Here is a 72,089-nt window from a genome sequence, read left to right as displayed (position 1 = left end):
AAATAGTTGTAGGTATATGAGAGATGACACAAACACTGTGGCCAGACCAATTAACTACTCTCTGTGTGCTCAGCTTCTATTTCCAGCACATAATTTACATATATGTAGCTATTATTTCCTTCATTTTCCCCAAACCCACCAAATGATGACCTGGCAGTGTCATGTAAGTGAGCCACATAGAAAAAAAAAATAAACAACTATGTCAAATACTTCTTCCATCACCAAGCCAAGATTGGAAGAAACTAGCCACTTCTAGCCAATACTGACTCAGTGCATATTGATTTATTATCAAGCACTCTGCTGCATGCTGTCCTTGAAAAAGAAGCATTATCTATGTTTTGTATAAACTATGTTAGGAAAATAAAGTTGATTTTCAGACTTATACCCCTACTCATCATTCTGTTAATATTTTATTTTCTTCACATACTGATAGAGCCTTGACAATGGCTGTAATTATTAAACAAAATGAGCATTTAACAAACACATGCTGGTCCTAATCAATGTAACTTATAATAATACTTCATTAAAAATTAAAAATCTAAGACATATGCTAAGCCAATTAGCATGGATGAACAATAGTAATAAAGTAGTAGCCCTAGAAGCTAATGAGAATATTTTATCTCCTCAAAGTTAAAACTGTATGCACACTGTAGTTCAGCCATTCTTCTAGTGAATTCGTTAGAAACTCTCACACATGTGTACCCAGAGGCAAAAGGAAGGTTTTTCATTGTAGCATTTCAATAAACACATCATGGAACTTGATGGAATTCAGTAGACTGAGAACTATGCCATCAATAATGGCAGCTCTCTACAAGAATGTTAACAAAAAAATGTGAAATAATACACAGCTTATAATATTCACATAAACATTAAAAATTCACAAAACACCAATGTTGTTTAGAAATAAATATTTTAATAAATTTATAAAAAATATGAAGGCAATACCAGGTTCATGATAATGGCACCCCTGGAAATGGAGAAAAGCAAATGAACCTGATGGGGTGTATTCCAATTACAACCAGAGGTAATGTAAATAGAACAAGGAATGTATTAATAGCTGTTTTTTTTTAAGTCAGGTTAAAATGATATTTATTATGTATATATTTTTTAATTTTACTCAAAAACAAAATAATTCTATAATGAACAATATTCTGTATGAATTGGAATTGCCTTGTGAAATAATTGCTTTAAAATTTCCCTGTCTCCATTGCCACTTTCAAGGAATTAAAAAAAATTAAAAGTTGGAGAATATGGTGTCTTTCAAAGAAAAACATTTTACATTTATAAGTATGAAATAAAATGTATTACCACCACATCACATTTTTGACTCGTTATGCATGTAAAATCATGTAGTGGAAGAAGAAAGAAGAACATAAGCAGAATTTGACCTATGAATGGAGGGAATAATTGTATGTTTATTTAAAATATCTTCTTAGGATATACAAGTGGCCAAGAAATATAAGAAAAGTGATCAACATCACCGATCATCAGAGAAATGCAAATCAAAATCACAACAAGATACCATCTCATACCAGTTAGAATGACTATTATTATTAAAAAGCCAAAAAAAATAAATAAATAAGGAAGGTGGGCCAGGCTGCAGAGGAAAATAAATACTTATATGCTGGTGGAGAGAATGTTGAGCCACTGTGGAAAGCAGTTTGGGGATTTCTAAAATAACTAACAATAGAACTACCATTCCACCCAGCAATCCTGTTACTGTGTATATGCTCAAAAAAAAATAAATCATTAACGCTACCAAAAAGACACAAGAATTCTCATATTCATCACCATAGTGAAGACATGGAATCAACCTAGGAGCACATCCATGTGAATGGGATAATGAAAATGTAGTACATATAAACAGTGGAATAGTATTCAGCCATAAAAAGAACAAAATCATATCGTTTGCAGCAATGTGGATGCAGCTGGAGGTCATTAACCTAAGAAAATTAATGCAGAAACAGAAAATCAAATATTGAATATTCTCATAAATAGGAGCTAAAACTTAAGTGCACACAGAAATAAAGATGAGAACAATAGGCACTGGAGACTTCAAAGGAGGGACAGAGGGAGAGGGGCAGGGCCTGAAAATCTTCCTATTGGTTACTAGGTTCACTATCTGGGTGATGGGATCAATAAAGACTAAATGTCAGCATCAAACAATGTACCTTTGTAACAAGCCTGCACTTGTACTCTCTGAATCAATAATAAATATGGAAATAAAATATAAAATAAAAATATTATTAAAGAAATAATAAGTTACGTTTTAGAATTGATATTATTGCAGTCATACATGATTTTAACATGCTGATAAAATCTATATAAGCTTTACAGAAACAGCAAATAGTCTCCCAACTGTCTTTAAAAGTATAAAAGATGGGATAGCCACCTTTATGCAAATTAACTAGACTTCAGTTGCACTAATTAAGAGAGCAACAGCTTAGTCAATCAAATGATAATAAACAAGTTATAATTGATGTCAAAATTCTACCTTATTATATATTGACTTTGAAATCATATCCCAAGTTTTATTCTACTTTGAGAAACATCACTCTACTAATATATAGAACAAAGATTGATTTTGCAGATTTACATGATTTCAATAGAGCACATTTCATCTCCAAATATGATAAGCACTTTGCAATGCATAAAACACTGTTAGAAAAAAACTGTCAATCAGGCTAAACACACATTTCAAACAGGTTTTGAGGTTGCAAATCACTAATCCCTCAAACTCGTGTTACCATGATAATGCATAGCACTTACATAGTGTTTCTTAGCTTGAAAGAGCCTAGGAACTTTAATTAATACTTAAGACTAACCAGTGAGAGAGTGATAAGAAGCCCATTGAAGAGATCATTAAAGTATATAATTCACAGTTGCTTAAATGTAATTCAGCATATGTGCCATGTTGTGTTTTGCTAGCTTTCTATTTCAATCTTCAGAGAAATAATATTTATCTGTGAATACATGATGTGTAGGCATTTATTATGAATAAAATTATGTAGACTGCACCCTGTCTGCCACTAAAAGCTAACAGATATATGTACATCCAACACACAGAAAAACATCTGGTACATTCTGCTGTATCTTCTTTTCTTATTCAATTCATATCTCATTTTCAGGTATTTCAGAGTGGACTTCATAGCTTTGAATAGGCTAAAACTTTTTAAATGAGGAATATACAATTTTCTGGTTAATTTTTATAATTACTTTAGTTTTTCGGGAAGTATATTAAAACTAAACATTCATAATTATGCTGAATATAAAAGAATATCATATGTGAACGCTTCACCCAAATGAAAGAATATTTAATATTCAATTTAGAATTCTCTCCAGTAGGATTTCCTTCTCCGTAGGTAGCTAGGTACAGGGGACTACCAAAACAAATCTATTTCTCCAGTAAATACCAACACTGGCTTATTCAGGAAAGAACGCTTTCAATCTGCAAAGCAGAATACAACTTTTCCCTGAACAGGATAAATTCTTATACAGTTTTATTGTTCAACTAAAATTTCAATAAAAGTTAATCATTTTCCTTTTTATTACAAAGAAAATCTGTTTACTAATTACTTGCCTGAAATCTTTTCTCTATAACTGTCTAAAATTACATAGACATACACATACGCATTCAAAAGAAACAGTACAACTGGAAGACCAACCAATGTGTACATGTGTTCTGTTTTAGAAATCATTCTACTGTACTGTTTGCATTGAAGTTATAGTTGTAATTCAATCAATGACCTATTTTAAATGAGTGCCTAGGACATCACTGGAGAAAGTGTGTACAATACAAGAAACTTTGTTTGTAAATATGTTTATACTGTATAGTTGAAATGGTTAACTTTGTTGTCAAAGGCTGATACTGGCTAAAGTTTTGTTTTTTAATATATTCTTCTTTAATTTTTCCAGAATGTTTTGAAATAGCATTCATATCTTTACTCTAATTTCATCTGGGAATATATGGCCAAAGAAAAATGGAGAAAAGCTTTTTTTTTCCTATAAGTGTATCATCTCTTGAGGGTCAATCTTGTCATAAAAGGAGAGATGCCTCCACTGCTCTTACTTTAGGACCAGACTTTATATGAATAGATTATAAATATGAAAATATCAGCCTACTTAAAGCTACTGTTTTGCAGAAAACACTATTGCAGTCTGAGGTTGAACCCAAAGGACTGGCCTTGGGAAACTTGAGACTTGGTCAACAAATTTCCAAGTGAATTTCTAAATATGTTCTCCAGTATCAAAGACTGATACTAGCTATAGTTTTGTTTCTTAATATATGTATCTGATTTGTTGTTTTGTATACTATAAACTCTTCATGCTATATCTAAGACTTCAGATGTTTTAAACATTGGATGTTGGTCTTTAGTGAAGTCAGGTGGGGGGAACCCACACAGTTGCTGTCTGGGGAATCTTATCTAAAGAATGAAGTCAGTAACAGGCAGCTGATTGGGCAGGGGGCAGTGGCCAGGTTTTTAGCTGAGACATGTAGAAGTTTCTCAGGAATTCTCAGAAGTATTTGAGAGAAATGAAACTGGTCTGCCAATGCTCTTTTTAAAAATCAGCTAAAGAACATCCTTAAGTGTCCTGAGGAGAAAAAATGAGCAAGCACATAATTTGAGACTGGAAACATGCTAGGTGATTGCAGGAGAAAAGAAAATCTCAAGCAGCAGTTTCACATAACTAGCAAAAATACAATGTTAAAGTAGCTGCATAACCTAGAAGCTGTTAAGACTCTGAAAAACCAGAGCATTGGCAAAGCTGGCTAGCAACAACTGGACCCAACATGGTGTTGGATTTGAGCTAGGTTTCACCTTGGAGAAAATATCAAAAAAAAATCCTCGACACATACACTCTCCCAAGACTAAACCAGGAAGAAGTTGAATCTCTGAATAGACCAATAACAGGAGCTGAAATTGTGGCAATACTCAATAGCTTAACAACAAAAAAGAGTCCAGGACCAGATGGATTCACAGCCAGATTCTACCAGAGGTAAAAGGAGGAACTGGTACCATTCCTTCTGAAGCTATTCCAATCAACAGAAAAAGAGGGAATCCTCCCTAACTCATTTTATGAGGCCAGCATCATCCTGATACCAAAGCTGGGCAGAGACACATCCAAAAAAGAGAATTTTAGACCAATATCCTTGATGAACATTGATGCAAAAATCCTCAATAAAATACTGGCAAACCGAATCCAGCAGCACATCAAAAAGCTTATCCACCATGATCAAGTGGGCTTCATCCCTGGGATGCAAGGCTGGTTCAAGATCTGCAAATCAATATATGTAATCCAGCATATAAACAGAACCAATGACAAAAACCACATGATTATCTCAATAGATGCAGAAAAGGCCTTTGACAAAATTCAACAATGCTTCATGCTAAAAACTCTCAATAAATTAGGTACTGATGGGATGTATCTCAAAATAATAAGAGCTATCTATGACAAACCCACAGCCAATATCATACTGAATGGGCAAAAACTGGAAGCATTCCCTTTGAAAACTGGCACAAGACAGGGATGGCCACTCTCACCACTCCTATTCAACATAGTATTGGAAGTTCTGGCCAGGGCAATTAGGCAGGAGAAGGAAATAAAGGGTATTCAATTAGGAAAAGAGGAAATCAAATTGTCCCTGTTTGCAGATGACGTGATTGTATATCTAGAAAACCCCATTGTCTCAGCCCAAAATCTCCTTAAGAAGCTGATAAGCAACTTCAGCAAAGTCTCAGGATACAAAATCAATGTACAAAAATCACAAGCATTCTTATACACCAATAACAGACAAACAGAGAGCCAAATCATGAGTGAACTCCTATTCACAATTGCTTCAAGGAAATTAAAATACCTAGGAATCCAACTTACAAGAGACATGAAGGACCTCTTCAAGGAGGACTATAAGCCACTGCTCAATGAAATAAGAGGATAGAAACAAATGGAAGAACATTCCATGCTCATGGGTAGGAAGAATCAATATCATGAAAATGGCCACACTGCCCAAGGTAATTTGTAGATTCAATGCCATCCCCATCAAGCTGCCAATGACTTTCTTCACAGTATTTGATAAAACTACTTTAAAGTTCATATGGTACCAAAAAGGAGCCCACATCACCAACTCAATCCTAAGCCAAAAGAACAAAGCTGGAGGCATCACGCTACCTGACTTCAAACTATACTACAAGGCTACAGTAACCAAAACAGCATGGTACTGGTACCAAAATAGAGATATAGATCAATGGAACAGAACAGAGCCCTCAGAAATAACACCGCAGGTATACAACTATCTGATCTTTGACAAACCTGAAAAAAACAAGCAATGGGGAAAGGATTCCCTATTTAATAAATGGTGCTGGGAAAACTGGCTAGCCATATGGAGAAAGCTGAAACTGGATCCCTTCCTTACACCTTATACAAAAATCAATTCAAGATGGATTAAAGACTTAAATGTTAGACCTAAAACCATAAAAACCCTAGAAGAAAACCTAGGCATTACCATTCAGGACAAAGGCATGGGCAAGAACTTCATGTCTAAAACACAAATAGCAATGGCAACAAAAGCCAAATTGACAAATGGGATCTAACTACACTAAAGAGCTTCTGCATAGCAAAGGAAACTATCATCAGAGTGAACAGGTAACCCACAAAATGGGAGAAAACTTTCGGAATCTACTCATCTGACAAAACGCTAATATCCAGAATCTATAATGAACTCAAACAAATTTACAAGAAAAAACAACCCCATCAAAAAGTGGGCAAAGGATATGAACAGACACTTCTCAAAAGAAGATATTTATGCCACCAAAAGACACATGAAAAAATGCTCACCATCACTGGCCATCAGAGAAATGCAAATCAAAACCACAATGAGATACCACCTCACACCAGTTAGAATGGCAATCATTAAAAAGTCAGGAAACAACAGGTGCTGAAGAGGATGTGGAAAAATGGGAACACTTTTAAGCTGTTGATGGGACTGTAACCTAGTTCATCCATTGTGGAAGTCAGTGTGGCGATTCCTCAGGGATCTAGAACTAGAAATACCATTTGAACCAGCCATCCCATTACTGGGTATATACCCAAAGGACTATAAATCATGCTTCTATAAAGACACATGCATGCATATGTTTATTGAGGCACTATTCACAATAGCAAAGACTTGGGATCAACCCAAATGTCCAACAATGATAGACTGGACTAAGAAAATGTGGCACATATACACCATGGAATACTATGCAGCCATAAAAAATGATGAGTTCATGTCCTTTGTAAGGACATGGATGAAATTGGAAATCATCATTCTCAGTAAACTATCGCAAGGACAAAAAACCAAACACCGCATGTTCTCACTCATAGGTGGGAAGTGAACAATGAGAACACATGTACACAGGAAGGGGAACATCACACTCTGGACACTGTTGTGGTGTGGGGGGAGGAGGAAGGGATAGCATTAGGAGATATTCCTAATGCTACATGGCCAGTTAATGGATGCAGCACACCAGCATGGCACATGTATACATATGTAACTAACCTGCACATTGTGCACATGCACCCTAAAACTTAAAGTATAATAAATAATAATAATAATGATAATAAAGAAAACAGCAAAAAAAAATTACTGCTACTACCATGCAGCTCTGCTACTACCACGCAGCAGAGCAACTGATCAAAGCCAGCAACTGCCTAACTATGGCTGGTCACATGTGAAAACTAGAAATATCTGTTTGTTTAATTAATGCTTACTTCTTCTGTTATATTAAGTCCAAGACATTCCTTACTGACAGTGTTTCATTTCTCTTCCTTATTCTCCACCATTTATTTTCTTCTTACATTAGTTATACTTTGTAACTTATTTTCTCAAATACATGCAATGAGGTAACACTGCAGTATTGCAGAAAGCACACTGCATTGGAAACAGACTGAAATTTAAACGGGAAAATGTCCCTTATGCACCACCGCTGAGTGAGCAATGAGGTGAGGTTGTGGAGCTCCGACCCCAGGCAGCATCTAGGGGTGAATGTTTACAGCTCCTGAATCCCTAGCAGGCTTCTGTTACACTGTGATAATTTAGTTCCTCCATCTGTAGGCAGCTTCTGTTAGCTCAGTTAGACACCCTGCTTTATTGAAGACAGTGGGCTTCATGGATCCCATGGTTTCCTGCCTTGGTGTACCTGGAGAATTGGCTCAAACGTGGGCTTGGAGAATACGTGCAAGGATTCATTAACTGGAAGTTGTCAGCAGATGGATGGGGAGCCAGAAGGGAGGTGGAGTGGGAAGGTGGTTTTCCTTGGAATCAGGCAGGTCAGCACTCTCTCCACACAGCACAGCCCCTTGGAGCTCCGTGTTCTTCTGCAGTGGATGGCCTGCCGCCTCAGTCCTTGTGCTGTCCTTCCTGCGGTGTCTTCTTGAGGTCCAGTTGCTGTGAGTTCTTCTGCTGATGGTCCCTCTCGACGTCCAGCTGCTCTGTCTCTGCCTCTTAGGGTCTCGGGGTTTCTTAAGCAGAGGATGGGGGTATGGCAGGCGAGGGTGGTCTTGGAAAATGCAACACTTGGTAAAAGAAAAACAAAAACAAAAACAGAAACTCATGTCCTCACCAATTTCCGCAAGAAAATGGAAGTGTGTGTCCTCACCTAGATCAGTGAACACAGGCCTCAAGGTGGTGCCCTAGCCAAGAACCACACCCTCTACCAGGCACTCCCGGACCCTCTTCCAGGTCAATATTTTTTTCTTACTTTAAACTCTAAGAATAGTACCCAAATCCTTTAGAGAAGACAATTGGAGAAAATGGCATTAGAAGAGCCAGTCTAAGATTAGGGTCACTACATGGAAAATGGTAACACAGAGAGCATGTCTTGCAGGCGTGGAATCACTGTGGAAACATATCCCCTGCTCAGAAGGAGAGGGACACACACTGGCTTCTCTTGTCTCCTTGTTCTCTAATCTCTGCACTGTCACCCCTTGACTGAGCTAAAACAGAAACTAATTTTTATATAATATAATAATACAAGTATTTAATATTAATATAAATATAATAATTTTATTATTATTATTATTTTGAGATGGAGTCTCGCTCTGTCACCCAGGTTGGAGTGCAGTGGCATGATCTTGGCTGACTGCAAGCTCCGCTTCCCAGGTTCATGCCATTCTCCTGCCTCAGCCTCTGGAGTAGCTGGGACTACAGGCGCCAGCCATCATGCATGGCTAATTTTTTTGTATTTTTGGTAGAGACGGGATTTCACTGTGTTAGCAAGGATGGTCTCAATCTCCTGACCTCGTGATCCACCTGCCTCGGCCTCCCAAAGTGCTGGGATTATAGGTGTGAGCCACCCTTCCCGGCATACACTTTATTTGTAAGTACATTTATACTGTATACTTAAAATGGTTAACTTTATTGTCAAAGGCTGATACTGGCTAAAGTTTTTCTTCTTAATAGATGTATCCCATTTGTTACTTTGTATCCTATAAATGCTTTATGCTGTATCTAAGAACTAAAATGTTTCAAACATTGGATGTTAGTCTTTAGTGGAAGTGGGGGGGACTCATGCAGTTGCTGTCTGAGGGATCTTATCTAAAGAAAGAAGTCAATAACAGGCAGCTGAGTGGACAGTGGTCCAGTGCCAGATTTTTAGCTGAGACATGTATAAGCTTATCAGAAATTCTCAGAAGTATCTGAGGGAAATGAATCTGGATTACCAATGCTGTTTTTAAAAAGTCAGCTATTGGAGTATAAGAATGCTTGTGATTTTTGCACATTGATTTATTATCCTGAGACTTTGCTGAAGTTGCTTATCAGCTTAAGGAGATTTTCGACCAGGACGATGGGGTTTTCTAAATATACAATCATGTCATCTGCAGACAGGGACAATTTGACTTCCTCTTTTCGTAACTGAATACACTTTATTTCTTCCTCTTGCCTGATTGCCCTGGCCAGAACTTCCAACACTATGTCAAATAGGAGTGCTGAGAGAGGGCATCCCTGTCTTGCATCAGTTTTCAAAGGAAATGCTTCCAGTTTTTGCCCATTCAGTATGATATTGGCTGTGGGTTTGTCATAAATATCTCTTATTATTTTGAGATACATCCAATCAATACCTAGTTTATTGGGAGTTTTTAGCATGAAGGGATGTTGAATTTTGTTGAAGGCCTTTTCTGCATCTATTACAGGAAGCCAGATCATGAATGAACTCCCATTCACAATTGTTTCAAAGGGAACAAAATACCCAGAAATCCAGCTTACAAGGGATGTGGAGGAACTTATAAGGGATGTGAAGGACCTCTTCAAGGAGAACTACAAACCACTGCTCAGTGAAATAAAAGAGGACAGAAACAAATAGAAGAACACTACATGCTCATGGATAGGAAGAATCAATATTGTGAAAATGGCCATACTGCCCAAGGCAATTTATAGATTCAATGCTATCTCCATCAAACTTACCAATGACTTTCTTCACAAAATTGGGAAAAGGCTACCTTAAAGTTCATATGGAACCAAAAAGGAGCCCACATTGCCAAGGAAATCCTAAGCAAAAAGAACAAAGCTGAAGGCATCATGCTACCTGACTTCAAAATATACTACAAGGATACAGTAATCAAAACAGAATGGTACTGGTACTAAAACAAAGATATAAACCAATGGAACAGAATAGAGCTCTCAGAAATAATACCACAAATCTACAACCATCTGATCTTTGACAAGCTTGACAAAAACAAGAAATGGGGAAAGGATTCTCTATTTAATAAATAGTGCTGGGAAAACTGGCTAACCCTGTGTAGAAAGGTGAAACTGGGTCTGTTCCTTACACCTTATACAAAAATTAATTTAAGATGGATTAAAGACTTAAATGTTAGACCTGAAACCATAAAAACTCTAGAGGAAAACCTAGGCAATACCATTCAGGCTATAGGCATGGACAAGAACTTCATGACTAAAACACCAAAAGCAATGGCAACAAAAGCAAAAATTGACAAATGGGATCTAATTAAACCAAAGAGCTTCGGCACAGCAAAAGAAACTACCATCAGAGTGAACAGGCAACCTACAGAGTGGGAGAAAATTTTTACAATCTACCCATCTGACAAAGAGCTAATCCCAGGAATCTACAAAGAACTCAAACAAATTTACAAGAAAAAAACAACTCCATCAAAAAGTGGGCAAAGGATATGAACAGACACTTCTCAAAAGAAGACATTTATGCAGCCAACAGACACAAGAAAAAATGCTCATCATCACTGGCCATCAGAGAAATGCAAATCAAAACCACAATGGGATACCATCTCACACCAGTTAGAATGGTGATCATTAAAAAGTCAGGAAACAACAGCTGCTGGAGAGGATGTGGAGAAATAGGAACACTTTTACACTGTTGGTGGAACTGTAACCTAGTTCAACCATTGTGGAAGACAGTGTGGTGATTCCTCAAGGTTCTGTAACTAGAAATACCATTTGACCCAGCCATGTCATTACTGAGCATATAACCAAAGGATTGTAAATCATGCTGCTATAAAGAGACATGCACATGCATGTTTATAGCAGCACTCTTCACAATAGCAAAGACTTGGAACCAACCCAAATGTCCAACAATGATAGACTGGATTAAGAAAATGTGGCACATATACACCATGGAATACTACACATCCATAAAAAAAGATGAGTTCATTTCCTTTGTAGGGACATGGATGAAGCTAGAAACCATCATTCTGAGCACACTATCACAAGGACAGACAACCAAACACCGCATGTTCTCACTCATAGGTGGGAATTGAACAATGAGAACACTTGGACATAGGGTGGGGAACATCAAACACCAGGGCCTGTCATGGGGTGGGGGGAAGGGGGAGGGATAGCATTAGGAGATGTACCTAATGTACATGACAAGTTAACTGGTGCAGCACACCAACATGGTACATGTATACATATGTAACAAACCTGCATGTTGGGCACACGTACCTTAGAACTTAAAGTATATTTAAAAAAATCAGCTAAAGAACATCCTAGAGTGTCCTGTGGAGAAAAAATGAGCACGGTACATAATTTGAGACAGGAAAAATACTAGGTGATTGCAGGAGAATAGAAAATCTCAAGCAGCAGTTTCACATGACTAGCAAAAATTAACCGTTAAAGTAGCTGCGTAAACCAGAAGCTGATAGGACTTCGAAAAATGAGAGTGTGGGCAAAGCTGGCTGGGAACAACTGTACCCATCTTGGTGTTGGATTTGAGCTAGGTTTCACCTTAGAGAAAATAGCAAAAAAAAAAAAAAAAAAAATCACGGCTACTACCATGAAGCTGTGCTACTACCATGCAGCACAGCAATGATCAAAGCCAGCAACTGCTTAACTATGGCTGGTTCACATGTGAAAAATAGAAATCCTTGGTTGTTTAATTCATGTTTATTTCTTCTGTTATATGAAGTAAAAAAAATTCCTTACTGACACAATGTTTCATTGTTCTTCCTTATTCTCCACCATTTATTTTCTTCTCACATTGGTTATACTTTGTAACTTATTTAGTCAACTATATGCCATGAGGTAACACCGCAGTATTGCAGAAAGCACACTGCATTGGAAACAGACTCACATTGAAACGTGAAAATGTCCCTTATCCCCCTCTGGGGAGCAAGCAATGAGGACAGGTTGTAGGGCTCCGACCCCAGGCAGCATCTAGGGTTGAACGCTTACAGCTCCTGAATCCCCAGGGGGCATGTGTCACACAGTGTTAATTTAGTTTCTCCATCTGTAGGTGGCTTATGTTAGCTCAATTAGACACCCTGCCTTACTGCAAAGACAGAAGGCTTTCTGGATCCTGGGGTTTCCTGCCTTGGTGTCGCTGAAGAATTGGCCCACACGTGGGCTTGGAGAATAAGTGCAAGGTTTCATTGAGTGGAAGTTGTCAGCAGATGCATGGAGAGCCAGAAGGGAGATGGAGTGGGAAGGTGGTTTTCCCTTGAGAACGGGGCAGGTCAGTGGTCTCCTCCCATAGCCCGGTGGAACTCCGTGTTCTTCTGTGGGGGATGGACTGCTGCCTCAGTCCTTGTGCTCTCCTTCCTCTGGTGTCTTGAGGTCTGGTTTCTGTGTCTTCTTCTGTTGATGGTTCCTGTTGATGTCCTGCTGCAGTGTCTCTGCCTGCTAGGGTCTCCAGGTTTCTTATAGCAGAGGATGGGAGTATGGCAGGCAAGGGTGGTCTTGGGAAATGCAACAATTTTGCAAAAAAACAGAAGTACATGTCCTCACCAATTTGGGCAAGAAAACAGAAGTTCATGTACTCACCTAGGTCAGTGAGCACAGGCCTGAGGGTGGATCCCTAGCCAAGAACCACACAATCCTCTACCAGGCACTTCCTTGCGCTCCTTCCATATCAATATTTTTAAATTTAAAACTCCAAAAATAATACCCAAATCCATTAGAGAAGACAGTTGGAGAAAGTGGCATTAGAAGAGCCAGTCTGGGATTAAGGTCACTACATGGAAAGTGGAAACACAGACAGCATGTCCTGCAGGCCATAGAATCACTGTGGAAACATACCCCTTGCTGAGAAGGAGAAGGACACAAACTGGCTTCTCTCGTCTTCTTGTTCTCTAATCTTTGCACTGTCACCCCTTGACTGAACTGAAACAGGAAGTAATTTTTATGGGAGCCTAAGAACCATGCCTCCAAGGGACCAGGTCTCTCTATTACAGAACAGTGTCAGGGAGAGGTGAGTGATGAATCTTCGGGCATGCAAACCCAGGACCTCACACAAAGGAGTATCAGAGACAAATGGAGTATCAAGGGATCAAGGGAGAAGTAGTCTCAGGAACATTTCATGCATGATATTTGTGAAAAGACCAAAAAGTAAAACAGAGCTTATGAGGTAGTAAACCTAACAAGAACATAAAGAAAAGCAGGCAAAATTATAAAGTCCATATTATTTACCTTCCCTTTACAGGATTTTCAAAATCTTTTCCAGAATCCTTTTCCCAAATATCTTCCATTCATGGATTCATTCAATAAATATTTATTGAGCTAATATGGTCTAAGAATTGGGCAGATGACATCATATGTACTGTTAGTACAACTATCATTGATAGAAAGAATGTTTCTTTTTGTCTACAACGTTTTCCTCCCACTTGTCAGAGTGCATTGCAATTATTGCTCTTCTCTTCATTCTCCAATTAAACTATGAATATTTTGAAGGAAAAGTCTATAAACACAATGGTTTGACATTTGTCAATATTTATTGTACAAAAGATCATTAGATATTTATATATATAATATTCTAACATATTTATCCTAATTTTTGGAAAACAATATAAACAATGTTCACTGCCCATTCCCCATGAACTGCTGAACTTTATGCTTTTGGAGAAATTATACAAACTTGCAAAAAAACACCTGAAAGTGTTTTTATTTTAATTTATTTTGTTTTGTTATATTGAATTATTTTGTAGAGACAAAGTATTGTCCCTCAGCCCAGGCTGAAGTGCAGTGTGCAATCACAGCTAACTACAACCTTGAACTTCTGAGTAAATAGAACAACAGATGTGTGCCATCATGCCCAATTTAATTAATTAATTACTTATATTTGTAATAGGTCTTGCTATGTTGCCTGTGCTGGTCTCGAACTCCGGGCTTGAAAAAACCCTCCCTCCTCAGCCTCCCAAAGAGCTGGGATTCCAGTAATGAGCCACCACACCTCAAAGAGGAAATTATAGATTTTAGAATATTGCAATATGTTACACTTAATTTCTTCTTTCAGTTTTGCATTTGCAGTGGCACTTGAGAATAATTATTTCTTATGGTGAGAGTGTGATTACTCATATTTGGTCACCAAATTTTGAAATCTTTATTCTGTTTACTTAAACCCTAATAACAGATAGTCAAGTCAGCTGAAAGTCAAGTATGTGGGCGTTTTTGTTTTGAGGTTATGAAAACAAATGTAGAGAGATATTAAGAACCAAATATATTTATTTTATATATATGCTAAAGCTTTATCCTTGCAGGTGAGGCATCACACATGGTATGGATAGTTTTATAAAATACCCTGAAATACATAATTTAGTAAGCAGTTCAGCACTTGCAATTTCCCAGCTTTGTCTTCATCAGGAGTTAATGATGTATGGCACTTCTAGTAAGTAAATGAATGTTTAAATCGCTGTGAGTTATTTTAATCATTGCTCAGCTTAATCATTTAAGTTATCAAAGATCTTTATATCATAAATCATAATGTGCAATATCATAAATGCTACATATTAAAAATTAATCAACATGATTTGTGTAACTAAAAGCTGCAATCTAATGTGATAATTTTCAGTAAGACGACAGCAGTAATTATGCTGAAAAATAGTCATTCCTGTAGTTTGAACCATTTCCACCTGGGGATTTCTCGGTCATAGTCCAGATCTGGGCAAAAGTGATTAACATAATTGTTATTAATTAGAAGAGATTTTGGTACATCTAGTTGTGTTTAGATGTCAGTGCCTTGAAGAGAAGAGTTTGACATATGAACCAGAAAGGGTGCATTTGACTGATACTAAGAAACATATTGAATTATTTTTCTTGTCCTCTATAACATGGAAGTTCAATTAGAGACATAGAAACAATGGAACATTTCACAGCATGGCCTGTCATTTCACTGCACTTTTATTTTTTTAACCTTGTACAAAGTTCCCTAAATATGCAAAGATAGGACTGTTGTTACAGGGCAAAAATGGTGGAGTCAGAGATCACAATCCACAGCAAGGTTATAGTCTCTTGTGGATGACACCCTAAGCACTGAATTAGAGTGAGAATCAACTTTCAGGCTGCCAACAGGGGACAAGGAGAATGAAGCTATCAGCAGTTAACATTATTGGATTAATTGAAATAAATGTTGACAGAGATTTTGTTGGCTTTACATCAAATTGAGTATAGCACTTCAAATTGAGTATCTGATAAGGTTAAACTCTTATCGAATTTCCGATATGTAAAATTGAGGAATAATTAAAAAATTACAGAACCCATACGTTGTGGGCATCTCATTTAAATTTATATACATGTATGCAAACTTGCAGTGTGCAAATATATGTCTATATCTAAATATATCTAAATTCATTGATGAACAGTTAGAAATTAAAAATTATTCTCCCATTTTACCATTCCCTTTCCTGGAATTTTATCACAAATATAATTTTTCCATCTCTTTGAAGCCTACTCTTTGGAGGCATGTAATGTATGGATACAGTAAAGCTGTGAGATATCACAGTGTTTGCATCAGAGAAAACAATAACACTGGTGTTATAAAACCAGTGTTATTTCCCTTTTGTGAGGAGAAAGTTATACATCACATGACTACACATACAGAATTATTATTTCATTGAAAGCTGAAATCAGTCAATACAATTAGCTTTTAATGTTTTATTTAAAATAATCTCAAAAGGATTACTTGAGTAGAATAATGATATTGGTATTAATGTTTAAAAATTTTCTTTAATTTGTTGATTATTTAAGATGTAAGTAAAATTCTAAAAAGTACTGTATAATGTAGTTTCATGAAGCATTCTTTACGGTTTTTGTAAAATTAATAGCCTCAATGGAATTTTTTGACACAGAGATTTCATATATCATTTTATCACTGTGCTTTCACTTTATTACTTGCTTCTATGTCATAACTGACAGAAATAAAAATATTTTTATTTACACATATACAAAGCTTGCATTTTTGTTTATGGTTTCTTGTAACAGAAAGTCACCAATAATTTTATCTATATAGAAAAATTTTGACAATCCAAAATGCTTACCTTTCTTTCCTTTTGAAGTTTCATATTTCAGTCTAAGTATGAGACGGAATTGACTGTGGAATCAAATTCTTTGATTTCATTATGACTACTGAGTTTGTAATATAGTGTTACAAATGTATAGACTTTAAAGCTTGCCTTCTTCTTCTCCTCCTTCTCCTCCTCCTCCTTTTCCTCCTCCTCCTCCTCCTTTTCCTCCTTCTCCTCCTCTTCCCTTTGGACTTGTACATATGATATCTGTAGTAATGTGCACCGTTTTCTGAAATAAGGTTGCTGAAAGATACAAGTATAAATGAAATGCTTTATTTCTGTGAATCTTTAGGAACAGAAAAGTAAAACTGAAAGACATTTGTGATATGAAAGTACATCTACAGTTTCTCACAGAAGTACAATAAGGGTGAAAATAAATTTTAAAATACATACCTCATCGAAAACATGAGGTAGAAAAATGAAAAAAATAATAATTTGAGATAAAGAACAGTTTAAAAGTTGTGATTATTTCTAGTGAGAGAAAGTAGCACTAAAAATCCTATTTTCCCTGTTTTTATTTATGAAACAATTACTGCATCTTTACGGCCATTTCAAACAGTGGGTGTGTCATCTTAGAATTTCTCTGAGACTCTTTTGTGAGAAATATTATCTAATTTAGCTCTATAAACAATTGAATTAATGAAATTATTATGACTGTAGTCTCACAATTTCATTGTCCTTCTCTTTTCTGTTTTTACCTATTTTCTTTAAAATTCAAAAGCCCTATAAAGCATATGATAAATAATAATGACTGAAACAGTTGAAAAATAAAAACTGAGTAGCAGACACATTTCAAAGTTTCCTTTATGAGAATGCTACACTAACCATGTGATATACTCATGGTATAAATTGCCGTGAGAAAATATTTGCGTAGCACTTGACAGTTTATACAGTGACCGCAAATATTCTCATTTGACCTTCAAACTGATTTTTAACCTCATGTTTCATAAATGAGGAAAATGTAATTTAGTAATACAAATCAGAGCTGTTACATCTCTTTAGGAATATGTCAGTCAATAAAGCAGAGGCATGAATTTTCTTCTGGAGGGAAGAGGAAGGCAACATTTATTAAAATATTGAGTGTTTCTTTTTTCTTAGTTTTCATGATTTACTAATATTTTATCAAAATCGTTACATTTCCTGTATTTGCCTATTATAGCAGTTATTACACTCATTATTCCTCATTTTTCTCTGTGCCTGTAACAACTTCACACTCAGAAGAGCAAGGAGCATTTTTTTCTGAGCTTCTTGCAGACTGCCAAGGCTTATTGTGGCATTTAGAAACTATCTGCAGAATGTTTGTGACATTTTCATGTAAGTTACATTCTAGACCACTTGATACTAATTTACTATTTAATATTTGGGTTTAGTATTTAGTATTTAGTATTTTTCCTTTCAAGTTTTTTTTTGTCTTTTTTTTATTATACTTTAAGTTCTGGGGTACATGTGCAGAACATGCAGGTTTGTTACATAGAGATACATGGGCTATATTGGTTTGCTGCACCCATCAACTCATCAATTATATTAGGTATTTCTCCTAATGCTATCCCTCCCCAAGTCCCACACCCCCTGACCAGCCTGGGTGTGTAATGTTCCCTGCCCTGTGTCCACGTGTTCTCATTGTTCAACTCCCATTTATGAGTGAGAACATGTGATGTTTGGTTTTCTGTCCTTGTGATAGTTTGCTAACTTGATGGTTTCCAGCTTCTTCCATGATCCTGCAACCACAATGAAACACCAAGTCATGCAAGTTAGAATGGTGATCATTAAAAAGTTAGGAAACAACAGATATTGGAGAGGATGTGGATAAATAGGAATGCTTAAGTTTTTTGGTTTTTTTTTTAAGTATATTTTAAGGATATAATTATACGGATGTGGAATGGACAGTGCAGGTCGTCGTCAGTGAGACCTCCAAAGGAGGCACCCAGTTCAAATTGGAGGTTCTGCAAGAGAAGGCAGCCAGGGCATGGAGTGCAGAGGCGTCCTTGGGGAAAGAGAAAGTGCTGGTGGTGGACGACATCATGGCGGTGGTACCGGTGGTTGCTGAGGAGAAGGCTGATATGGAGTGTCAGGAGAAGGGCCAGCGGGCACAGCCTGGCCCTGGCCCGAGCACGCCCCAGCCGGCAACATACTCACTGGTGGTCCTTCACTTGGCGCTGGGCTCCGTGAATGCCCTGGCATTATTGAGGGGGTGAAGTGTGGGAGGCTAGGCCTGGCATGAGCCTTCCCGACTCCTCTTGCTCCAGGATACAGGGCGTCTGGCTCTACCACAGTCCAGTGGTTATAGGGTCATTCTGGAGAAGCTCCCAGTGAGGACTCTCCTCCCAGTATATGGCCACCCACAAGCACTGTCAGCAACCTAGGGCCCTTCTACATTCCGGGGTCCTGGCATCCTACCCTGCAGCAGGATAATGGGAAGGGAAAGAGCTGGAACAGACCGGAGACCACAAGCCTCACCCTACTGCATAGCAAGGGAGTTGGGGGATCCTTCCCAGCCCAGGGAGCTGCTTCACAAACACACCTGGAAGCCTAGCACAAGCTGAGGGCTTCACTTCACCACAGCTGGGCAGGGGGGATTTCAATGTGTGCTGGAGACCTTGATCCTGGTCGCCCTACTAGGTGTACCTCTCCTCCAGGTCACATTATGTGACACCTTCCTTAACCTGGATGGACTCCTCTTCACCACACAGTATTGGCCAGAACTGTTACTCCTAGTGCCCCAGCCTGTTTCAAGGTGAAGAGACTGACCAGCAGACCCCTGAGTCCTTGTCCACCTGTCCAAGTAATATCCATAGAAATAGTAAAAGAGTGGCACATTAGACCCCACAACATTTTTAAGGTTTACCTCTTTATAAGCATTTCATCCAGATATTTATGAGTTTATCTCATTTGTTTTATTGATTTATAGCTCTCATTTCAAAATCAATTTTTGCTTGAGTTATTTCAACATACAACCAAATATTCAGAGCTATGACATATAAGTTTCAAGTTTAAAAGTCTGTGTCTGCTATTATGCTGGAGAAAACCCATCCAGCACTTATAAAAATAAGTAATTATTAGGCATGGCCACTGTAATAGTCTAAAACACATTTTGAAATTCTTTGAAATTTCACATCCATTTGAAAATATTCCTGATGTGACTGAACACAGTACTTGCTTCTAATGAATGGAAAACAGTGCAAGCATTTTCTGGATACTGGACCAAGTGTGGCCTGGGGTAGAAAATGTGACACAGCTCTGCCTAAGTCTTCTGCTCTCATGTAGACAAACCCCTCAGGAGTGCTGGACCAGTATATGATGAAGTCTAACACCCTGATAACACTATGCAGAAGGGACATCCCATGGAGAGACACATAGAAACAGAATGAGATGCCTGAAGATCTCAGCAGTCCTGCCCCCACTATTTGAGTCATGCTAGCCATGGCACTAGGGATATGAGAAGACACCTGACAATGTCCTCATCCTGAGCCATCACTAGACTGAATCCTCTTAAATGCCCTGGAACCGCAATCATTTGGCTGAGAGACTGTAGAAGATTGCTGAGACTGACAGTTAGTAAACTATAATTATTGTTTTAAGCCAGTAAGTTTGGATAATTTTGAGAAGCAGTTTAGACACCTAGAAAAACTGAGTTGTCTACTGATTTGAGTAATTACGGAGAGCTTTAAAGGCCAATGTCATGAGTGTTATTACCCTGGAAAAGTCAAACCATCAAGGCTCTCCTAAACACAAATAGATCTGTAATGTCCCTTTTCTATGGCTGGAGAATAATCTACCATTAATCTGATAGAGTTTTTTGAAAGCCTCTTTTCACATCTCTTGGCTGGGTATGGGTCAACTCTGATCTGGTTTAATTCTAGTCAACTGCAGCAACTCATCTTTCGTTTTAGGTCCTGGCCTACACTGATCTTTTGATCACTGTCTGTGTCTGCGTCTGTGTGTGTATATTTTGTGTGTTACCATATTTTATCTGAAGGGGCTAAATAATAGGACTAGTTGTTTTGTAAACATAAAGCATTCCAGGAAGACAATATTGCTTATTAACTGAGCTTTAGAACAGATATGAGGCAGGGCATGGAGGCTCACACTTGCACTCCCAGCAGTTTGTTAGGTCAAAGTGGGCAAATCTCTTGACATCAGGAGTTTCAGACAAGCCTGGCCGACATGGCAAGATCACACATCTAATATCATACCAAAGCTAGATGGCATGGTGGCCCATGGATGAAAACCCAGCTACTCGGGAGGCTGATGCAGGAGAATCCATTGAACCCCAAGGACAGAGTTTGCAGTGAAGTAAGATTACACCACTGCTCTCCAGCCTGGGCACCAGAGCAAGACTCTGTCTGAGAAATAAAAATAAATAAAATAATAAAAGAGATAGGAGAGATCACTGAGGAGAGAAATGCATAAAATTGGTTGAGCATTGTGGCTCGTGCCTGAAATCCCAGCATTTTTAGAGGCTGAGGGGGGTGGATCACTTGAGGATAGGAGTTCAGGACCAGCCTGAGCAAATATTGTGAAACCCTGGTCTCCACTAAAAATAATAATAAAAAAAATTAGCCAAGATTGTTGTCATATGCCTGCAGTTGCAGCTACTTGGGTGGGTGTGACTGGAGAAATTCTTGAACCCAGGTTGGGGAGGTTGCAGTGGGCTGAGATTATGCCACTGCACTCTAGCCTAGGTGACAGAGAAGAATTCTGTCTTTAAAAAAAAAAAGAGTAAAAGAGAGATAGAGAAAGGAAGGAAGGGAGGGAGGAAGGAAGGAAGGGGGAAGAAAGAAAGAAAGAAAGAAAGAAAGAAAGAAAGAAAGAAAGAAAGAAAGAAAGAAAGAAAGAAAGAGAGAAAGACAAAGAAAGAGAGAGAGAAAGAAAGAAAGATAAAAGAGAGAAGGGAGAGAGGGAGGGAAGGAGGGAAGGAGGGAGGGATGAAGGAAGGAAGGAAAGAAAGAAGGAAGGAACGAAGGAAGGAAGGAGGGAGGGAAGGAAGGAATTAATAAAAGCAAAAGGAAATGAATAAAAAATAATTGACATTTTGCCCATTATCCACATGAATTTTGAACTATGTTTAAAATATTTAGGTCTCTAGTAGACTAACTGAAACTTTAAAATAAGCTGGTATATATTGTCAAAATGACTTGTAACTATGGTGTTAAGTAAGATTCTTGGTTTTCAGCAACCAAATCTAATTGACATTTGTCATCAAATCACATAGTATTAGGGGCACGGTAGTTTGTGTTATGCTGCCTAATCTACATTAAATTAAAAATGAAATCAAATCTGCAAAAGATTTTGTAGTTACTATTACCAGTAAAGACTGTTTTGTTTCCTGACTTGTGGAGGGTTTTATTTCCACAATTTTGGTGGCTCTGGCAGAAAGCCTTCCTTGTCAAAACTCACCCCTTATCATCACAGTATACATGTGTTCAGAGATTAAGGGGAAACAGCATCCACTCCCACTGCTTTCCTGCATTGTTTCCCATGCACAAGCAAATGTGTGTTAGTGACTATCAAATACTCTTATATTTGATCAAGGAAATTTGTGTTTCCAAACTGTAAAACAAAAATATCTCTATCAATAGTATTTTTATTATTTATTTACTTATAGGCAGGCTCTTGCTGTGTCACCTGGCTGAATCATACATCACTGCAGTCTCAGACTTTTGGGCTCAGAGGATCCCCCAATATCAGCCTCCCAAAGTACTGAAATTACAGGCTTGAGCAATTTTACCCAACCTCAACTTTAGAGATAAAGGGTAATGAAGATACTGTAAGCCATATAAATAAACATAATTACAGGTTCTCTAGAGAGTTGTAAGAAACCTCTGAAAAACTGCCATTGTGGACAAGGCTGCTGGCAACAATGTAATGCAGGCAAAGGAGAGGGTCCTTCCCCACAGAGAATTCAGATGATACCAGAGACCAGCTTGGTATTTCCATTGCAGCTTTTAGAGAGAACATGAAACATAGGTGTGTCCGGTTTTTTTTTGTGTGTGTGTGTGTGTAAGCATGTATACATAACTGGTTGAACAAACTAGGAGCACTCACACAATGGAATATGATGCAGCTCTTTGTAGATCTGGTAGAAATTATCCTGAATCTATCAGTTCCTGGGCCCTTTATTTTATTTTATTTTTTTTGGCTGGTGGGTTATTTATTACTGATTCCATTTCAGAAATTGAAATTGGAAAGGCTAAATCTGAGACTGGGTCCACTTAGATTTTGTTGTGGAACAGAATTACATGACATGCCTCTAATTTTGTCTGCAGTGGTTACTGGAAAGTCTCTGTACAGATGGGCTAGTTTTCTGCCTGCAGCAGGAGGGCCTGGAGCTGAAAAATCAGCTCCCTTGACATCTGCTGTTGAACAGATCATTTAGAGCCTCACCTCTGCTAAGAGAGTTGCATATTGCCCAGAAAGTTTCTCAAAGATTATGTAGTTCCCTGACTAAAGTAGAAGGGGCAGAGCTGAAAGTGGGTCCCCCGCATAGGGGACAGAGGCTGGAGAGTCTAGATCCATTTTCTGCTGGACAGAGCCAGGATACACTACATGCATTGGCTCAGACAGGCATGTTCCCCAGCAGGATAGCTGCTTCCCAGCAGCAGTGGCAGGAGATGGAGCTGAGACTGTGATTCTCTGTTTCTCAATAAATCATGTGTTTTAGAGTTTCTAATGCCCCAGTGATTTCTATTAGATATATCCGAAGTGAACTTCCTTCCAGGGGTACCAAGGCTTGTTATATAAGCTACTTGCCCACTGGGTCCAGGTAGGTCAAGGAACTTCATCTTTAATCACTAAATTGCCTCTACTTTTCAGCCTTGGGATGGGTGGAGTACACAGGGCTAGGATGGTCAAAAGTATGGCAGCTAGCATTGGGTGGGATCACATGCCGCTTCTGTGGATAATCACCAAGCTGCCTCTTTGTCACAGCCTTGGAAGTTTTGCAGAGAAAACTAGGGTGGGATTTGGAAGTTGGCCAGTGATTTGAACCTTGCAAACGCATCAACCATGGTTGGTTGCTGCAGAATGATGCTGTTGCCTAGTTTCTCTGGTGGTGCCCCTCTGCTGGCTGGAATGCAAAGCCACCAGTAAGATGAGTGTTACGGTCACTGTGAGCCCCATCCATGTAGTTTGTTTCTAACTGGCCCCAGTTGTCTGACACCCCTAATGATTCCCACAGGGTAAGACTAGAGAGAACATCATGTGAAGAATTGTAAAATGGAAAAGAAATGGCTGAATGTACACCTTCAACTCTCCCTTCTCTGAAGAAACTGAGTCCAGGGAAATTTTTTGTATGCAACACTGTACTGGCTTGGGGAGGAGAAAAATCATCAAGTTAAAACTGATCTTTTATCCTATGTATGTTCTACAGCCAAAAAAGGTGTCATAGATTCAATCTGAAGTTACAGAATCATTCACTAAGGTGTCCTTATCTAAGGATAGTTGAATTGAGTTTTTTTTGCAGAGAGGGAGGAAATTAACAGAATCACAGAATGCCTATTCTGCCACATCAGACCCCAGAACAGGCAAGTTAAAAGACTGTTCCAGGCTGAGCAAAGTGGCTCATGCCAGTAATCCCAGCACTTTGGGAGGCCGAGGCAGGCATATCACATGATCAGGAATTCAATACCATCCTGGCTAACATGGTGAAATCCCCTCTCTACTAAACACACAAAATAAAAAAATTAGCTGGGCCTGGTGGCATGTGCCTGTAGTCCCAGCTACTTCGAAGGTTGAGGCAGGAGGATCTCTTGAACCCAGGAGGTGGAGGTTGAAGTGAGCTAAGATTATGCCACTGTACTCCAACCTAGGTGAAGACTCAATCTCAAAACAAACAAACAAACAAAAAACATACAACAACAACAACAAAATACTAGTCCTGAGGGTGCAGTTTAAAAGGTTAGGGTGCTTCCATGGAGAAGCTGAAAGCTTGAGCAAGCCAAGGGTTGGATTTAAGGAAGAGCTCACAGGACAATTGAAAACCACCTCTTTGTCCTCTATGGAACGCAGGAAATAGTGAATGCTGATCTCCACCGCTTACTGATACAGGCAAGTTATCAGCCAGACACACATATCTTGTCTGTTTGTGTTCCTATAAAAGAATATGAGGCTGGAAAATTTACAAAGAAAAGAGCTTTCACTGGCTTCTTGTTCTGCAGTCTGTAAAAGATGTGTGGTAACAACATCTGTACCTGGTGAGAGCCTCACGAGGCTTCCACTCAGGACAGAAGGTAAAAGGAAAATAGGCATGTGAAGAGAGCAAGGAAGAGAAGGGAAGAAGGCATCAGGCTCTTTTAAAGAAACCATTTGGATGTAAGCTGCATTGTGGGAACTAATACATAGAAAACTCACTTATTTCCCATGGCGAGGGTGCCAAGCCATTTATGAGGCATCCATCCCCATGACACAAACAAACACCTCCCACTAGGTGCCATTTACAGTGTGGAGGACCACATTTCAACCTGAGGCTTGGAGGGACAAATGTCCAAACTATGTCAATAGGAAAGTTTAAAAATCATGCAGAGTTATTGTCAAACAATCCTTTTTTCCTCTTTAGAATCCTGGGACTACAAAAAGCTGGGCTTCATTAGCTTCCAGACATTGGCAAGTTAGTATTCAAATTCTTAGGCTGAAACCTGACAAGTCAGGGCAATAGTTGGGTAGTTTGACTTCTTGGAAGTAAAATTTAGAAGCTCAGTATATTGCTAGAGTGAGTGATGAATACTGATGAGAAATGCCTATGTGCCTGCTCTCAGATGACCCTGACAGATCCAAAAGTCAGGAGAATTAGAAGCAAGATAACTGAGCAGAAGCTATAAAAGTCAAGATATGGCCAGGTGCGGTTGCTCGCGCCTGTAATCCCAGACCTTTGGGAGGCCAAGGCAGGTGGATCACCTGAGGTCAGGAGTTCGAGACCATCCTGACCAGCATGGTGAAACCTTGTGTCTACTAAAAACTATAAAAGCTAGGCTGGCATGGTGGCAGTCACCTGTAATCCCAGCTACTCTGGAGGCTGAGGCAGGTGAATCACTTTAGCCTGGGAGGCAGAGATTGCAGTGAGCCAAGATTATGCCATTGCACTCCAGCCTGGGTGACCGAGCAAGACTCTGTCTCAAAAGAAAAAAAAAAAAAAAGTCAAGGCGTTAGATGTACAATCTAAATTTTTTGAGGTACAAAGTGGGAGCTGAGCTTTCTTGACTGCTTGAGATCTAGTAAGCCAGGAGGAAACAGTTTCAGAAGTGCTTGAATATCTATTTAAATCCCTCTTTTATCTTGGAGGTCCTAGGAGAATTAGGAATGCCAATCTGTGTTAGAATCCAGAGATAGGCAAGTCAGGAATCATTTCATTGACAAGCAGCTGTAACAGTTGGGGCATTACATATGTGGTTTCATATTTCAGTTCTCTGAGAGAAGCTGTGAAATAACAGTTACCTATTGATTCTAGGGCACTGGGTCAGACATAAACTCTAGAACAAGATCATGATTCAGTTTTTCTTACCTCTTTTTAAGCGAGTAATTTCATAGTCCTATGTGCAAGAGTATCTCAACTAGTTTGTGAATTTATCTCATAGGGAATTGATGTTGGTATGGCTTTTTATTTGTTGCATTTGTAGATGGAGGAATAAATTAGAGCCTCCTATTTTACCATGTTTTTGGAGATATCTTTTTATTAATTTTTTACTTATTTAAAAAAAACTTGTACATAACAGTTGTAGATACTTTTAGCATACATGTGATATTTTTATACAAGCAATATGTACTGGTAAAGAAGGGATCAAAGAGGGATGGGGTGGGTTAAATTATAGTTGCTTAGGAGGAATAAGATCTAATGTTAAGAAGCACAAGATGAGTACACTTAATAATGATTTATTGTATATCTCAAAAGAATTAAAAGAGCAAAGGTGGAATGTCACTCATACCAAGAAATGACATGCCAGACTCAGTGGCTCAGGGCTATAATCACAACAATTTGGGAGGCCAAGGAGGGAGGATCACATAAGCCTTGGAGTTTGAGACCAAACTGAACAATATATCCAAAGAACTGTCTCTACTACACACATGCAAACACAAAAACTGGGCATGGTGTTGTGTGTTTGTAATTCCGTCTTCTTGGGAGGTTGAAATGAAAGGCTCATGCATTTGAACCCAGGAGTTGAAGGTTGCAGTGAGCTACCATGGTGCCGCTGCTGTCCAGGCTCAACAACAGAATGAGAACCTGTCTCTAAAAAGAAAAAAGAAATTATAAGTGCTTGAACTGAAGGATACCCTATTTATTTATTATTTATATATTTGGTGATTTATATAATTATTTTTGAGTTGGAGTCTTGCTCTGTCACCCAGGCTAGAGTGCACGGCACAATATCAGCTCACTGCAGCCTCAGTCTCCCAGATTCAAATGATTCTCCTGCCTGAACCTCCCAATTAACTGTAACATACCACAGGTGTGTGCCACCATGCCCGGCTAACTTTTGTATTTTGGGTAGAGATGGGGTTTCATGGTGTTGGCCAACCTGGTCTTGGACTCCTCACCTAAAGTGATCTGCAAGCCTTGGCTGCCCAAAGTGCTGGAATTAAAGACCTGAGCCATTACACCTGGACAATAAGATACACAAGACTAGGGAGTTTCATCTTTTCACTTCATCCTCACAATCCTACACTATAGGTGAATGAAAACACAACTTCATAACATGAATAACTCACTTGAAAATCAAAGTTGGTAACTTCTCCCTTTAAAATGATTTGCACCCTTACACTATAAAAATTGATGATCTTGTCAAAATTTTATCAAGAAAATACTTCCTCCTTACAGATTAGTCTGTTAATTGTAAGAATTATGGACTGTAAAACTTCTGGAACTTGAGGTATTTCACTTCTGTTGGTTGTATAGTCAGAAAAATTAATTGGTTTAGTTATTTAGGTCCAAATCTTTTTATTTTTATCATTCACTGGTTCCTTAAACTTTTAAGCAATCCCCTGTCTGAAACTTTATGCTGTTGTTTTATGTTTTATACACTTCACTTCCCAAAAGTATGAGGCTTAAAGTGCTTCCATTTATATCATTAATTAAATCTGACAGGCTGAGAGCGGTGGCTCATGCCTGTAATCTTAGCACTTTGGGAGTCCGGGGAGGGTGGATCAGGATTTTAAGAACAGCTTGGCAAATATGGTGAAATGCTGTCTGTACTAAAAATACAAAAAATTAGCCAGCTGTGGTGCATACACATCTAATAACAGTTACTCAGGATGCTGAGGCAGGAGAATAGCTTGGACCCAGAAGCTGGAAATTTCAATAAGCCTACATGGAGCCACTGCACCCCAGCTTGGGCTACAAAGCTACACTCCATCTCAAAAAAATAATTAATAAAATCCCAACCATTCTAGATTATTCTTATTTGTAAGAACTTATTATTAAACCATGACTTACAACAACCATTGTCAAAACTTTTAAGAAAAAATTAACATGAGTACCTCTCAAGGCAAAACACTTACTTTCCACTATTTAAACTAGGAACATGTAATTTCATTATGCTATGCACTTGAGAAACAGATGGTTCAGTTTTGATTTATGTTAAAAAAAAAGGTTTTCATTACCATTATCCCTCTTCAGTCACAGAATGCTTCAAGTATGGTTGAAACTTTAGTATCAACCATATTTAATTATTTCTTTGACTTGTACTATTCCTCTAAAAGATAAATGTTGTATGGTGAGGCAGACAGTTTTGTAGTCTTTCTGAACACTACTCAAACATTTTAAGCTTGTAAGTTTTTAAGGAGAAACAGCCTAATTAGAAAACTTGTGCAGCTTGTAAGGGAGATGTAACATATGCCTAATTTTGTATCTGCTTATGTTCAAAGAAACAAAGGAAAATGTTCAACAAACAACACAATTTACTTTCCTATTGAATTTACTTTTAAGCATGGGCAGCTAAGCAATAACATCAGGCATTTTGCATCACATGTAAAATTTTATTTCGAAAATTTTAATGTTGATATTACATCTAAACAGATAGTTTCCAAATAGCATTAGCAAGTATGAAATTTCTTTGAAAATAAATTCATTTTCTTTGGAATACCTCAAAAACTTCATGGAGCAAGGTAGTATCTACCTCTCTCCACAAAACCAACATGTTTCTTTAAGTGGTATGCAGAAAGATGAAAGATGAAGAAATAACTTTTCAATTTTCAATTTGCAAACCAGGTTTGGTATGCTATACCTATTATTTTGAATACGTGCTTTAATACCTGCTTCTGTCTCCTTTTTCAGATCGACTTTCCCCATCATCTCCTGTAGATGCCACATAACTCGAGCTACCATATGCTTCATGAGGAGCAGGGTGCACCCTATGCGAGAAGGTGGATTCCTTTGGTCTTTTCTGCCAACGTGCTCACAACCACAGGAATAAAAATCACCGCAGCTCCTTGAATAACTCTCCCAACTTCTGCCGTACCAATCTCGTGTATTGTTACACATGTTAAAATCATGGCAGCTGCCTCCACCATAAGACATCTGAGGCCCTCGTGCAGCTGGTGCAGCATGAGAGCTCCTGGAAGGGTTGATAAAATAATATGTTGGACTACATTTAAACGCTTTGACTGCTATCACTAAAGCATGAATTAGATAAAGTACTATTTGGAAATATCTACTTTCCTCTCCCTTTGTTGACAGGATATTAATTATGCCTGCAACAGTCACAATGTTTTATTTGAAAGAAATGTAAGAGCAGTATTTTGAAGCTTAACAAATTTAATTCTAAAGTAAACGTTGAGTAACATTTTCTGAATGTGAACTGACGTTCTCACCTTCATAATGTTCCCTATGCTTTATACTGTCAAGAATACCCAATATTTAAATAAGTTATTTTTGTCCTTTATAATTTTCATTAGAATTTCATTAAAATAATCTGGTCTATTAAATATAATTCTATAATTTACAGATCCATGCTGGACTCTTACCATATCGCTGAAATGCATCTCTGTAAGAACTTCCACTTGGGTGTTCAGAATGATCTCTACCAAAAGCCTCACCATAGCCACCAAAAAAAAAAAAAAAATTCTTAATGCCGGAATGAACCATTTAAGAAATCTATCTGATAAATCCAGAAAATGTTATAGTACCTATATCCTCTAGAGGAATGTTCTTCCCGACTAGAATGACCATAATCACGGTATGTGTAGCCTCTAGGTGGTGGAGCATAATCCCTGGTTTCTGGGGAAATTGCATGATTTCTATGTGCATAAGTTTAAGCAACAAATTTAAAATTTTCAACTTCTAGTATGCAAAACATAACTAACTTACAACTTAAACAAAATTAAAGGGCCAAACATCTAAATAGATATTTCTCCAATAAAATAGGCAAATGCCTAAAAAGCACATGAAACGGGTACTCATAATTGGTGATTCAGAAAATGCATTTCAAATCCAAAATGAGACACCATACTTCACATACACACTGGAATGGAAATACATTTTAAAAAGCAGGAAATGACAAGTGTTTGAGAGGATGTAGATAAATTGGAAGCCTGATACAACACTAGATGGAATGGAAAATGATGCAGCTACCATGGAGAAATGTGGCGGTTCCTTAAGGAAACAAACACAATTACCATAAGACCAAGGAATTCCACTCTTACATACACACAGAATTGAATAAGTGTGCTCAAGCAAATATTGGTGCAAAGAAATACTGTGGTGGAAACAACCCAAATAAAATAATGGGTTAACAGGTTGTGGAAGGAGTGAAGTGCTACCATGTAAATGAACCTTCAGGATGTCATGCAAAAGGAAAGGAGACAGATAGAAAAAGTCTTGTATTGTTTAAGCCCATTAATACTAAATTCCCACAACAGGTAAGTTCAGAGGCAGAACACTGATTGGTGTTTACTAGCAGCTGAGGGAAGGGAGAAAATGAAAGGGACTGCTTAACTGGTAGTTGGAGTTTTAGTTTGGAGTGATGAAAATATTTTGAAACTCAATGGAGGTAGTGCACAACACAGAATGCATTAAACACCACTTAACTGTTTATCTTATAATTTTAATTTTGTTATGTGAATTTCATCACCACAACAAAAAAATCAACATTTTTTTTCCTTTTTCCTTTACCTATCCTTAGCAGCATAACTATCATTTCTTGGTGACCTATGGGCATTTCTCCAGGAAGAGATTGGCTCTCTGAGTGGAGGCCCTGTATAATTCTCTCTTCCACGTGATATGGGACATTTAATATTAAAATAATGGAACACTATGTAAAGAACACCAAATGTGAAGCACTATTTTTTCTCCTCTAAAACAACTTTTAAAATTATTTCTTCTATGACTTTGTTATTTGTTCCCTAAATTACTAGATGGTCATGACACCGCAAAAAATTCTTATGGCTTTGGATAAGCCTACAAAGTCCAGTTCTTCTAACAAAGCTGAAGCCAAATGTTAATTCTTTGGTAAAAGTTCATTTGTAATGGTTAATAATTACTTAGTCATTATTTTCATTTTTATATGAATTACTGATGACTACTAATGACACAGGGAAAACATGTAAAACCATTGAACTCTTCACTGATTTTAAAGTTTACATACATTGTCCTTTGTTGGCTGAAGAAGGTGAATTTTCCTTGCTGTTCAATCCATATCACACATACAAATACTGTCACCTTTGAATGACTGCGGGCTAAATTTTTACATAAAAGTTCCCCTTTAGATCTAAGTGGTTGGCTGTATATTAAATGTTGACAAAATAAAATGTACTACTGAAGATTTCCTAATGATGGTCAAGATTTACTTTTACTACAATAGGCAATACTTTTAAAGGGGTCATTACAACATTGTTGCTATTTCAAAATAGAAAAGATTCTCCTTTAATACACTCTTCACATGCTATTCCTTAGAGGTCAGTCTGTCGTCTATGATATGTTCACTGGCTAATTTTCCATGAAAATGTATTGGCTTGTATATCCTGCAGTCAATAAATATCTAACTTCACCAATACTCTACATATGAAATGTAAAATTGAAAATGTCTGTTTGCAATTTCCTCCATATGAGGATAGAGGACTAAGTAAGAATTTTAATTTGTTCTGCTTAAACTTCTTTGCTAAGAACTTTTATTTATTGTCTTGCTTTCTTCTGTTCAGTCTGCAATCTTACAATTTTCCTTCTCTAAAATAGAGAAGAATCAAATAGATGCAATAAAAAATGATAAAGGGGATATCACCACCAATCCCACAGAAATAGAAACTACCATCAAAGAATACTATAAACACCTCTACACCAATAAACTAGAAAATCTAGAAGAAATGGATAAATTCCTTGACACATACACCCTCCCAAGACTAAACTAGGAGGAAGTTGAGTCTCTGAATAGATCAATAACAGGTTCTGAAATTGAGGCAATAATTAATAGCTTAGCAACCAAAAAAAGTCCAGGACAGGGTGGATTCACAGCCAAATTCTACTAGAGGTACAAGGAGGAGCTGGTACCATTCCTTTTGAAACTACTCCAGTCAATAGAAAAAGAGGAAACCCTCCCTAACTCATTTTGTGAGGCCAGCATCATCCTGATACCAAAGCCTGGCAGAGAAACAGCAAAAAAAAAGAGAATTTTAGACCACTATCCCTGATGAACATCAATGCAAAAATCCTCAATAAAATACTGGCAAACCGAATCCAGCAGCACATCAAAAAGCTTATCCACCATGATCAAAAGGACTTCATCCCTGGAATGCAAGGCTGGTTCAACATACGTGAATCAATAAATATTATCCAGCATATAAACAGAACCAATGACAAAAAACATATTATTATCTCAATAGATGCAGAAAAGGCCTTTGACAAAATTCAACAACCTTCATGCTAAAAACTCTTAATAAATTAGGTATTGATGGGACGTATCTCAAAATAATAAGAGCTATCTATGACAAACCCACAGTCAATATCATACTGAATGGGAAAAAACTGGAAGCATTCCCTTTGAAAACTAGCATGAGATAGGGATGACGTCTCTCACCACTCCTATTCAAAATACTATTGGAAGTTCTGGTCAGGGCAATCAGGCAGAAGGAAATAAAGGGTATTCATTTAGGAAAAGAAGAAGTCAAATTGTCCTGTTTGCAGATGACATGATTGTATATCGAGAAAACCCCATCATCTCAGCCCAATATCTCCTTAAGTTGATAGATAACTTCAGCAAAGTCTCAGGATGCAAAGTCAATGTATAAAAATCACAAGCATTCTTATACTCCAATCACAGACAAACAAAGAGCCAAATCATGAGTGAACTTCCATTCACAATTGCTTCAAAGAGAATAAAATACCTAGGAATCCAACTTACAAGGCACGTGAAGGACCTCTTCAAGGAGAAATGAAAATGAAATAAAAGAGGGTACAAACAAATGGAAGAACATTCCATGCTCATTGGTAGGAAGAATCAATATCATGAAAATGGCCATACTACTCAAGGTAATTTATAGATTCAATGCCATCCCCATCAAACTACCAAAGACTTTCTTCACAAATTGGAAAAAAACTACTTTAAATTTCATATGGAACCAAAAAAGAGCCCACATTGCCAAGTCAATCCTAAGCCAAAAAAACAAAGCTGGAGGCATCATGCTGCCTGATTTCAAACTATACTACAAGGCTACAGTAACCAAAACAGCATGGTACTGGTACCAAAACAGAGATATAGACCAATGGAATGGAACAGAGCCCTCAGAAATAATGCCACATGTCTACAACTATCTGATCTTTGACAAACCTGACAAAACAAGAAATGGAGAAAGGATTCCCTATTTAATAAATGGTGCTGGGAAAACTGGCTAGCCATATGTGGAAAGCTGAAATTGGATCCCTTCCTTACACCTCATACAAAAACTAATTCAGGATGGATTACAGACTTAAATATTAGACCTGAAACCATAAAGACCCTAGAAGAAAACCTAGGCATTACCATTCAGGACATAGACATGGGCTAGGACTTCATGTCTAAAACACCAAAAGCAATGGCAACAAAAGCCAAAATTGACAAATTGGATCTAATTAAACTAAAGAGCTTCTGCACAGCAAAAGAAACTACCATCAGAGTGAACAGGCAACCTACAGAATGGGAGAAAATTTTTGCACTCTCCTTACCTGACAAAGGGCTAATATCCGGAATCTACAATGAACTCAATCAAATTTACAAGAAAAAACAAACAACCCTATCAAAAAGTGGGCAAAGGATTTGAACAGACACCTCTCAAAAGAAGACATTTATGCAGCCAACAGACACAAGAAAAAATGCTTATCATCACTGGCCGTCAGAGAAATGAAAATCAAAACCACAATGAGATACCATCTCACACCAGTTAGAATGGAGATCATTAAAAAGTCAGGAAACAACAGGTGCTGGAGAGGATTGGAGGAATAGGAACACTTTTACACCATTGGTGGGACTGTAAACTAGTTCAACCATCATGGAAGTCACTGTGGTGATTCCTCAGGGATCTAGAACTAGAAATGCCATTTGACCCAGCATTCCAATTACTGGGTATATACCCAAAGGATTACAAATTATGCTGCTATAAAGACACATGCACATGTATGTTTATTGTGGCTCTATTCACAATAGCAAAGACTTGGAACCAAGCCAAATATCCAACAATGATAGACTGGATTAAGAAAATGTGGCACATATACACCATGGAATACTATGCAGCCATAAAAAATGATGAGTTCATGTCTTTTGTAGGGACATGGATGAAGCTGGAAACCATCATTCTCAGCAAACTATCATGAGGACAAAAAACCAAACACCGCATGTTCTCATTCATAGGTGGGAATTGAACAATGAGAACACATGGACACAGGAAGTGGAACATCACACACCAGGGCCTGTTGTGGGAAGGGATAGCATTAGGAGATATACCTAATGTTAAATGATGAGTTAATGGGTGCAGCACACCAACATGGCACATGTATACATATGTAACAAACCTGCACGTTGTGCACATGTATCCTAAAACTTAAAGTATAATATAACAAAATTTAAAAAATATATATTACTTCTATTCAATCCTACTGCTCATCTCAAGTTGCTTCATTCTAAATTCTCTCCTCAAATAATCTCAAATCTTACACTAAGGATCTTGTGTTAACATTTAAACATCCCTGTACAATCTTAATAATTGATTTACATCAGTTTATATTTCACAATTCTGCACTCTTGTGATATCCACTTAAGAATATTGGACTGCTTCATGTCTAGATTTCAAGTCTTAAATTTATTTTTAAATAATATTTAAGCCCAGTGACTCCTTTCTTTGCTAAATATTCTTTTATTTCTTTTGAATTCTCATATAAGCAGTAAGAATGCCTTGCACATGAGCATTATTGAGGTATCAGAAGCTGAATGGCCAGGCTAAGCACCTCACACTGTGAGCCAGTGTGGAAGGCTGAGGCAGATCGACTGCTTGAGCCCTGGGCTTTAATGTTGGTTTTGACAATGTAATGAGATTCTCTCCCAACAAAAATATAGGAAAATAATTTAGCTATGGCTGGTGGTGCATGCCTGTAGTTGCAGCAACTCAGGAGGCTGAAACATGAGAACTGCTTGAACCCAGGAATTTGAGGTTGTAGTAAGCTGTGTTCTCACCAATGCTCTCTGACCTGTAAGAAAGACTGCAACCCATCAAAGAAACTGAACAAGTAACGTTTAGATTGGCACACCAGGGACCAGTACTAGGAGACCTAGGAAATGGAATAATTCATTAGATGAAGAAGCATATCAAGAAAAAATACTGTTAGGAACTTATAGAAAAATTAAGGAGAATTCTCTAGCAAACATGGGATTATAAGGAATTCTGGCCTCATTCTAGTCACTTCTTTGATCTGCAATGAGAAGCTCGAGTATTTCTTAACCTGAAGAAATACTGAAATGTACCTAGGGAGATAGAAACTATAATAAAAGCTATCGATCACTAATTATGCCCATGTTTGTGTCACTTCTATTTTGTTCGATGAACTTTAAGCTAAGCTTCCAGTTAAAATAGCTCATTTTTAGTCATACAAAAACTATGGTCTTTCTATCAGGTAGCATTTACCTTGGCCTCCCATACAACAATTGCTTCTTACCACAGCACAAGAGATTTTCTTAGAGGGGGACCTCCACTTTTTAAAGATGGTCCTCTTTTAAATGGAAAGGGTTCCCCATAATAATTCATATTGTGAGAAAACTGAGATGGCTGAATAGGAACAGCTCTGGTGTACAGCTCCCAGCATGAGCGATGTAGAAGATGGGTGATTTCTGCATTTCCATCTGAGGTAGCGGGTTCATCTCACTAGGGAGTGCCAGAGAGCGGGTGCAGGACAGTGGGTGCAGTGCACCGTGTGTGAGCTGAAGCAGGGTGAGGCATTGCCTCACTCAGGAAGTGCAAGGGGTCAGGGAGTTCCCTTTCCTAGTCAAAGAAAGGGGTGACAGACAGCACCTGTAAAATCGGGTCACTCCCACCCTAATATTGTGCTTTTCTGACAGGCTTAAAAAACGGTGCACCAGGAGATTATATCCCACACCTGTCTCAGAGGGTCCTACACCCACAGAGTCTCACTGATTGCTAGCACAGCAGTCTGAGATCAAACTGCAAGGTGGCAGAGAGGCTGGGGGAGGGGCACCCGCCATTGCCCAGGCTTGCATAGGTAAACAAAGCAGCTGGGAAGCTTGAACTCGGTGGAGCCCACCACAGCTCAAGGAGGCCTGCCTGACTCTGTAGGCTCCACCTCTGGGGGCAGGGCACAGACAAACAAAAAGACAGCAGTAACTACTGCAGACTTAAGTGTCCCTGTCTGACAGCTTTGAAGAGAGTACTGGTTCTCCAAGCATGCAACTGGAGATCTGAGAATGGGCAAACTGCCTCCTCAAGTGGGTCACTGACCCCTGATCCCCGAGCAGCCTAACTGGGAGACACTCCCCAGTAGGAGCAGACTGACACCTCACATGGCCAGCTACTCCTCTGAGACAAAACTTCCAAAGGAACGATCAGACAGCAGCATTCGTGGTTCACAAAAATCCGCTGATCTGCAGCCACCGTTGCTGATACCCAGGCAAACAGGGTGTGGAGTGGACCTCTAGCAAACTCCAACAGACCTGCAGCTGAGAGTCCTCTCTGTAAGAAGGAAAACTAACAAACAGAAAGGACGTCCACATCAAAAACCCATCTGTACATCACCATCATCAAAGACCAAAAGTAGATAAAACCACAAAGATGGGGAAAAAACAGAGCAGAAAAACTGGGAACTCTAAAAGGCAGAGCACCTCTCCATCTCCAAAGGAACACAGTTCCTCACCAGCAATGGAACAAAGCTGGATGGAGAATGACATTGCTGAGTTGAGAGAAGGCTTCAGATGATCAAACTACTCTGAGATACAGAAGAAAATTCAAGCCAAAGGCAAAGAAGTTGAAAACTTTGAAAAAAAAAATTAGACGAATGTATAACTAGAATAACCAATATAGAGAAGTGCTTAAAGGAGCTGATACAGCTGACAGACAAGGCTCGAGAACTATGTGAAGAATGCAGAAGCCCAGGAGCCAATGCGATCAACTGGAAGAAAGGGTATCAGTGATGGAAGATAAATGAATGAAATGAAGCGAGAAGGGAAGTGTAGAGAAAAAAGAATAAAAAGAAATGAACAAAGCCTCCAAGAAATATGGGACTATATGAAAAGACCAAATCTACATCTGATTGGTGTACCTGAAAGTGACGAGGAGAATGGAACCAAGTTGGAAAACACTCTGTAGGATATTGTCCAGGAGAACTTCCCCAATCTAGCAAGGCAGGCCAACATTCACATTCAGGAAATATAGAGAACGCCACAAAGATACTCCTCGAGAAGAGCAACTCCAAGACACATAATTATCAGATTCAACAAAGTTGAAATGAAGGAAAAAATGTTAAGGGCAGACAGAGAGAAAGGTCAGGTTACCCACAAAGGGAAGCCCATCAAACTAACAGCAGATCTCTCAGCAGAAAATCTACAAGCCAGAAGAGAGTGGGGGCCGATATTCAACATTCTTAAGGAAAAGAATTTTCAACCCAGAATTTCATATCCAGCCAAACTAATCTTCATAAGTGAAGGAGAAATAAAATACTTTACAGACAAGCAAATGTGGAGACATTTTGTCACCACTAGGCCTGCCCCAAAAGAGCTCCTGAAGGAAGCACTAAACATGGAAAGGAACAACCAGTACCAGCCACTGCAAAATCATGCCAAATTGTAAAGACCATCGAGGCTAGGAAGAAACAGCATCAACTAATGAGCAAAATAAACAGCTAACATCACAACGACAGGATCAAATTCACACATAACAATACTAACCTTAAATGTAAATGGGCTAAATTCTCCAATTAAAAGACACAGACTGGCAAACTGGATAAAGAGTCAAGACCCATCACTGATCTGTATTCAGGAAACCAATCTCACGTGCAGAGACACACATAGGCTCAAAATAAAGGGATGGAGGAAGATGTACCAAGCAAATGGAAAACAAAAAAAGGCAGGGGTTGCAATCCTAGTCTCTGATAAAACAGACTTTAAACCAACAAAGATCAAAAGAGACAAAGAAGGCAATTACATAATGGTGAAGGGATCAATTCAACAAGAAGAGCTAACTATCCTAAATATATATGCACCCAATACAGGAGAACCCAGAGTCATAAAGCAAGACCTCAGTGACCTACAAAGAGACTTAGACTCCCAAACAATAATAATGGGAGACTTCAACACCCCACTGTCAACATTAGACAGATCAATGAAACAGAAAGTTAAGAAGGATACACAGGAATTGAATTCAGCTCTGCACCAAGTGGAACTAATAGACATCTACAGAACTCTACACCCCAAATCAACAGAATATACATTTTTTTCAGCACCACAGCACACCTATTCCACAATTGACCACATAGTTGGAAATAAAGCTCTCCTCAGCAAATGTAAAAGAACAGAAATTATAACAAACTGTCTCTCAGAACACAGTGCAGTCAAACTAGAACTCAGGATTAAGAAACTCACTCAAAACCACTCAACTACATGGAAACTGAACAACCTGCTCCTGAATGACTACTGGGTACATGACAAAATGAAGGAAGAAATAAAGATGTTCTTTGAAACCAATGAAAACAAAGACACAACATACCAGAATCTCTGGGACACATTCAAAGCAGTGTGATAAGGGAAATTTGTAGCCCTAAATGCCCACAAGAGAATGCAGGAAAGATCTAAAATTGACACACTAACATCACAATTAAAAGAACTAGAAAAGCAAGAGCAAACACATTCAAAAGCTAGCAGAAGGCAAGAAATAACTAAAATCAGAGCAGAACTGAAGTAATTAGAGACACAGAAAGCCCTTCAAAAAATTAATGAATCCAGGAGCTGGTTTTTTGAACAGATCTGCAAAATTGATAGACCGCCAGCAAGACTAATAAAGAAGAAAAGAGAGAAGAATCAAATAGATGAATCTAGAAGAAGTGGATAAATTCCTCGACACATAGACCCTCCCAAGACTAAACCAGGAAGAAGTTGAATCTCTGAATAGACCAACCACAGTCTCTGAAATTGTGGCAATAATCAATAGCTTACCAACCAAAAAGAGTCCAGGATCAGATGGATTCACAGCCGAATTCTACCAGAGGTACAAGGAGCAACTGGTACCATTCATTCTGAAATTATTCCAATCAATAGAAAAAGAGGGAATCCTCCCTAACCCATTTTATGAGGCCAGCATCATCCTGTTACTAAAGGTGGGCAGAGACACACCAAAAAAGAGAATTTTAGACCAATATCCTTGATGAACATTGACGCAAAAATCCTCAATAAAATACTGGCAAACCGAATCCATCAGCACATCAAAAACTTACCCACCATGATCAAGTGGGCTTCATCCCTGGGATGCAAGGCTGGTTCAAGATCCACGAATCAATAAATGTAATCCAGCATATAAACAGAACCAAAGACATAAACCACATGATTATCTCAATAGATGCAGAAAAGGCCTTTGACAAAATTCAACAACTCTTCATGCTAAAAACTCTCAATAAATTAGGTATTGATGGGATGGATGTATCTCAAAATAATAAGAGCTACCTATGACAAACCCACAGCCAATATCATACTGAATGGACAAAAACTGGAAGCATTCCCTTTGAAAACTGGCACAAGGAAGGGATGTCGTCTCTCACCACTCCTATTCAACATAGTGTTGGAAGTTCTGGCCAGGGCAATTAGGCAGGAGAAGGAAATAAAGGGTATTCAATTAGGAAAAGAGGAAATCAAATTGTCCCTGTTTGCAGATGACATGATTGTATATCTAGAAAACCCCATTGTCTCAGCCCAAAATCTCCTTAAGCTGATAAGGAACTTCAACAGAGTCTCAGGATACAAAATCAATGGACAAAAATCACAAGCATTCTTATACACAAATAACAGACAAACAGAAAGCCAAATCATGAGTAAACTCCCATTCACGATTGCTTCAAAGAGAATAAAATACCTAGGAATCCAACTTACAAGGGACGTAAAGGACCTCTTCAAGGAGAACTACAAACCACTGTTCAATGAAATAAAAGAGGATACAAACAAATGGAAGAATATTCCATGCTCATGGGTAGGAAGAATCTATATCGTGAAAATGGCCATACTGTCCAAGGTAATTTATAGATTCAATGCCATTCCCATCAAGCTACCAATGACTTTCTTCACAGAGTTGGAAAAAACTACTTTAAAGTTCATACGGAACCAAAAAAGAGCCCGCATGGCCAAGTCAATACTAAGCAAAAAGAACAAAACTGGAGGCATCATGCTACCTGACTCCAAACTATACTACAAGGCTACAGTAACCAAAACAGCATGGTACTGGTACCAAAACAGAGATATAGATCAATGGAACAGAACAGAGCCCTCAGAAATAACACTGCGTATCTACAACTATCTGATCTTTGACAAACCTGAGAAAAACAAGCAATGGGGAGAGGATTCCCTATTTAATAAATGGTGCTGGGAAAACTGGCTAGCCATATGGAGAAAGCTGAAACTGGATCCCTTCCTTACACCTTATACAAAAATTAATTCAAGATGGATTACAGACTTAAACGTTAGACCTAAAGCCATAAAAACCCTAGAAGAAAACCTAGGCATTACCATTCAGGACATAGGCATGGGCAAGGACTTCATGTCTAAAACACCAATAGCAATGGCAACAAAAGCCAAAATTGACAAATGGGATCTAATTAAACTAAAGAGCTTCTGCACAGCAAAAGAAACTACCATCAGAGTGAACAGGCAACCTACAAAATGGGAGAGAATTTTCACAACCTACTCATCTGACAAAGGGCTAATATCCAGAATGTACAATAAACTCAAACAAATTTACAAGAAAAAAACAAACAACCCCATCAAAAAGTGGGCAAAGGGCATGAACAGACACTTCTCAAAAGAAGACATTTATGCAGCCAAAAAACACATGAAAAAAATGCTCATCATCACTGGCCATCAGAGAAATGCAAATCAAAACCACAATGAGATACCATCTCACACCAGTTAGAATGGCGATCATTAAAAAGTCAGGAAACAACAGGTGCTGGAGAGGATGTGGAGAAATTGGAACACTTTTACACTGTTGGTGGGACTGTAAACTAGTTCAACCCTTGTGGAAGTCAGTGTGGTGATTCCTCAGGGATCTAGAACTAGAAATACCATTAGACCCAGCCATCCAATTATTGGGTGTATACCCAAAGGACTTTAAATCATGCTGCTATAAAGACACATGCACATGTATGTTTATTGTGGCGTTATTCACAATAGCAAAGACTTGGAACCAACCCAAATGTCCAACACTGATAGACTGGATTAAGAAAATGTGGCACATATACACCATGGAATACTATGCAGCCACAAAAAATGATGAGTTCATGTCCTTTGTAGGGACATGGATGAAATTGGAAATCATCATTCTCAGTAAACTATCACAAGAACAAAAAACCAAACACCGCATATTCTCGCTCATAGGTGGGAATTGAACAATGAGAACACATGGACACAGGATGGGGAACATCACACTCTGGGGACTATTGTGGGGTGTGGGGAGGGGTGAGGGATAGCATTAGGAGATATACCGAATGCTAAATGACGAGTTAATGGGTGCAGCACACCAGCATGCCACATGTATACATATGTAACTAACCTGCACATTGTGCACATGTACCCTAAAACTTAAAGTATAATAATAATAAAATAAAAAATAAAAAATAATTCATATTGAGATCAATCATGTATCTTGATCTCATCTGTATTTCCAACAAAATATTTTAGTTAACTAACATCACTGTTTCTTAAATGGCTAAGTTTTAGTTGTTTATAAAGTTTTCTACCTATTATAATCTTACAAATTCACACTTACCTAAACTAATAAAATTAACATTTCTATATGAAGGTAATACAATTCAAGTAATAAAAATCCTTTTAGAAAATCTAGAAAGAAACTCAATAATCATAATATGTTGGTGTGAAAAGGAGATGTGTGAAAAGTGGGGAGTAAACAGGAAGCAGAAATCTGTCAGTAAAATATCTAAGTATAATATACATAAAGAAAAAATTTTAAAAGAAAAATGATAAATGATAGTTTATATCATTCTGTTAGGAAAAATTGTCCAAGCATATCATAAAGATTAACTAAATTCCATTCAAAGAAACTCAAATATTTACAATATCAAAAGGTGACACATCAGGAAAATATATTATATCTAAAATTTGTTAACAGAATATAGAAGTCTTAAACTTCCTTTATGAAACACTAATTGTCAGATTAGACTATGCTAAATTCTAATAATCTTTAAGAATTGCATATTAAATAATATAAAATATATCTTTATATATCTACAAAAAATGTAGATATATGCCAATTGCCAGGTGGTGTTATAGGTTAGAATACGAAAATTCTCACACATGGTAGAGTATTATTGAACCTCACCCTCAAGATCAATGGAGACAAAATAACCATGAAGCTATGCATCTTAAAATTGAGCAAACACTGCAGTTTCAACTTTAAAAAAAAAAACTCCATTTAATTACACATCTGGTTGTTAAAATTTGAAATTAAATGATAGATTTTTGAAGGTTGGTTAATAGATAATACAAGTTAACTGATAAGTTTATTTATTTATTTATTTATTCATTCATTCATTCATTCTTTATTTATTGAGATGGACTCTTGCCCTATCACCCAGGCTGGAGTGCAATGGCATGATCTCAGCTCACTGCAGCTTCTGCCTCCCAGGTTCCAGTGATTCTCCTGCCTCAGCCTCCTGAATAGCTGGGATTACAGGTGTACACCACCATGCCAGGCTAATTTTTTGGATCTTTAGGAGAGACAGGTTTCACCATGTTGGCTAGGCTGGTCTGGAACTCCTGACCTCCTGTTCCACCCACCCTATCCTCCCCAAGTGCTGAGATGACAGGCGTGAGCCACCTTGCCCAGCCCATCCAATAGTTTTTTTTTTCTTTTTAAATACACGGTTTGTTTTTCTTTTTTATGTAAAAATTGACCCCTCATTTCCATTGTGTAAATCACTCATAAATATCATTTTCCATGACTCATCCTCCAGCAAAGAAAGATACATACATATCTGTGAAGCAGTGTTTTTTTACCTTTACAGAGCCACAGACTGTTTTCAGACATTAAAGTTCTGCATTTGTTAAACTGAAAATGCTTTATTGCAGGCCAATGTACAAACTCTCCATATTAAAATTACAAAGCAATAGATTTGCACAGATGTTTGCACATGTATACACAAAAAAACAAATAATGCAAAATCAATCTTCAGTACTGAGTTATTTTTTTCCTTTTGGAAAGTTTTAAATATGCCATCGTAATTTGATAATACAAATGATACGAAGTTCGGGGCCGCAAAGTAGAAAACTCTGAAGTATAATGAATATAAATGAATTCTTCAGAAAACCTGTTGAGTACAGGCAATTAGCATTCATAAACTCAATTCAGTTTGAAATTCGTGTTATTTCAATGCAAAGTTATTACAATTTTGAAACAAATTTCAGATATTAGTTCAATCATTCTTATAATACAGTTTCAATACTTAGAAATAATTTTGCTTATCAATAAGTTAATTTTCTGTTCACAAAGGAAATAAATAAAATTGAGAAATTTTTATATCTTCAAGTGTATTTTCTTTCAGTACTATGGTTCTATATTTATATTTTGTAACATTACCGCAGTGTCCCTCATGTGAGGGAAGCCACCCTCTTGTTCCTCCACTACTTCCTCTTACAGATCTCAGACTTCCTGAAGGGCTTCCGTTCCTTGAAGAAGGTGGTGGTCTCTGCCTACCATCACTTTGAAAAGATAGTTTCTTGCTTTCTTCTACTTTCATTGCTTTTCCATCCAAAGACTACAAGTATTAAGGGTACTATCAATAACATTGACACATTTAATCTAAGCCCATTTTATAAATATTTTCACATTGACTATAGTTCAATTCTAGATATTTTCTCCCAAAGAAAACCTTTTTTTCTCCTAAAATGAACACGTCTTTCCCCATGCCAAATTTGAGACATTTACTGAGTACATGCCTTCCATTAAGGGACCAATCACAAATTATGTTATTCAGAGTCCTTGAAAACTCCTGTATTATAAAAAAAAAAAAAACTCAGAAAAAAAGATTAACCCATCACACATTCTATAGAACAATATGGCACATCTGTTTTTTTACAATATATAATCCACTTCATCTTTGTATTCACATCACTGATATAAAAGTCTCAGTGTCCCAAAGGTATATGATAGGATGTGTCATTTAAAAAAAATGAGGTTATTTATTCAAAGTGATTAATCCTATTGGTCATTATGAGTAATTTCCTCTTTGATCTGCTAACACTTACATAAAATGTCCCTATATGATTTACAATTCTATACTTACTGTAAAAATGTCTCTGTAATTGTGATCTTTGTTTGATCTCTTTAAGGTTTCTTGCCTTACTCATTTCTTATTTTGCCTTAGACATGTCCCTAAAAAATGACTCTTAATATAGTACTTCATAAAATTTCTCATAAATGCTTAAATGTCCTAATTAATTTCACAATAACATTTTTCAGTGTAATCTTTTCTATAGGCCAAAGTAATTTTTGAAAACAGTTCAGTTAATAACTCAATTTAAAAATTACAGGGCTTTTGTTATTTGGGGGAAGATCTTAAACCCCTTACAAGACCTCTTGCAGCCACATCGCCAATTGTTCCTACCTTGAAACTTCTTTTGTTATTTCTGGGCCCAAAATATTTTCCCCAGATTTGTGCACAGCTGCTTCCTTCCCAGTGTTCGGAAGTCAGCCAAATTCCCTAAATTGTTCATTCCCCCTGAAAACTCTAAGAACCTCCTTTATTGGCTGTCTTAACATTTATATGCATATAACAATTTTATTTATTTTTACACAATAAATTATGTGAAATTAGGTAATTCAGAAATTACATTGGCCAGGCACTTTGGGTCACATCTGTAATCTCAATACTTTGGGAGGCTGAGGCGGGCAGATCATGATGTGAAGAGATAGAGACCATCCTGGCCAATAGGGTGAAACCCCTTCCCTACACAAAATACAAAAATTAGCTGGGTGTGGTGGCACATGCCTGTAGTCCCTGCTACTCAGGAGGCTGAAGCAGGAGAATCACTTGAACCCAGGAGGCAGAGGTTACAGTGAGCCAAGATCACCCCATTGCAGTCCAGCCTGGCGATACAGCAAGACTCCGTCTTAAAAAATAAAAACAAACAAACAAATACTCTACACGAATTACCTGCTCTTGTGCTTGAAAACTAGGAGGAAAAAGAAATTATCCTAGATTACTACACGTAAGTCAAAGTTATCTCCGTACCTACCACAAAGCCATGAATCAAAAACTACTCTCGGTTTCTATCACAGCTTAAAATACTAATTCATAAGTGTGAATACAAATATACTTTCTGCTATGTGCCAGGAAGTGTGATAGATGTAACAGAAATAAAAACAACTAGGAAAACTTAAATATGCACTATAGACAATTTCACAGTCAATAGATTAATACATGGTACAGTGAGTGTAATATATACCTACGATATTCAATGAGGAAGAAAATATGAAATCTAAGTTGTTCTTCAAGCATAAAGTGTTATTCATGAGACATACACGGGGAAGGATAATTCTCAGAAAGCATTTTGGAGATAGTGTAAAGAGAAACAGGAGCTACAGATTGGGATAATGTTATTTATTATTTTTTATTTATTTTTTGTTTGAGATGGAGTCTCACTCTGTCACCAGCCTAGAGTGCGACGGCGTGATCTCGGCTCACTACAACTTCTGCCTCCCAGGTTCAAATGATTCCCCTGCCTCAGCCTACCTAAATAGCTGGAACTACAGACACATACCACCATGGCTGACTAATTATTTGTATTTTAGTAGAGATGGGGTTTCACCATGTTGGCGAGGATGGTTTTGATCTCCTGACCTCATGATCTGCTCGCCTTCACCTCCAAAGTGCTGGGATTACAGGTATGAGCCACCACATCCAGAGGGATTGTGATAATGATGTAAAGCAAAAAAGCTCTAAAGGGCCCAGAATGGAATGATCTTGACTACCATGTAAAGGAATTCAATAGTTAATAGAATTACATAAAAGTTTAAAGCTTTAATAAACATACAATCCCTAGATTTAAGACTCAATAGCACAAGAGACCATTGACTGGGTAAAAACAAGTCCTCAAGTACACTGAGAAAATGTGTAATTAAGTTTTCATGTTACATAAATCACTCTGGTGACAGGAAAAAAAAAAAAAAAGTCCTTAGGAGAAAAGAGCAAGGACGGGGCAAAAATGCCAGCCAGTCATTTCTTCTGTTATCCAACTTCAATTGTTCTCATATTATTTTCTATTTTCAAGTTTTCAAGTACTTAACACTTCCTTAAATGTAAAGGTCTTATTTAAATATACTTTCTCAAGAATATAGTTTCAGAAAATGATAGAGAATCTTTCCTCCTTCTGAGTCTGTCTGGATGTCCATCCACAGTTTGTATATGCTGTGGAAGTACTTCCAAGAATTGGAAGTAATTCCTTTAATAGCATTTAATAATTGTTGAATTATTGCTTTCATTTACATGAGGGTTCCTTCTATGTTTTAAAGCTCTTCAAAACCTTTGAAAATCTATTTACACTCACATTGAAATAAAAACATAGAAAAAGGTTACCACAGATTAATTTATATAATGTTAATTCCAATACTCTTTCAACTATACTTAGACGTATATGGCACAAAGAAGAGAATGGCTAAAGCATTTGGTCCATATGGCATTCTAGTATCTTCAAAAGTTTAGTAATATTAAAAAGACCTAGAAATATTGTTAATTGAAAAACAGAGTTAGAATATTATTAATAAGGGACTTTTACCTTTCTATTCATATCTTTGGCAGCATTCTTAGCATCTGCAGTCTTCTCAGAAATAATAAATGCAAAGTCTCTGGACTTGCTGTTCGATCCTTTATCAAAATAACTAAAATATATAAAAACATTTTATGTTTACATAATGGGCTCACTGAAATGATACTATCTGAAAGTTACATCAAACAAAAAAAAAATTGCATTTCACATCACTACTATGATTCTTAATACTAAGTTACCCCTATAGTCAGCCTATTTTATTTCAGTTTGTTTCCTAACTCCACAACACATTACCTTTTCCTCATTTCCCTTTCTAAGTAGTTGTTGACCTCAGCAGAGACCCTTAACCTGCTGCTATGAGAATTTTCCAAATATCAAATAGATAATTCAAAATAGGAGTTTAAAAATGATATGGTATTTTAGTGTATGTATATAATGAACTATGAAAAAATATATATTTTTTCAAAATATATATCATACACTTTTAAATACACATATTGAAATATACATATGAAAATACACACACATACACACATGGCTGTAAGAACTACCTTCCAATATGGGACCATGTTTCGTAAATACTGCTTTAAGCATCTTTTCATTGGTTTCTCTATTGAGGCCATCAATGAAAAGCTTGTTGGACGATCTGCTTCTACCATTGTGCTATAAGTGGTAAAAAATTATCTATATTTAGATAAAAATAAACAAGCTAAAAAGATAAAATTTTATTACATACTGTGTTGAAAACTCAAGTAAAATTTCCTTCCAGAGGCTGACATATTTTTAGTATTTCTTACTTTACATATGTAAAATCTGTGACATACGGAGAAAAAGGGGCACTGACTTCATGGACAAATGCTACACTTTGATATGTACCTGAAAAAATCTTGTTTCTAAAAATTAGATAAGAGATAATTTTCCTAAGCTGCAATATGAAGAATGCCACCATTTAAATAATTTCATTTGAAAACTATATATTTATGAGATACAGTGTGATGTTTTATGCATCTTTTTTCTTGAGATGTTTATCTCCTGTTGCTAAAGTGCACTGTCCACTGCAGCCTCCTCCATCCAGCCTCAACTGATCCTGCAACGTCTAAGCTTTCTAAGTAGCTGGAACTACAGGCGCTTTCTATCAGAGCTGGGCAATTTTTTTAAATAGACACGGTTTTCCTCATATTGCCCAAGCTGGTCTCCAACTCCTGGGCTCAAGCAGTCTGCCGGGCTGGGACTACCAAAGTGACGGGATTACAAGGGTGAATCACCACACCCAGTGTGATATTTGAATGAAAGGTTAAATCAAGCTAATTAAAATGTTCTTGGGGGGAGAACACTTTAAATATTTTACCGTCTTTTAGTGATTTGAAATGTATAATAATTCAAGGATCTCCAAACCCTGGCCTTCAACCTGTACCTGTCTGTGGACTGAAGGTGATGCCTGAGAATGACCTGTAATACCCGTCTGTGGAGAATATAACCCCTGAGGATGGCCTGAGTTGGTTAAGCTTCATCCGGAAACCATCCTGGCTAGCTCTCCCCCTATCCCCACTGCCCCACCCTGTTCCCATGGAAGCCCCGCCGCCCCACCTGCCCCCTGTCCCACTGCTCCCACAGGAAGCCCCATACCACCACGTACCCCTCCGGGCCCAGATACCAGTCCCCACTCTCAAACGTGTCCAACTCGCTGCTGCTTCTCCTGGGCAACCCTTGTCTCAGGAAAAATTATCTTCCACTAAACAGGTCCCTGATAAGAAAATGGCAATAGATTAAAGGAGCCCATTATGTTATCCAGGCTGGTCTCCAACTCCTGACCTCAAGCCGTCCTCCTACTTCCACTTCCCAAAATGCTAGGATTACAAGAGTAAGTCCGTGTGCCAGGTTAATAGAATAACTTAAGCACACTTACTTTGTTTCCGTTTTAGGCTATCTAACTCCATTTAATTAGATTACACCCACTTATTCGGTTTAAATTATTCACGGAGCCACATATACATGAAACATGTTTCAAATACTGTCATACAAGGAAGGAGACAATTACAGGCTTTACGGAGGCTTTTTGGAGGCAAATTTATATTGAGATTATTTATGCCCCCAGACTTCTACATACAGTAAAGTATCTCAAAATTTGCTAATTCCTGCCAAGCAAATCAGACATGTGACATTTGCTGACTAAAACTATGAGTTTTTAATCTCAGTGGTTAAGTCTATTGCCTGTATTTTGAATGATGACCACATTCACAGAGAAAAACCACTTTAAAAAAAAAAAAAGTGCACATGAAAACAATGGAGCCTCATCCATCTCTCACAATTTGCTCACATGTCGGACATGTCCGACAGTCAAAGGTACAATCCTCAAGAAAAAATCAATGAGTTTAACAAAAATGAGTTTCTTAACAGCACTAAGGCGTCCTCTCCCCACTGTCTCCTCCCATAATTCAACACCCACACATAGCAAACCCATTCCGTTTTATAGACAAAATCCCAAAACTTCGCTTTTTATTCTTGCCGAGAGCCCAACCTGTCCAGAGAAACAGAAAATAAACGCGATTTTCAGTAGGACAAACAGCCTCAGGGTAGCCCGGCCCTCAGGTTCTATGCATCCAGCTTCCGGATCCCAAAGGGCCAACTGCATGAAAGACCCCTGGAGGGGGCCTGAGTGGAAAGGACGCCAGAAACTGTGCGAGGAAAGCCCATCTACCTCCAGCTGCCAATCATTGAGAGGGCTCTCGACGTGGACCAATCATTGCGAGGGCTGTTGGCGTCTCCCGAGGCGCCCAGCCCCTGGCTGGCCTGCAACTCCATCCTCCCGTGGTAAGACTCCTCTGAAAAGCTGCTTGTGCCAGGTAGTGGTGGGTTCAGGCACACGCACCCGGACTGTGAGCCCTTTGGAATTGTGAGCATGGAAGACCTACACCCTAACTGGCATCCTGAGTGTGGCAAGCCATTGACCCACCAACACATGAAACATCTCACTTCATTAGGCAGGGTAGGCTGATTGTACTGAACAGTACAGTTCCAGAGGGGAGAGAGAGAGGGAACAACGCTGCCTGCTGGGGCAAGGGTAGCAGAGGTGGCTTGGGGCAAGTGGGGCGGGGCGGGCATGTGGGAGGTAAGTCGTCTGGTACCTTGCTGGGGTGGAATTCGTCTGCCCCAGAAGTCAAAACCCCTCAAGGACTCTTTCAGATTTAGGAAAATACAGACTCCGACTTCCATGCTTCCTTCTGAGGACGCTGAGGATGCTGTACTCCCAGTGGCATCCCAAACGACCTCTTGTCCTATGCCCTGGGCACACCAGAGGCCAGCCACCTTGGTAGCCCATCCAATGACCTGTGTGCACTGCCTTTCTGGCACAGAGGCTCTCGCAATCGCAGCACCGGCCGCAGTACCTGCTAGGAGGGCTGTGGAAGCCCAGGGCCTCCGCCTCTGGCTACTGGGCTCCCGTGTGCAGCTAACCCTGCAGGGAATCTGGGCCCCATGGCGAGGACTGCGGGCTGTGGGTCGTGCGGGGCTTCCCAGGAACTCTGGGTCCACGTAGGTGTGAGACGTGATTCTCAGCTGGGTGAGGCCACGGGCCTTTCTGAAAGAGGCCCGCAGAGTCTATGGGTGACAGGGACGTTCGGTGGAAGACTCAGATGTTGGTCTGTGGGACCATTTTAACTCCTGACACCGTTTTAACATTGGAGGCTCTGCAGGAGGGGGTGGCCTGGGGTAGGAGGCGTGCTAGTGGTGGATGACATCATGGCAGAGATGGAGGCGGTGGCCAAGGAGGAGGCCGACGTGAAGCGGCAGCAGGACCATCGGGCACAGAGCCTAGTCCTGGCCCCAGTATGCCCCAGCCCTCAACGAACTCACTGGAGGTCCTTCACTTGTAGCTGGGCTCCGTAAATGCCCCAGGCCACAGGGTATCCCCGGCTTCTGACCCACAGCTATATCTTTGCAGCTGCCAATTCAGGATGCCTGGCAGCAGGGGGGTGAGCGTCTAGCTCCCGGGAGCGGGGTTGGGGGGAGGCCGGTCGAAGGCACTGCAGGTCAGCCAGGAGTCAGGGTATGGGGTACAATGAGGGGAGCCGAGATCAGGCTTCTGCAGATAGGAAGGCAGCTTGCTTTCGAGTGCCCTGAGGGCACGTAGAGAAGGGACAGGAACCAAAGCACAGCACTCACAAGAGAGAATAGCAGCACAAACGACGCTTTACACACAGCAGAAAGTTGAAGGGCATGTTTCCCTACGAAAGTCCCTGGAGGAAGGGGAGTCTACATGTCCATGCCAGCCATGGAACCACGCTCCCGGTGCCTGCATCCAACAGGCTCACTCCAGAAACACAATGTGCTCAAGACTTGGGTTCATGGTGCACAGGGCTGCTGTCCTCCGCAAGGCAGGCACCAGGTCCACAAACACGCCTTCTTCCTTCTGCCGCCGCTACACCCGGAGAGGTATAGGCCATGAGCATTTATAGCCTCCATTGCACCCAGGCGAGCCCTGTGGGGAGAGCCAGGCACAGCCCAGCAGCCCCTTTAACCCACAGCGATTCCCTCGGGTGGACACACCTACCCTTCAGTGAGATGAGGAGAAGAGGACACTGCACACCGGGACAGCAGCAGAGCCTGTCCAGCATCCAGCACACAAGGGCCTCCTGCAGCTCGGGAACCCTGAGGAAGCAGCTGCCTCACACCAGAGCACCCTGCCCCATAACCCTCTCTCCACTTCTTCTGTGCCCACCCCTTTTCAGAGCAGGCTGTCTGGGCCTGGCTCCACCTGCTGCCAAGACCACCACAGACACGATGGTGCCACCATGCCAGGCAGAGACAGAGGACCACCAAGTGGTGGTGCCAGGTCAAAGATCTAAGCAATAGCCCTGCCCCACACTCTCTGTGCTCTTGCAAAGTTGAAGGTTGTTTCATGGCACACCCCCATGCCCCCCAGTCATCTGATGGCTCCTAGACCAGATGCAGATTGTGGGGCACACCCAGTTATGGGCCAGGTTCACAAATGATGAAGTCCTGCTCAGCTACATGATGGATTGCAGGCCAGGCTGCCAAGCTTGGCTATGCGGGTGTGGTCCAGTGTCTGGGTCAGGTTTAGGTTCTCTCTGGGGCCCAGGGGTGTCTAAGTGGCAGAGCTGGGAAGGGGAAACACATGCTTTACTCCAGATAGCAGGCCACCTTAGTACAGCTACATGAAATGGTCCTTTGAGTCTGTCCTCCTTCTCCTTCTCCTTCTTGGCCAGATAGGGAGAGGAACTCAGACACCCCAGGTACTGGCGTCAGGATGAAGTTTTCCTTTTGTCACAACCTTTACTTCTACAATGAAATTATCATTCAGGAGTATTGCCTTGGCATCCTCAGTAAGGAGTGCCTCCCAGCATGGTAGGGGAGCTGGTGTGTGGGAATATAGGTCTGGCAAGAACCTTCCTGACTCCTCTCTCTCCAGGACACAGGGTGTCTCATTCCACTGCAGTCCAGTGGTTATGGGATCATGAAACTCAATCCTCCAGCCACAGGTAGTACACCTCCTACCTGAGCTTCTGCAGCTGGTTGGCTGACCATGGCTACCCAAGTTCTGGAAGGATTGCTGAAGTGAGGTCCGTGGTGGGGCATCATGGGAAAGGACCTTCCTGGCCATTGTTTGGCCTCTGAGGCAGTGGCTTTGAGCCATGACGTGACCTGTCCTGTACCCACTTCTGCAGTCCCCCAGATCATTAGCCAGAGCCTGTGGCTCAATCCTCTGCAGTACTTCCCGTGGAAGGGAGGCCATCAGAGAGGGAGCAGAGAGGAGGCCGTTAGAGAGGGAGAAGAGAGGAGGCCAGGTGAGCTGTCTAGGGCTGGGGACTGAGAGGCCTTTAATTCCTGGAGTTGTGCCCCACATGGAGAATCCAAGCCTCAAGGAGGTGACTGCAGTGAGCAATCCCAGGCCATCCATGGGCTGGTGGAGAAATGGCCATCAGGGAACTGTAACATGCACATTTCAGGATTGAGGAACCTTAAGCTGCCTAAGAGGCATAAGTGTCTAAGGTCAGTGGGTGAGAAGCAAGGCTCAAGGGCCAGCTCTCTCATCATCCCATACTGGCTCCCTTCCCTCCCATGAGGCCTGCTACCACTTGGGGCTCAGTTTGGGCTCAAGCAAGGCCCCCTTACCCTCCACACAGACGTCCCCCCAAGGCCAGTCTAGGTCTACATCCTCCCAGAATGGCTCTCCCGGGCCCATCATTTTCTGTTACCATGACAGCAGTCTCCCCTGACATACTTTCTCCCCTCTGCCATCCTCATTCATACTGCCCTCCCCACCCAGGCAAGAGAGGCCACTACACAGGGAATCCTGGGGACCACAATGGGCTCACAGGGAAGGAAACGTGAAGAGATTACTAAATGGCTGGGACCTTCGGTGTATGTTCAGGGAGGGAAACTGGCTAGGAATTAAGGCCCACCTGAGCACTGGCAGTGACACCAAGTGTCACTTATCATGATTAACACCTGCTTTGTCATATCACCTAATATTAATATATAAGTTTTTTATTTTTTTTTTAGGATAGATAGCATTAGGAGATATACCTAATGTAAATGACGAGTCAATAGGTGCAGCACACCAACATGGCACATGTATACATATGTAACAAACCTGCATGTTGTGCACATGTACCCTAGAACTTAAAGTATAATAAAAAAAAGATTTAATCAAAAAAAAAGAATAGTGAAACAATGAAGTTATGTATGAATATATAGTGTTTTTTCAGATTTGTGTGGAAAAACTGCAGACACATCCATTTTCCATTGCAATTCTTATGTGAGACTTGAAGTTTTTATTAAGTTTTAAGATATATTTTGATTGTTCTATTTCTGGCAAATTTTATGATCATTTTTGCAATATAGAGACATAGAATCCAGAAAATTTTTGAATGATTTTCATCTTCTTTTAGAGTACTTACTTGTAAATTTTGATTTTTTTTCCCTTGCAGTTCTTCAGTTTATTATTTGTAATTTATATGCAAGGTAAGAAATTTGATTTTTAATTTGCTCTTGTGGAACATTTGTTTAGAGGACTTTTTTTCTCTGTTAGATATGTGACTTTGCCTGTGAGTACTTTTTCGAGTACAGACTGTTTTTTCATTTTTCGTGTGTGTGTGTGTGTGTGTGTGTGTGTGTTTTGAGATGGAGTCTCTCTCTGTCACTCAGGCTGGAGTGAAGTGGCATGATCTCGGCTCACCTCAACACCTCCTCCCAGCTCCAAGGGATTCCTCTGCCTCAGCCCTCCTGAGGCGGTGTGATTAGAGGTGCATGCCCACATGTCCAACTGATTTTTGTATTTTTAGTCAAGATGGGTTTCATCATATTTGCCAGGCTTGTTTTGAACTCCTAACCTCAAGTGTTCCGCCCACCTTGGCCTCTCAAAATGCTGGGCTTACAGGAACGAGCCACCATGCCTGGCTTCATCTGTTTGTCTATGTATTTTTAATCCTTGTTGTATTTTCTACATCAACATGTATTTTAAGAGTTATTGAAATAATATGTTTTATTTATTTACTCAATACTTTAGTAGGATTTTAAAAGTAATGTTTTCCTTCACTAAATACAGTATGATGAATAGGTTAAAACTTGTATAGCATTGTCTTTTTCTTTTTCATAAATTCTTCAACAACTCTGATACTCTTTTTCCCCCAACTGAAGAGAATATGCAGATAGTTACAAAAAAATTGTGTGTGTGAGTTTGTATGAAAAGATAACTTGAAAGACTAATGAATTTCACAAATACAGTTTCACATTTGTATTTTGCATCATTTTGAAATTTTTTTGCTGATAAGTGAAATCCTGAATTCACATTCATGTTAAATAGGAACTTTTGAATCATTTTCAAGAATGAAAACAATCCAAGGCCATGCATTAGTTCAGGAAGTAGGTAGAAAGCAGTTGTTATGAAGAAAAGCCATATTCACTGAAGGTACATTTAGAGAGAGTTTGAAAGGCTAAGTCAATATTTTCCTTGTTGATGCTCTGGTGTTTTATCATACTGTGATCAGACTGTAGCATCACTATTTATAGTCACTAGGCTACCAAAGTCCTTGGGCTGCAGTAATTATGATTGAGGAAAGTGACAGTGTGGTTGGCTGTTTAAGGAGACTAAAGGACTTAGGAGTTTCCACCCTAGGCACAACGACCTGTTTTATTGGACGGCCTTCTTTTGTTGAAGTAGATAAGATCCAGGAGAAGTGTGGACTCATTGCAGTAGCTAGGGCTTTGAGACTGGTGAAGCCTATTTATCTCCAACTACCATTGCCAGGTATTGGTCCACACATAATGGCACATCCTGGACTCACTGACTCCTGTAAATTCCAACACAGAATTTGGATTTAAATCCCTATTCCAACTTCTTAATCATAGCTTTAATAAGTTGATAAATGGTGTACTCGGAAGAAAGGGAGACATCAGATAAGTGCATAAGTAAATCATCCTGATCAAATACCTTCAAAAAGTTTACTACAAAAAATCACTGAATATTAAAACTTGAAAAGTTATTTTAATTGGGGAAATATAAAAAATGAGACTCATTTTAAGCTCTGAGGTGTAAAGATACTATTATTAGAATAAAATAATTATATAAAATGTCTAATTTGTATGTAGAGCAGCATACTAGCTATTTAGTATAGCTAGAGATTGAAAACAACCCATGTAAGAAAACAACAAAAATTTTTCAGAGACTTTGTTCCATAATTAAAGAGTTTTAAAGTGTATTCCTACTGATCAATGATTCACTTATATTTATCATATAGGCAGGCTATATACCCTTTTGAATAGGGACAAAGTTATAGTTTCTATTATGTAGTAAGAAAAAAATGTATTGTGTACCACATTTGCATCAGAGTCTTTGCCCTGAGTAATGAAGCAAACAACGGAACTGCCTATGTCAGGGTACAGGTGGGCACAGCTGGATGCTTCCATCACTTGCATCTTTAACATTTCTGGATTCTCATCGGTCCCTCCTAGAAAGACAAATGGACTGTAACTATCCTAAAGAACATATGTCACATTTAAACACTAAGTATTGAGATAACACTATGATTTGTCTTAACATTTATGTCTCATCATCACTTTAAACTTGTATCTATGACTTTTACACAGAAATTCAGTTTATTTTTATCCCCATTAACATTTTACATCACAATTGTTTTCTATTTTATTCTTTTTGGTCACTTTTTTTTCTTTTTTAAGGTAGAGTTTCACTCTATCACCCCAGGCTAGAGTACAGAGGTCTGAATGATCTCAGCTCACTGCAACCTCTGCCTCCAGGATTTAAGCAGTTTTCTTGCCTCAGCCTCTTGGGTAGGTGGGATTACAGGCACACACCACCACTCCTGGCTCATTTTGTATTTTTAATAGAGACGGGGTTTCCCCATGATGGTCAGACTGGTCTTGAACTCCTGACCTCAGGTGATCCATTGCTTCAGCCTCCCAAAGTGCTGGAATTACACGTGTAAGCCACCATTTCTGCTGTTTTTTTTTGTTTGTTTGTTTGTTTTTTGAGACAAGTTCTTGCTTGGTTACCCAGGCTGGAGTGCATTGGCACAATCTTTGCTCACTGCAGCCTCTATCTATCACTGAGCTCAAGCTATCCTCCTGCCTCACCCTCCCACATAACTGGGACTATATGTGTGCCACACCACCCAGGCAATTTTTTTTGTATACTTGCTTAGTGATGACGTCCTCTATATTGCCCAAGCTGGCATCAAATTCCTGGACTCAAACTGTCCTCTTAGTTTAAGCTCCCAAATTGCTGGAATTACAGGGGTGAGCCAATGTAGACAGACTTGTCACTTTTTAATAACTTTTTAAATGCCACTCTGCAAAATTAACAAGTCAATTTTTACTTATGAAATTCCAAATTCCAAGTCAAGTTCAGCTACATTTTCATAAAGAGGTAAAAATGAAACAAAACAATACGAAACCCTACTTTTTCATTTGTTCTGAAGTGAGCAAAGAGGTGGGAGGGAAAACCTTTCTACATTGCTTTACAAAACTAGACTGTAAAGAGAATGTTCCTCATATAACTTTTGTCAGATCTAAAATCCTATGAAGTTACCATCAGAACAATCATCTCTGATGTGGATTAAACACAATTGTGATTATAATTATTCCTTGAACCATAATATTAAAAATATGAACCTTTTTTTTTTAACTGCTACCCTAATAAGAAAAGTAACTGCTGATCTGATATAATAATTTGTGGCACAGAGAGCCAGCATTCTGAACCATTCAGGTTCTTCAGATAGCCCAAGAGTGCTAAGAGCTGAATGGGAGTCTGGACATCTTGGAGGAGTCGTAATGCCAGGTCATTTCTTGCTGCCCCACTCAGCAACCAGAGTCTTCCATGCAGTAGAATGGTAGACACCTTCACAACTCTCGGTGGTGTCCCAGGGTGCCTCAGGTCCAGAATCATAGCAGTGTCTTCAGGATTCCTGTGTGCATAGGCAAAGATTTATTACAGTACATTCATTAGTAAACCTGAACCTTAAACCTACATCAGGTTTTCCAGCATATTGCTCTAGTCATGATACACAAGGTCCCTAGCTCATCTGCAGAGAAATCAGAAATCTATTAATAAAAAGTCCACGGAGAATGAGATTGCAGAGGAATTAAGAAACAGAGGTACTAATAAGCCAAACACAGTGCGGCAGTTTATTTTTAGCCTAAAACAAAAATGTTACCTGTATAAGTCAGATGGTCATGCATGGTTTTCATCTTTGGACTATTGTTAATAGTGCATCTGTGAAAATTCATGGACACGTTTGTGTGTGGATGCATTTTTCTTTTTTTGGTTTGGCCTAGGAATGCAATTGCTGGATCATATAGTACTTCTGTGTCTAACCACGACACAGAAGTACTAGATAAACGAACCACCAAATTGGTTTCTAGAGCTCTTGTAGCATTTTACATTTTCTATCAGCAAATTATGAAGGTCGCAATTTCTCTACATTTATGTAAAAACTTGCTGTTTTCTTACTTTATTTTTAAGTATATTCATCTTGAAGTATGTAAAGTCTATCTTATTTTAGATTTGATTTGCCTATACTTTTTTGAGGAAATGTCTATTGAAATAATTTCCTCATATTTCAATAGACTTTGGTCATGGCATTGAAGGTCTGATTTGTATCTTTTTTTGGTATTTGTCGTATTAGACTCTTAGAGATAAATGATTTAAAAATATTTTCTTCCATCTTTTGAAGTCTTCCTTGTAGTATTCTTTGAAGCTACAGAGTTTTAAATGTAGATAAAATCATATTTTTTTTACTTATTTCCAGGCTTCTACTTCGATTTGCTATTTTATTGTGGCAGAATGCACATAAAATAAAATTTTTCCCTCTTAACAGATTTTACTTTTCCTGGTCACTGGTATAATATTCATTTACAGTTTGTGCCTCAGTTTCTTCAAAAGTTTATTATTTTTTAAATTAAAACTTTCTATTCATTAATAGTAATTCCATCATAGTCCCATAGTCATTAGAGGGTGTTGATTTGGAAACCTTGTTTAATTATTTCATTCTGGCAGTGTATTTTTTCCTCTGAGTCTTCTAAAAAAAAAAAACATGGGATACATGTACAGAATGTGCAGATTTTTTACATAGGCATACATGTGCCATGGTGGTTTCCTAAACCTATTGACCCATTCTTTAAGTTCACTCCCCTTGTCCCCCATTCACCAACAGGCCCTGGTATGTGTCGTTCCCCTCTCTGTGTACGTGTGTTCTCAATGTTCAACTGCCATTTATCAGTGAGAACACTCAGTGTTTAGTTACCTCTTCTTGTGTTTGCTGAGAATGATGGCTTCCAGCTTCATCCATGTCCCTGCAAAGGACATGACCACATTTCTTTTTATGGTTGCATAGTATTCCATTCTGTATGTGTACCACCTTTTCTTTATCCAGGCTATCATTGATGGGCACTTGGATTGGTTCCATGCCTTTGCTATTGTAAATAGTGTCTAACAGTGTACTTTTGTATGTAATCTTTAGCAATTCTATTTGGAAGCCTATTATTTGTTATTTTTTGCCTACTTGTTCCAGGATAACTACTATTATGTCAAAAAGAAGTAGTGAAAGTGATAGTTCTGAGTTTTCCTGATAATAGAGAAAAAACTTTTAGTCTTTTATCATTAGAAACTTACCTTAGACAAGCTTGTTTAATCCATCTTATTTCGTTGTTGTTGTTGTTGTTTTGTTGTGTTCTAGGCTTTTAGCAGCTTGAAACCATACTTTTTAGTTTCTGTCGCTAGCAATAAAGGGAAGGTAGGGATGAGGCAGGAGCTTTACTGGCCCACACAGAAACTAAAACTAAAAAGTCATGACTGTATTCTCTTGCTTAGACACCACTGCCTTAGATCATATATAAATATTTACTCAATATAAATCAAAGCTGAACCTTAAAAATGCAACTTTAGAAGTTTTAGAGAAGAATTTATGACAGTGAATTCTGCAATGATTTTTTGTATTACATCAAAAGTAGAGGTGACCAAAGTATAACTAAATAAATAACTTAGTATTCTGATATTCAGTGAAAATATCTCTTAGTTAGTGGGATGTAAATTTATTCTAAAGGAAAAAAGAATCTTGTAAAGGAATTCTTAAATTCTATAGAAAGTTTTGGCAGATAGGTAATTATTGTAGTCTTAATTTTCCTTTCTATTTTTAAAAAACTTCTATGAGTATTGAAAGTAAAAAGAACATCAAATGGATAGTTTAATATAAAATAAAGTAAATATGAGTATTGAAAGTAAAAATAACCTCAAATGTATACTTTGCTATAAAGGGTTTAATATGTTTGACAATTCTAACATACATTTGGAAAGATAAGTGCTTATTATCTAGCTGTGAAGCTTCTGTATTTTACTGGAAGTGGTAAAACATTAACTCTATATAATAATATATTAATAATTTTTAAAAGAAATATTTAAAAGTAATACAAAGAGATACAAAGATGGAAGGTCAATTGACAAATTGAGAGGGAATACTAAACTATGTTTAAATAATTTACAAGCAGAGAAAAAAGTTTATATTCCCAGATACAAACAGTAAAATAACAAAACAGTATACCTTAAATTCAGTTGTATTAGTAGTAATACATAATGTAAATTGGTCTTGGCAAAAAAACAAATGCTCAGATAAGATTAGACAAAACAAGTCTCCATTATATGCAATTATATTAAATCTTTAAGTCACCAACTTTATATTTAATGCTATACATTAAAGTTACAGTGATATATCAAAGCTGACAGTAAATGGGTATAGTTATGAAAAGACAACCAAAAAGGCCCTTTGATGTTGGGACTGTTTTGTATGTTAACTATGGTGATGGACACACAGACACATACTTATTTCTGTATGTATGTTTAATTGACTATATCTGTGTAATAATAACTAAAATAAATATATTACACAGATGCAGACAACTAAACATACATACAGAAATAAGTATTAAAAATCTAGAGAAATTTGAAAATCTAAGATTTTCAAAATTTTAAAATTTTAAAGTTGGGTAAAAGTTACCTATTATTTCTTAAAATAGAGTAATAGAGAAAACATTATCTCTATTATTTATTAAAACTCTATGTAATTCTACGATTATCTCAACTTTTTTTTCAAAATCTAAGATTGGAAAAAGAAAATAAGCAGTCACCATTTTTGAAAACAGTGTATTGAATAGGTACTGTAAAGCTAAATAAAAAACCATACAGAAATACTAATCTCACCAATTCTAGTTCCAAGTGTTACCAATACTGAAACTACTTTAGGTGTTTATTAGGAGTGAACAAAGCTAGTTGTAAATAATTACAGTTTAGATTATAATTTTTGGAAAGGTAAGATACAGGTAAGGGAAGTTAGATGGCTTAAATGGCCCTATGATATTCAACTGTAATCATGGCTATTGTGAACTAGGTATGCTGTGTGATATAAATGTGTGGACACATATACATATGTGTACATATGTATTTAAATTTAGACATATACATACAGATGTGCACAGTAATCAAGGTGTGTGTATATGAGCATTGACAATGGTGTCTTCTAGACATAGGAGAATTTCCTCTGCAAACAGAAACATTTTGACTTCCTCGCTTGCTATTTGCGTACACTTTATTTCTTTCTCTTGCCTGATTACCCTGGACAAATTTATGATATTATGTTGAATAGGAATGGTGAGAGAGGTCATCCTTGTCTTGTGCCTGTTTTCAAAGGGAGTGCTTCCAGCGTTTGCCCATTCAGTATGGTATTGGCGGTGGTTTTTTCATAAGTGGCCGTTATTATTTTGAGGTATGTTTCATCAATATCTAGTATATTGAAAGTTTTTAAAATAAAGAGATGTTGATTTTATCAATGACTCTTCTGCACTTACTGAGATAATAATGTGGTTTTTGGCCTTAGTTCTGTTTTTATGATGAATTACATTTATTGATTTGCATATATTGAATGTGCATTTTATTCTGGGATGCAGTCAACTTGATTATAGTTGATAAGCTTTTAAATGTGCTGCTGGTGTCAGTTTGCCAGTATTTTATTGAGTATTTTAGCCTCAATGTCTATCAGGGATATTGACGTACAGTTTCCTTTTTTGGTTGTATTGCTGCCAGGTTTTGGTATCAGATTGTTGTTAGCCTCATAAAATGAGTTAGAAAAAAATTTCTTTCAATTGTTTGGAATAGTTTCGGAAGAAACGGTATCAGCTCCTTGTTGTGTCACTGACAGAATACAGCTCTAAACCTATCTGGACCTGGGCTTTTTTTGGTTGGTAGACAATTTATTAATGTCTCAATTTTAGAACTTATTATTGGTTTATTCATGGATTCAATTTCTTCCTGGTCCAGTCTTGGAAGGGTTTATGTGTCCAGGAATGTATCCGTTTGTTTTACATTTCCTAGTTTATTTGCACAGAGGTGTATAAAGTATTATCTGATATTGGCATTTCTTTGGGTCAGTGGTGGTATCCTGTTTATCATTTTAATTGTATTTATTTGATTCTACTCTCTTTTTTTATTAGTCTAGGTAGCATTGTATCTATTTTATTAAGTTTTTTGAAAAAACAACTCCTGGATTAATTGATTTTTAAAGGGATGTTTCTTGTCTCTATCTCCTTCAGTTTCACTCTTATCTTTATTCTTCTTCTTCTTCTTATTATTATTATTATTATTATTGTTTTAATATGTTAAGTATAAGGTTGAAAAATATCCAGAAATATTTATTTGGAGACATTTTCTTACAATTTAGAAGGAAATGAAGCCATTCAATAAATTTTGCCATAAACCTCATCCACATGAACTGATTTCCACCTGCAAAATCTAACCCTGCCTTCCTCTTCTTCTGGTAAAGGAACCAGGCCAGTTACTGAATTCTACAGTCACCTCTAAGTATGTCTTCTCTTCACTGTTGTTGTGGAATAAGGAAAAATGAATGTGAGTTTAGCCAGGCTGCAGGCTGTCTGTGAAACGGGCACAGTCATCATGGGCACAGAGTTGTGCTGCCTTGTGTACCCCACATATGGGGCCTGTAGACACTGTGTTTGATTTTGTATAGTCTGTCCTATCCAATTGCAAAAAAAAAATGAAGAACTGAAATAATAACAAACAGTCTCTCTGACCACAGAACAATCAAATAAAAAAATCAAGGTTAAGAAACTCACTCAAAACCACACAACTACATAGAAATTGAATAGCCTGCCCCTGAATGACTTCTGGATAAATAGTGAAGTTAAGAAATCAACAGGTTCTTTGAAACCAATGAGAACAAACAGAGAACATACCAGAATCTTTGAGACACATAGCTAAAATGTGTTAAAAGACAAACTTGCAGCACTAACTGCCTACATTAAAGAGCTAAAAAGATCTCAAATTGGCATTAACATTAAGATGAGTTAGCTAGGTGGCCTTATGTAGACAGCAATGGAAGGGTCCCCAGAGACCCCATGACCCATGGGTCAGTGCCTCCTTCTCACATAACATAAAAAGCAGCCTGAGGAAAAAAAACAAGCTGCAGGCACCAAGAAGAAAACTAACATGGGGGTTCTGCCTGAAGACATGCCTTTGGCTGCACAGATAAAAGGACCTCAGACCCGTTCAGATAAAAATGTGCATAAACGTCTAGCTCACTCAGATAAGAAAGCAAGGCCTGACATAACATGCCTTTGCTCTTTGTATAATCAGCAGGCTTCCAGAAGGAAGTTTCTTTTCCATTTTTGGGCATAAACACAATGAGCTCTGGTGGGTTCCAGTAAGACTTTCCTGTTTTTTTGTTATGTATGTATGTATGTATGCATTTACTTATTTATTTATTTTTGATTGAGAGCCTGGCCTCTATGAATAACCACTTCAGCACTTGATTCCCTGATTGGTCCCAGTCCAACATCTCAGCTCAGGTAAAGCTTTCATTTCAGCTCCTGATAGGTGCTGGCCCAGGCTGAGCAGCCTCTATGAATCACCATTTTGGTCCCACATTGGTCCCAGGCCAAACATCGTGACTGGTCCTAGGCCAAGATCTCAAGCCAAGCTCATTCACACATTCTCCAAGACAGCCCATGGACTAAGAACATTTCTTCTCTCTACCAGTTACAAATATAATATATATATTACATATATAATATATATTGCACATATAATGTATATAATATGTATAATATATATTGCATGTATAATATATATTGCATGTATAATATATATTGCATGTATAATATATATTACATGTACTATATATTGCATATATAATATATAATATGTATGCTATATATTGCATATATAATGTATATTACATGTATAATATAGTTATATATATAATATACATATGTTTGTGGTTTGGAGTCCTATTTTGTGCCTTATTAGTTTTCACCCTGTGTAAGGAACTTTACAGATATTTTCACCCATTAAAAGGATACTGAAAAAGTTGTATGGTTACTTAACTAACGAAGATATTTCTGAAGTCTGGGATAATTCTTTTTTTTAAGTAGTAGGTGTATAGTTAATAAAATCATTCATATCTTTTTTTAATTATTTCATAATTTTCTGGTTTAATGTCTCATTTCAGAAGTAATTTGTTATTTTTTATATTGAAATCATAAACTGTCAACTCTTACTTCTCTGCATTATTTTAATTTTGTCATGTGGTATGGTTTAGCATTTCATTCTGTTGGTTTTCAGATGCCCATCTCTGTATAATACCAAATGCTAACCATTACTGTTGCTATAAATGAAGGTCAGCATTTCTGCCTAGATTTGATAAATCATTTTCTTGTTTTAGCTATAAAAATATAAAAAGAATGCATCACAAAGATATTCAGTATAGCTCCTTGGCTACACTGATGAGTCATAATCTGAGATGTGGGATAAAATTTAAGTCACAGATATGATTTACTTTGAAAATCACAGCACTTCTTATGCTTTTATTCACAAAATGCATTATTTTTCAGGCAATAGAAACTAGTAAGTCAAAAGGCCAGGCATGGTAGCTCATGCTTGTATTCCCAGCATTTTGGCAGGCCAAGGTGGGTGGATCATGAGGTCAGGACTTAGAGACCAGCCTGAACAAAAAGGTGAAACCCTGTCTTTACTAAAAATACAAAAAATTAGCCAGGCGTGGTGGTGTGTGCCTGTAATCCCACCTACTCAGGAGGCTGAAGAAGGAGAATCACTTGGACCCGGGAGGCACAGGTTGCAGTGAGCTGAGATTGTACCAGTGCACTCCAGCCTAGCCACTACCTAAGCCAAGATTTTGTAGTTAAGCACATTAATAAATGATAGTCTTCTACACATTTATATCTATAACCTATATCTATCTATTGATAAAAGCTAAAAGCCTGTGATAAAATATGTAAAATGTTAAAGAAATGAGACATTTATGCTCATTTATATAAAGACTCAATATTGCCAAGATGTCAGTTCTCTCCACATTGATATGAAAGTTCAAAAACAATTCCAATTAATATCTCAGATATAATTTTGTGGATTTTGACAAAATGATTTCTAAAACATATGTGGAGAATAAAAAGTAGAGGATAGCTAACTTATTTTTGAGAAAAGAAGAACAAAGTTGAAGCATTGACATCGTTATTCTTCAAAATTTGCTATAAAGCTACAGTAATCAAAATCATGTTACTGATGAAAGAGATGACAAATAGATGACGTGAAAAAAGGTTAATCTGACTCATCACTTCAGCTAAGAAGAAATACAGTTGACAAATTAGCATATGAAAGGATGATAAACATCATATATTATTGAGGAGTTGTGAATGTGATAATAAGTTAAACATAAAATTGCAAAAATTGAAAATCTGATAACAGCAAGTTTAAAAGTATGTTTGGTGGGTTTTGTTTTGTTTTGTTTTAACAAAACTAAACCTACTCTTTTGATCTCATCCAGCAGTCTTGCTTCTTGGAATTTATCCAACTAAATTAAAAACATGTTTACATCAAAATCTGCATATGGATGTTGTTCTATAGTAGGTAAGTGGATCAACTGTGGTTTATGGAATATTTATGGAATACTATGCAGCACTGAAAAATAAAGAGCTTTCAAGTCATGAAAAGACATGGAGGGCACTTAAATGTATATTTACAATGAAATAAGCCAATCTGAAAATGCTACATATAGTATTTCAAATATACGACAATCTAGAAAAAAATTATTGAAGAAATAAGAAGATTAGTGGTTGCAATAGTTTACAAGCCAGGGTGGAATAAATAGGCACAACTCAGGTGATTATTAGAGCACACAATGGTGAAACTATTCTGTGTAATACTACAATTTTGGTACATTTTATTACATGTTTGTCAAAACCCATAGAATGTTCAACAGTAAAAGTGAGCCCTAATGTAAACTGCAGATACTGACTGATAATATATTGATGTAGGTTTATGAATTGTAACAAACATATCAGCATCATCAGAAATGGTGATAGTGGGGAAGGTTGTACATGTGGGGACAGGGTGTAAGGGAGCTTTCTGTACTTTCTATTCAATTTTGTTGTAATACTAAAACTACCCTACTCAGATGTGTTGATTTAAAAATGTCAGTAATTAAGAGTTATATTTCAGTGCAATATTCATAAATAATTATTAATAAAAAATTAATGTTGAACAAAATCTTTTATGGAAAGATAAGATCAGTATCAATATTAATGCTAAGCTAAGAAATATTGAAGCAGGAATCAAAATAAATAAAGAATCTGTAATATGCTATTTTTAAAAATATTTTAATACTTTGATTATTATTGCATTATTTTGGATTATGAACACATTGCATTAAAATATTCTCTATGTTGGTTATTGAATTCTTTTGATGACCTTTAACTTTTGCCTTTAAAGTAATTGCATTTACTTCATCTTCTTAATTCATAGTTTACTAAATCTTGGAATGGAATAGTAGACACCATACAGGAGAGGCAAGGCCCAAGCAGAGTTAAGCTCACGGGTTTCTTGGCTTTGCCCAGGAAAGAATTCAATGCCAAACCAAAGGTATAAAGAAAATAGTGTAGCTGATGAGACAGAATTACATCTCTGGCAGTGTTACAGCTCTGTGACCCCTCTTTCGGAAAAGGGCTATGCCATAAGCAAGGTAGTAGCAGCACAGGGATATTTTGCAGCCATATTTATATTCGCTTTTAATTGCATGGATTGATAAATGCAGAAATTTATAGGGAAGGGGTGGTAATCATTGGATCATTGCCACAGAACGATGGTTAACTCCTGGGTGTTGCGATAGCAATGGTAAGTTGACATGGCACATTCATGGTCATGTCTGATTGAAAATTGCTTTTGTCTAGGCCCTGTTTTAGATAGCCCTCAATCTGGATCATGTGTGAGCCCTACCCGTGGACTTGACTCCCACCTTCAACCTCATTCTCCACTCAGATATTAAATACTTTCCCTTAATCTTAAGGGGGATGAAGGAGGTCCATGCGCTGTAACTCCTTCCTGCTGAGTCATGAGCATTGGCCTTGCCAGCACTAGAGATGTAAGTTTCTCTGGATACATGAGATAAAGGGGTGAAAGGCAGAACACTATAATTCTTCAGGTCAGTATGTAAGACAACTCAAAAGCCCTATGCCAGCATTGTTTTCACCTGGAGATGTTGTAATATACAAGATACAAACCTTACTACGAAGTTAAGCAAACAAGTAAATAAATTAGTAACAACAAGAAAGCTTTCAAGGGTCCTAAGATAGATTTTAAAAAGGTGGAAAAACAGGGAAATACACTTCTTTCCAGAAAATTGGGAAACTGACAATGATACCATTCCTTTTCTAGAAAATTAAGGAGCTCAATTGTGTTTTCCTCAGTCTTCCCTAGCATGTTCAGAGGTGGTAAGTTCTCGTTGGTTCGTGGTCTTGCTGACTTCAAAAATGAAACGGCACAACTTCATGGTGAGTGTTACAGCTCTTAAAGGTGACATGGACCAAAAGAGTGAGCAACAGCAAGATTTATTGTGAAGAGTGAAAGAACAATGCTTCCACAGCACGGAAAGGGACGCCAGTGGGTTGCTGCTGACTGGGGTGGCCAACTTTTATTCCCTTATATTTGTCTCCTCCCATGTCCTGTTGATTGGCCCATTTTACAGAGTGTTGATTGGTCCATTTTACAAACTTCTTGCTAGCCAGAGAGCGCTGAGTGGTACAATTTCACCAAGCACTGATTGGTGCATTTTACAAACCTCTTGTAAGACAGAAAACTTCTCCAAGTCCCCATTCAACCCAGGAAGTCCAGCTGGCTTCACCTCTCACTAGTAGGAATACCCTCTATTCCCACCATCAACATCATGTTGCTACTTCTAGATAAGTGACTGTTTATTCTTTTAATAGGTAGTGGCAATCTTCAAAAATTTAGATTTAGGTTTCAGTGTCCTCCATTTGAGCCTGGAACTTATAAGAAACAGATTTATTCCTGGACAATTGTATCCAACTAGGTATTCCCTAAAGTTTAAAATGACTGGGATAGTCAACAACACCTGATAGGGGCCCTTCTATTTTGGTTGTAATTGATTCTCAGGAGATCCTTCTTTCAAAATGTATAGTAAGAAGAAGTTTCATGGTTGAATAGGAGGTCAGTTAATTGCCTTGTGAGAGGGACCAATACTTTTTGTCCATAGGCTTGGAGGACTTTTCTAACCTGGCCTAAGTTGACAATATGTGTCAACTTATGAGTCAACTATATATCTCTTTATTAAGCAGAAGATCTCAAGTTAAACATGGCCTCACATAACTCCTCTCAAATGGATTGTTTGGGAGGTTTGTTAAGGATCATTCCTATGTGTATAAAGACTATGGCTAAGAGAGGAACCTGGATTTCTGAGGTCTCCTGACATGGCTTAGCTAATGTCTTTTCAAAACATGATTAGTTTTTCTATTTTACATGAGGAATGAGTACTCCAGGGGGAGTGAAGATGATAGGTAATGCCTAAAGTTGAATGAAAGCTGCTGGGTCACTTTAGCTGTGAAAATAGGTCCATTATCACTCAGCAGACTTTCAGGTAATCAAAACTTCACGGTTGATCTCATTAAGTAAAAATCTGGACACTCATAATGCCTTTTCTGTCCTTGGGGGAAAAGCCTTAATTCACTTGGTTAAAGGTGTCTATAAATACTGGCAAATATTTCCATTCCTGTATGGTTGTATGTGATAAAAATCTATTTGCTGGCCGGGCATGGTGGCTCATGCCTGTAATCTCATCACTTTGGGAGGCCAAGTCGGGTGGATCATGTGGTCAGGAGATCGAGACCATCCTGGCCAACATAGTAAAACCCCATCTCTACTAAAAATACAAAAATTAGTTGGGGGTGGTGGTGTGCACTTGTAATATCAGCTACTTGGGAGGCTGAGGCAGAAGAATCATTTAAACCCAGGAGGCAGAGGTTTCAGTGAGCCGAGATCATGCCACTGCACTCCAGCCTAGCGACAAAGCAAGACTCCATGTCAAAAATAACAATAAAAAATTATATTTGCCAGTCTTCCCAGGGTACAACTCTCAATGTTGTAAAGGTTTGAGTAGAGGTAGGGGTATGGAGTACCTTCCTGGATTATTACAGCAAAAGTTCACAGGCCCTGGTCATCCTCTTTATAGTCTAGAATAGTTTCTTTCCTTAAATGATTTGAGAAAATAACTTGTATATTGAGACCTGTCCCAAATGTGAGGAATCACATAAAGGCCTAACTGTCTTTCATTGCATTGCCTCAGGGAGAAAGAGTTTTGTTGCTTTCTAGTAACCATCCTGAGAGATTCTTTTATAACGCTTTTTGTTCTGCCCATTCAATTTCTTCATGGGTACAGTGTGGTGTCCCAGACATGGGTGCAGTACCTGGCATTAGCCAGTGGCCTGTAACAATGCTACCTCTTTAGATGTGGCCTTAGCTGCTTTCTCTCCCAGAGAATTTCCTTTGACAATAGAAAGGCCTTCTTTTTAGTGCCTAGTGCACTGAATCACTGCTAACCTTCTTTAGGAGCTGGACAGCTAGTTATATGCAAACACTACACCATTTAGTGCCAAGATATTGAGAATCTGCTGATTTTGGTATCCATGGAATTCCTGAACCAATCCGCCACTGATGCTAAGGGAGGATTATGTATACTTCAATATCACACAGCTCACAGTGGAAGTAAAGCCAGCGTTATCACTCAAGTAGTTGGCCTTCCTGTGGCTTTCTCTTACAGGTAGGCAGGTAATTTCAACTTTGATATCTTAATACTACATCTAGAAAATTTTCTAAGTTTTCTTGTTAATATATATATTTCGTATATTCTTTGAAGTTGTCCATGTAGATAATCAAGTTGTCTATGAATGAGGAATATTTTACTTTTTTCTGTCAAATTCTTATATGCTAAAATATTATTAGTAGTATTTATCATATAAGTTAAAAATTTCAAGGAGAATGTTGAAGAGAAATGGTAATAGTGAACCTTCTAATCTTTCTTGTGATTTTGAAGGAAGTACTCTCAGATAAGGAACACTTTCTTTGTTTGCACTTTAATGTCTTATTATAAATAGCTATTTTGTTTTATTTGATGCTTTTTCTGTATTCATTGATGTAATTCTATTTTTTCCTACTTTAATATATTAGTATAATGCATTAAGTTAATAGATTTTCTTAAGTTGAACCACTCTTTTCTCTATGAAATAAATTTAGTGTAGATATGTAGTTATGATGTACAGCCTTACATTTGTTTGCTTGTTGATATGGTTTGGCTCCATTTGCACCCCAATCTCATGCTGAATTTCAACCCTTACATTTTGGAGGGGGCCCTGGATGGAGGTGATTGGATCATGGGAGCAGACTTCTTGTTTATGTTCTCATGATAGTAAATAAGATCAAGTTTTTTGAAAATGTGTAGCACTTCCCCCTTTACACTATCCTTCCTGCCACCATGTGAAGACACACTTGCTTTCCCTTGGCCCTCTCCCATAATTGTAAGTTTTCTGAGACCTCCTAGCCATGTCTCCTGCACAGTCTGAGAAACTATGAGCCAATTAAATATCCTTTCTTTATAAATTCTCCAGCCTCAGGTATTACTTTACAGCTGTGTGAAAACAAAATAATACACTTATATATTGCTCATGTTTTCACATTGTCGTTCTGAAGTAAAATTAATCTTTTTTGTTTTTAATTCTCATGCTGTTTGTTTGAATGTAGTAACAAGACTTTATTCATCTGAAAATTAATTAGGGTTTTCTGTTTTTCTTCTCTTTTTCACTTCTCTGAAACATTTCTTTCTTTGAATGTGTAGTAGAATCCAACTACAAAAGCAGTTGATTCTAATGCTTTTATATAGGGATAATTTAATTGTGGATGCATGTTTTTCAAAATGATATATCAAGTGCAGTTTTCTAGTTCTTCTTGAGTCAGTTTGGGTAACTGACATTTTTGTAGAGACTTTTCTGTTTCACTGAAGAATTAAAATTTGTTTGCATAAAGATGTTGCTGACATTACCATATTTCTAAATTTCTGCTGCCTAGCTGAACATGTCCTCTCTTTGTTTCTTAATATTATGGGTTCTTTCTTTTTGCAATCAATCTGGTCAGAGATTTGTAAGCTTCATAATCTTCTCAAAGAACTAATTCTGTTTCTATTTGATTAATTTCTGCTCTTGGTTCATTATTTTCTGATTTATGCTTTTTTCTTTTGGTCCTAAATCTTTATAACAAATGATTTGCTTATTAGTGTCAGCTTTTCTTATTTCTTCACGAAATACAAAATTTTAACCTATTAATTTATCACTAACTTTTCTTTCAGCAGGAGTCCAAAATAACTGATACTCAATATTTTGAAGTATTATTTAGTTCTGAATTTTAAATTTTGTTTTTTTATGTGTTATTAAGAAGTCTGTCATATATTTCCAATTTACTGGATTAAAAATATGTATATTTTTACTTTTTAATTTTTTTTTTTTAGTGATAGTTTCCCTCTTTATTTCTTTTTTTAATTATTATTTTACTTTAAGTTTTAGGGCACATGTGCACAATGTGCAGGTTTGTTACATATGTATACATATGCCGTGTTTGTGTGCTGCACTATTCACAATAGCAAAGACTTGGAACGAACCCAAATGTCTAACAATGATAGACTGGATTAAGAAAATGTGGCACGTATACACCATGGAATACTATGCAGCCATAAAAAATGATGAGTTCATGTCCTTTGTAAGACTATGGATGAAGCTGGAAACCATCATTCTCAGCAAAAAATATGTGTATTTTTATACTTGTTTGTATTGGAATCAGAGAATGTGTTCTTGATAATACATGAACTTTTGAAACGTATTGAGACTTGCTTTATGGCATAGTATATCTTTAACTGTTACTGAGTTTTTAGAGAGGTTTGCATTGCTACATACTATATCCTATAACCTCCTCTCAGATAGTTT

At 38.0% G+C, this 72,089-nt stretch overlaps 2 pseudogenes; both read right to left on the bottom strand.

The window, feature by feature from the left end:
* Positions 1 to 29,018: 29,018 nt before the first annotated feature.
* LOC129025649 (RNA-binding motif protein, Y chromosome, family 1 member B-like) lies at positions 29,019 to 35,012 on the bottom strand (annotated as a pseudogene).
* Positions 35,013 to 35,465: 453 nt separating this feature from the next.
* LOC129025648 (RNA-binding motif protein, Y chromosome, family 1 member A1-like) lies at positions 35,466 to 47,875 on the bottom strand (annotated as a pseudogene).
* Between the last annotated feature and the right edge of the window lie 24,214 nt (positions 47,876 to 72,089).

This window comes from Pongo pygmaeus, chromosome Y (assembly GCF_028885625.2).
Source record: "Pongo pygmaeus isolate AG05252 chromosome Y, NHGRI_mPonPyg2-v2.0_pri, whole genome shotgun sequence".
NCBI lineage: Eukaryota > Metazoa > Chordata > Mammalia > Primates > Hominidae > Pongo > Pongo pygmaeus.
The sequence above is the reverse complement of the archived record's forward strand: the minus strand, read 5'-3'. Positions and strand labels throughout refer to the sequence as shown.